We start from the raw sequence: 72,089 nt of genomic DNA on the forward strand, positions 1-72,089 counted from the left end.
ATCCTTATTGGTAACCGATCACACCATAGACTAGCCATATACTCTACTCCAGGCAAGGTTACTAACATGGGTGACCTAAGGGCTTGGGTTGGCAGTTTATACTTATCCACAAATCCCCTTGAGATGTATGAATGCGATGCACCAATATCAAAAAGAACGAGTGCAGTAAATGACTTAACCAAAAACTTACCTATTACTGCATCTGGCTGAGCTTCAACCTCCTCCACATTAACGTGGTTCACCTGTCCCCTATTGAAAGGGTTTGGCTTCTTCCCAGAGCTTCCATTACCATTTCCATTCTGGGATTCAGGACATTCATTGGCGTAATGTCCAGTCTTCTGACACTTAAAGCAAGTGACTTGGCTCAAGTCTCTCTTGGCTGGTGTTGATGGGTTGGTACGATTCAGGTCGTTGCTTCCTCCATTCCCATTACCATTCTTGGGGCCATTATGATTGTGCGAGCTTCCAACCCCATGGGTATGCTGAAAAGGTCCTCCCGGTTTAGGGGTAAAACACGGCTTCTGCTGAGCTCCAGAATTGTACTTCCATTGTCCATACTTCCTCTTACGGTTTTCAATCTGCTGCTGCTTCCCTTCAATCATAAGTGCGCGATCTACCAATCCCTAGTAGTTGTTGAAGCTTGCTACCATCAACTGCATGCTCAACTCATCATATAGTCTTCCAGAAACTTCTCTTGCTTAGCTGCATCCGTAGCAACATCATCTGGGGCATACCATGCTAGCTTACTAAAGTCATCCACATACTGGCCAACTGTCCGTCCTCCTTGGCGCAAGTTGCGAAACTCACGCTTCTTCATGGCCATAGCTCCTGCTGAAACATGGGCAGTACTGAAAGCCTGCTGAAATTGGTCCCATGTCACCGTGGCTATAGGGTAGGTGACAGTGTAATTCTCCCACCATGATGTTGCTCGTCCATCCAACTGATGTGCGGCAAAGCGCACCTTCTCATCATCAGTACATCCTGTAGTGGTTAACTCCCTTCCGATCTTGCGGAGCCAATCATCTGCAACAATCAGCTCTATGCTACTGGAGAACATCGGTGGATTCAACCTAAGAAAATGGGTTAAGTGATCAACAGGTGGTGGCGGTGGTGGGTTGTTGTTGTTGTTCCCCTGATTCTGATTCTGGACTAGCAACTGCATCAACGTATTCTGCTACTCGATCAACTGAGTGAGCTCCGGTGGGAAAGCAAATCCATTGTCACGTCTCGGAGGCATCTGAGGGTTTAGAAAAGATGAGAATATAGAATAGAATGAGGTCTAGAGAGAAAACACTACCCAAATGCACATGAGGCAAAAGCACACAAAATCACTTCATTCAATCAAACAAGGGCATACAACCGGTCTAGAACTATCGTTATAAAAGTGCTTGGACTATGCTATATACATGGTGGAACACTACTGCTGTTATGGTGGTCGACTAGAAAAACTGTTCCGATGAAGACTCCATGATATCCGCTCTAGCTTCATCGACATAGTCATCATCGCTGTCATCTGGATCCGAGTCGGTGTCGTCGATGATGATGTAGTTCTCCGGGCAAAGTGCAATCAACTTATCCTCCAGTTGCGGGGAATCCCATGATCACTTTTAGCTTCTTCTTCAGATCATCATTCTTCTCCACTAGTGTTGCTATTTCCTCCTCATATCCATCGCGCATAGACTTGACTTCTTCTTCCAGCTCCGTGATTCTTGTCATCGCCTTCTTTAGATCTATCATGCCTGCACACATCTGGTTCTCCTGGCGTCGAATGTGCTGATTTAACTCCTGGATGAAAGAGGCAATTGATCTATCCTTCCTGGTGCTGATCATCTCCCATTGCTCATCTCGGCGCCCACAAATCTGGTACATAGTATCCTTGAGATCATTGCGATAAACTTCTCCAATACGTCCCATGGTGATGTGGGCTGCCATGCTCTTTCCTAGACTCCAGGTTGGTGCACCAAAGGAAAACTCTATGGGCTGAGTGACGGGCATGAACATCCTTCCTGGAACTTGTAATTGAATTGTCCAGCGCTCCTCTTCAGGTAAAGTGGCATTGTAGGTTCCGGTGAAGCTTGGTACTTCGATGTTCAGGTACTTAGTGACTTCCTTCAGGTGGCGTCCAAAGGGTGTATCTTCATCCGGTTGTGTGAACTTGTTCCTTGCATCCACCATCCTAAAAGAGTAGAAAAGATGAGAAGTCAGCAATGAGAAGAGTGAGTAGTGATCTAGGGCTTTAGCTTAGTGGTCGTGTCCTACAGTGAGCGTGTGCTCTGGCACCATCTTGTAGCGACCAGACCTCAACCAGTCTGATCTCTGTGCATCAGTGTCATCCCTGGATCAGTAATGCTGACACGCATAGTACTTGAAGGATTTATAACAGAGTAGCAATCACACACTTATTACATCGAATGTCTCAAAAGAGAACTTATTGCAATAAATATGGCTTAAGGCCATCTAACAACGGTAACAATGGAAGGCTTGGAAGATAAGTGAGTCCATCAACTCCAATGGCATCACTGAGTATAGAACCACGACCTAAAGGCACCTTACTCGTCATCTGAAAAGTCTGCAACATGAACGTTGCAGCCCGAAAACGGGTCAGCACATGGAATATGCTGGCAATGTAACACATAGAGGGTAATGAAAGAATAAAGCTATACTACATGCATATATGGTTGGTGGAAAGCTCTATGGTTACAGTTTTTGCATAAAGCCAATTTTTCCCTACTACAAAGGAATAAATTTTATTTAACTATCATGGTGGTTGTTAAACATTGAGAGTGTAGACACCCTCTTAATCCCAATTAAGCATCATCATTAAAACCCAACAATATTAATTAAAGTAACATGATGAGATTCACATGATAATCCAAGTACTAGATACTCTAAGACGTCCATAACCGGGGACACGGCTAACCATGATTAGTTTATACACTCTGCAGAGGTTTGCGCACTTTTCCCCACAAGACTCGATCTCCTCCGTTGGGATTCTCACACTACCTGATGTTTGATAAACGGATGACCAAGACATAGCCTTTCAAAAGCGCTAGCACCTTACGATTGGGTAGACCGTACCAGCCTACATCCCCTACATCTGCTAGTCTACCACTGTAAGAGTCTGCACGACTTACTCAGCTATGCTAGAGCCCATAGTAGCTTGTGGCTGCACCTACACACGGAAGTTTCTAGTATGAATAATCTCATGATCCCTTTGAGCCTGGGTGGCGGTCCATAAAGAAAACATGCAATCGCTGGAATACCCAAGTGCCTCAATCCACCCAGATGTGTGTTTAAGTTGCCACCTTAGATAAACCATTAATTTAACAATCTCACATTTGTCATGGATACACTCACCCAATCCACGTCTACTAGCATAGCATGGCAATATAAGCAAATGTAGAAGTAACTCCCAAAGGTTTGATAATAAAACAAGAAATAGGTACTACCTCATCTACTTCCCAAAACCCACAATTTAATTAGATCCTAATCATGCAATGTCTGAGGATTGATCTAATGGAATAAAAACTGGGTAGTAAAGAGATATGATCAAAGTGTTACTTGCCTTGCTGATGATCCGTGAAACCTAGAGATTCAAAGTAGCAAGCGGCGCACTCCGGGTACTCTATCGCAAACAAACAAGCATACAATAAGTACTCATCTAATGCACAGGTAAAACTAAAAATAAGAGATCTAACCAGAAAGTTCAACTTAAGAACTCTGGTTTGCAAAAAGAATCAAATCGAATGAAACAACGAAAGTCAACAGGCGAAAGAAACAAGCTTCATTTAATAATCTGGATCTAAGTCAAATTTTACAGAATAAAAATCTTGTTTGAGTTGGTTAAACGGAAAGAGGGTTTCGAGAGGAAACTCCAGGCGCTTGAATCACCTGATTCCGATAAACGAGCGAAAAGTTATACTAGAACAAAAATCGGATCAGAAATCGCGATCAGAAATAATCACGGAAAATCCGAGAAGAAGAAAAACGACGAACAGATTAACGAACGAACGTTCGTTTTCTGGAACTAAACGGTGAATGCGTCCGTTAAAATGAACGAACGAACGAACGCTCGCTAAATAAACTAAACCGGAAATAAACCGATCTAAATAAAAAACGGATCTAAAAAAACCGAACAAAAACCAAACGGAAAACCGAACGGTTTTCTCGAGGAAAACCGGCGGCGGCGGGGCGGTGGTCAACCTCGGCAGGGCGGCTGCGGCTCCGGCGGCGGGCGGCGGGGTCGGCGGGACGGGGCGGCGGGGTCTGGCGGCGGCGGCTCGGGCGGCTGGTGGCGGGATGGCGGGCGGCGGCGGCTCGGGCGGCGGGGTCCGGCGGCGGTGGCACGCGGCGGCGGAGGGGCTAGGGTTAGGGTTTTGGCGCGGCACGGCTCGGTTGGGCTGATGGGCTCAGGGTGGCGCCTTATCAAGGCCCGGCCGGACGGAGTCCTGGCCGAACACGGCCCAAAGCCGGTTCGCGTTTTTTTCTAAATAATTACGCGCAGAAGAACAAATAAAATAAATACTAAACGGACTCCAAAAATCCCTAAATAAATTTTCCCCGACTTCTAAAATCAAGCCGGGCAAGATGAACATTTATTTGGGGCCTAAATGCAATTTTGAAAAATGCGCATTTTCCTAAATTCAAATAAAATAGTAATAACTCCAAAATAAAATCTTATTTGATTTTATTATTAAATCCTCAATATTTCTTTATTTTGGGAAAGTCATTTTATTCCCTCTCTCATATTTTTATAATAGAAATAATTGAAGATAAAATAAATAAAATCAAATGATCCTAATTTCAAAATTTGAGAAAACTCAAATTTGAAAATAACGAATCCCCAACTCTTTCCGAGGGTCCTTGAGTTGCATAGAATTTCTTAGGATCAAACGCAAAAGCAAATAAAATATGATATGCAGTGATGATCTAATGTATAACATTCCAAATTGAAAATTTGGGATGTTACACGCTTTGAGCCAGGGTGGCGGACTATAGGATGACCACACAGATTCCCCGGGATCTCCTTGGACAACACTGGATTGCCCCAGGTGTCCACAAACAATCCACCCAGATGTGTGTTAAAGTAGCCACATTAAATAAACCCTTAGTTCATAATAGCAGTCACAACTGTCATGGATCACTTAAACCAAACCACGTCTATGAGCATAGCATAGCAGTATAAGCATAACGTAGAAGTACCTCCGAGTGTTTGATATAAAGCACAATCGGTTCTACCTCATCATCTACTTCCCAATACCCACATGTTATAAATCCTACTCACGCAATGTTTGAGGGTTGAAACTAATGCATAAAAAACTGGGTAAATAAAGGGGTATGATCAAAGTGTTACTTGCCTTGCTGACGATCTACAAACCCTAGAGACTCGTAGTAGCACGCTTCGCACTCCGGAAACTCTATCGCAAACAAACAATAGTATACATAAGCACTCAATCATAGATCCAAGGGTAAAACTCAGATGAGAAAGTCCAAATTGAAAGTTCAACTGAAGAGCTTCTATTAGCAAAAAGAAACACTCAAATCGAAGCTAAGAAACTCAAACTACGATCAAAAGAAGTTCGAAATAAAATCGGCTTGCAACCAAATATTAAATTATCAAAATCATGTTCAAGTCGGTTAACTGGAAAGAGGGGTTCGAGATGAAGATTTTGGCATTGGTTTCAATGGATTTGGACGAACGGTTAAAAAGTTGCGAGGGTTTGAAGATCAGGGGCTAATATGCGATAAAAATAATTGCAGATAGGTCCCTAGCGAAAATAAAACAGAAAAATAAAAATCTATCGGACGAACATCCGCTAACCTATACAAACGATAGAATTCGTTCGTTATAAGAGCTAAACGAACGAAAGTTCGTAGAATAGATCTAACCAAAGAAAAACCGATCTAAAAAACCGGATTAGATCTAGGGTTTACCGGAAAAAACTGACGAAAACCCGGAAAAAACGGTCGGCGGCGGCGGGGTCGGGTTCCGGCGACGACGCGACAGCGGCGCGGCACGGCGGCGGTTAGGGTTTTGTGGGGCGTGGCTTGGGCTGGTGGCGGCTTGGGGCTGGCGGCCTCGGGCCTCGCCTTATAAAGGCTGACGGCGGCAGGGCACCTAGGAGTCCTGGCCCAAGCCGGTTCCTAGGTCGGTTCACGTTTTTTAATAAAATAAATTCCGCCAAAGAAAATCCTAAATAAATATATAAAAACTTCTAAAAATGCCAAAAACAATTTTCATCGTCTAAATAAAATATTTAGAACAAAGTGAACATTTTTTGGCCTAAAATGCAATTTTAAAAAATGCATATTTTTTTCTAATTCAAATAAAACCTCGAATAAAATCTGAATAAAATATTTATTTGATTTTAAAATCTTCCCTCCAATATTCCTCTTATTTTGGAGAAGTCATTTTATCTCCACTCTTTTATTTTTTTTATTGGAAATATTTCAGAGAGAAAAATATTAAAACAAAAATGATCCTCTTTTCAAATTTGAGAAAAATTCAAATATGAAAATAATGAAATCCCCAACTCTCTCCTTGGGTCCTTGAGTTGCTTAAGATTTCTAGGATCAAATCAAAATGCAAATATAATATGATATGCATATGATGACCTGGTTATAACATCCAAATTGAAAATTGGGATGTTACATATTATCATTTGTCGAAGTTTGATCTATGTGTTGTCATCAATTACCAAAAAGGGGAATATTGAAAGTGCAACTATCCCTGTGTGGTTTTGGTAATTCGTAACAACATATATCTCATTGAACTAATGCTCTTTCAAGATGATCATTTCAGAAAGTTCATTGATTGGCATGGCATGGACTAGGAATGTGGACCCCTGAAAATGCTAAGGACACATATTGGCTAAAGCTCAAGACTATACCTTTTTCATTTTAGTGATCCAAGATCACATTGAGTCCATAGGAAAAGCCAATACTATTAAAAGGGGATGAGGTGTTGCTTAATGGCTTGCTTGCTCAAAATGCATAGTGATATGCTCCAAAAGCCCTCAAACACTTTCTCATATCAACATATTTCCCAAACCAAAAGTCAAACTCGGCCCCATCGATTTGGTTTATCCGGCGCCAGCGAGTTCATTTGACATAGCCACTGCCAGAAACCCTAATCAGTTCGATCTCACCGATAGGGATCTCGGTCTCACCGAGATGGGATTGCAAACTCTCTGTTCCCTTTTGTAATGTTTCAGTCTCACCGAAATGAGCGATCAGTCCCACCGAGTTCGCAATGCAAACTCTCTGTTTCCCTTTCATAACATTTTGGTCTCACCGAAATGAGCAATTCGGTCCCACCGAGTTTGCCTCACCAACTCTCTGTTTGCCTATTACAAAAATCGGTCCTACCGAGTTTATGTGATCGGTCTCACTGAGATTACGTTATGCCCTAACCCTAATGAAATCGGTCCCACCGAGTTGACATGTCGGTCCCACCGAAAATCCTAACGTTCACATTTTGAACTAAATCGGTCTGACTGAGTTTCATGATTCTTTCCCACCGAGTTTGGTGAATTGTGTGTAACGGTTAGATTTTAAGTGGAGGCTATAAATACCCCTCCACCCACACTTCATTCGTGGAGAGAGCCATCAGAACGTGCCTACACTTCCAGCATACATTTTCTAAGAGAGAACCACCTACTCATGTGTTGAGACCAAGATATTCCATTCCAACCATAAGAATCTTGATCTCTAGCCTTCCCCAAGTTGCTTTCCATTCAAATCATCTTTCCACAAAATCCAAATCTGTGAGAGAGAGTTGAGTGTCAGGGAGACTATCATTTGAAGCAAAAGAGCAAGGAGTTCATCATCAACACACCATCTATTACCTTTTAGAGAGTGGTGTCTCCTAGATTGGTTAGGTATTACTTGGGAGCCTCCGACAAGATTGTGGAGTTGAACCAAGGAGTTTGTACGGGCAAGGAGATCGCCTACTTCGTGAAGATCTACCCAAGTGAGGCAAGTCCTTCGTGGGTGATGGCCATGGTGGGATAGACAAGGTTGCTTCTTCATGGACCCTTCGTGGGTGGAGCCCTCTATGGACTCGCACATCCGTTACCCTTCGTGGGTTGAAGTCTCCATCAACGTGGATGTATGATAGCACCACCTATCGGAACCACGCCAAAAATCTCCATGTCTACATTGCATTTGCTCCCTCCAAACTCCTCCCTTTACCTTCATATGCAAATGTTTTACATTCTGCTGCTATACTCGAAGACTTGCATGTGTAGGTTGATTGCTTGACTTGTGCTAAGTTGCTAAAATCTGCTAAGACTTAAAATTGGGAAAAGGCTAGATTTTTATTTGGTCAAGTAGTCTAATCCCCCCTCTAGACATACTTTCGATCCTACAGTAGGTAAGAACGGTTCTTGCTAGAAGCCCACAGTAGCCACGTAAAACATGCAACAACAAAGTAGAGGATGTCTAACTAGTTTTTGCAGGGCATGTTGTGATGTGATATATGTCGATGTATGAGATGATCATGTTTTGTAATATCGACAACCAGCAGGAGCCTTAGGGTTTTCTCTTTAATGTATGAAGTGCAAGCGCCATGTAATTGCTTTACTTTATTGCTATGCGTTAGCAATATTTGTAGAAGCAATAGTTGGCAAGACGACCCCAATGCAACGATGGAGATCAAGGTGTCGAACTGGTGACGATGGAGATCATGACGATGCTTTGAATATGGAGATCAAAAGCACAAGATGATGATGGCCATATCATGTCACATATTTTGATTGCATGTGATGTTTATCCTTTATGCATCTTATTTTGCTTAGTACAGAGGTAGCATTAAAAGATGATGCCTTCACTAAATTTCAAGATAAAGGTGTTCTCCCCGAGTATGCACCGTTGCCAAAGTTCATTGTTTCGAAGCACCTCGTGATTATCGGGTGTGATACACTCTACGTTCACATGCAACGGGTGTAAGACAGTTTAGCACATGCAGAATACTTGGATTAAACTTGACGAGCCTAGCATGTATAGACATGGTCTCAGAACACTCGGGACCGAAAGGTCGAACATGAGTCATATAGTAGATATGATCAACATAGAGATGTTCACCATTGAGACTACCCCGTCTCTCGTGATGATCAGACATGGGTTAGTTGATTTGGATCATGTATCACTTAGATAACTTTAGGGATGTTTATTTAAGTGCGATTTCATTAGTAATTTTATTAATTGAACTTAATTTATCATGAACTTAGTCTTAATAGTTTTGCATATCTATGTTGTAGATCAATGGCCCATGCTACCGTTCCCCTGAATTTTAATGCATTCCTAAAGAAAGCTAAGTTGAAAGTTGAGGGTAGAAACTACACGGATTGGGTCTGTAACTTGAGGATTATCCTCATTGATGCACAGAAGAATTATGTCCTTGATGCACCGCTAGGTGACATACCTGTTGCAGGAGCAAATGGAGATCTTATGAACGTCTAGCAGGCTCGATCTGATGACTACTCAATAGTTCAGTGTGCCATGCTTTACGGCTTAGAACCGTGACTTCAAAGACGTTTTGAACGTCATGGAGCATATGAGATGTTCCACGAGTTGAAGTTAATATCTCAAGAAAATGTCTGGGTTGAGAGATATGAAGTCTCCAACAAGTTCTATAGTTGCAAGATGGAGGACAACAGTTCTGTTAGTGAACACATACTCAAAATGTCTGGGTATCATAACCACTTGACTCAGTCAGGAATTGATCTTCAAGTTGATAGTGTTATTGACAGAGTTCTTCAGTCACTGCCACCAAGCTATAAAGGCTTCATGAGGAACTATAATATGCAAGGGATGAATAAAATGATTCTTGAGCTCTTCAAAATGCTTAAGGCCGCGGAGGAAGAAATCAAGAAGGAGCATCAAGTGTTGATGGTTAACAAGACCACTAGTTTCAAGAAAAAGGGCAAGGGAAAGAAATGGAACTTCAAGAAGAATCGTAAGCAAGTTGCCACTCCTGGGAAGAAACCCTAACCCAGAGCTGGACCCGAACCTGAAACCGAGTGCTTCTACTGCAAAGGGAATGGTCACTCGAAGCGGAACTGCCCCAAATACTTGGTGGATAAGAAGGATGGCAAAGTGAATAAAGGTATATTTGATATACATGTCGTTGATGTGTACCTTACTAATGCTCGTACTAGCGCCTGGGTATTTGATACTGGTTTGGTTGCTCATATTTGTAACTCGAAACAGGCGCTGCAGAATAATTGAAGATCGGCTAAGGACGAGGTGACGATGCTCGTCGGGAATGGTTCGAAGGTCGATGTGATCGCCGTCGGCACACTACCTCTACATCTACCTTCGTGATTAGTTTTAGACCTCAATAATTGTTATTTTGTGCTAGCATTGAGCAAGAACATTATATTTGGATCTTGTTTATTGCGAGATGGTTATTTGTTTAAATTGGAGAATAATGGTTGTTCTATTTATATGAGTAATATCTTTTATGGTCATGCACCCTTGATGAATGGTCTATTCTTGTTGAATCTCGATCGTAGTGATAAACATATTCATAATATTGATGCCAAAAGATGCAAAGTTGATAATGATAGTGCAACCTACTTGTGGCACTTCCGTTTATGTCATATTGGTGTAAAGCGCATGAAGAAACTCCACGCAGATGGACTTTTGGAGTAACTTGATTATGAATCATTTGATACTTGTGAACCATGACTCATGGGCAAGATGACTAAAACTCCATTCTCCGGAACAATGGAGCAAGCTAATGACTTATTGGAAATAATACATACCGATGTATGCGGTATGATGAGTGTTGAGTCACGTAGCGGGTATCATTATTTTCTGAGCTTCCCAGATGATTTGAAGGTATGGGTATATCTACTTGATGAAACAAAGGTCCGAAACATTTGAAAAGTTCAAAGAATTTCAAAGTGAAGTGGAGAATCATCATAACAAGAAAATAAAGTTTCTATGATCTGATTGTGGAGGCGAATATTTGAGTTACAAGTTTTGCCTTAATTTAAAACAATGTGGAATAGTTTCACAACTCACGCCACCTGGAACACCACAGCGTAATGGTGTGTCCGAACATCGTAATTGTACTTTATTAGATATGGTGCGTTATATGATGTGTCCTTAATTTAAAACAATGTGGAATAGTTTCACAACTCACACCACCTGGAACACCACAGCGTAATGGTGTGTCCGAACATCGTAACCGTACTTTATCAAATATGGTGTGTTCTATGATGTGTCTTACCGATTTACCACTATCGTTTTGGGGTTATGCATTAGAGACAGCTGCATTCACGTTAAATAGGGCACCATCTAAATCCGTTAAGACAACACCGTATGAACTATGGTTTGGCAAGACACCTAAGCCGTCGTTTCTTAAAGTTTGGGATTGCGACACTTATGTCAAAAGGCTTCAGCCTGATAAGCTCGAACCCAAATCGGAGAAGTGTGTCTTCATAGGATACCCTAAGGAAACAATTGGGTACACCTTCTACCACATATACGAAGGAAAGATCTTTGTTGCCAAGAATGGATCCTTTCTAGAGAAGGAGTTTCTCTCGAAATAAGTGAATGGGAGGAACGTAGAACTTGATGAGGTAATTGTTCCTTCTCTCGAATTGGAAAGTAGCACATCAGAGAAATCCGTTCCCGTGATGCCTACACCAAATAGAGAGGAAGCTAATGATGATGATCATGAAACCTCGGATCAAGTTACTACTGGACCTCATAGGTCGAACAGAGCATGTTCCGCACCAGAGTGGTATGGTAATCCTGTCCTGGAAGTCATGTTATTAGACCATGGCGGACCTACAAACTATGAAGAAGCTATGATGAGCCCAAATTCTGATAATTGGCTTGAGGCCATGACATCTGAGATAGGATCCGTGTATGAGAATAAAGTATGGACTTTGGTGGACTTGCCTGATGATCGGCAAGCCATTCAGAATAAATGGATCTTCAAGAAGAAGACAGACGCTGATGGTAATGTCACCATCTACAAAGCTCGACTTGTCACAAAAGGTTTTCGACAAGTTCAAGTGGTTGACTACGATGAGACTTTCTCACCTGTAGCGATGCTTAAGTGATAACCCACAAGTATAGGGGATCAGTTGTAGCCCCTTTCGATAAGTAAGAGTGTCGAACCCAACGAGGAGCTAAAGGTAGAACAAATATTCCCTCAAGTTCTATCGACCACCGATACAACTCTACACACGCTTTACGTTCGCTTTACCTAGAACAAGTATGAAACTAGAAGTACTTTGAAGGTGTTGTAGGATAGGTTTGTAAGATAATAAAGAGCGTGTAAATAAAAACTAGAGGTTGTTTAGATAAAGAAACAACTAAGTTAGTTTTAGTAGAGAGCTTTTTGTCACAAGAAAGTTATTTGTCCCTAGGCAATCGATAACTAGACTGGTAATCATTATTGCAATTTTACATGAGGGAGATGCATAAGCTAACATACTTTCTCTCCTTGGATCATATGCACTTATGATTGGAACTCTACCAAACATCCATAACTACTAAAGATCATTAAGGTAAAACCCAACCATAGCATTAAAATATCAAGTCCTCTTTACTCCCATACGCGAACAACCTACTTACTCGGGTTTAAGCTTCTGTCACTCACGCCACCCACCATAAGCAAATCATGAACATATTGCAAACCCTACAGCGGGTATCCCTCACGCTTGCATGACACGGATAGCACCAATAATAAAACATACAACTCAAACCAATCACGATCATCAATTAACCCATAGGACAAAAGGGATCTACTCAAACATCATAGGATAGCCATACATCGTTAGGAAATAATATATAGCATTGAGAACCATCTTTAAGTAGAGATTACAGCGCGGAGAAGAGGTGTTACACCGTTGCATAGAGGGGGAGAGAGTTGGTGATGACAGCGGTGAAGTTGTTGGTGTAGATTGTCGTCACGATGATGGCCCCAGCGGTGTTTCGGCGCCACCGAGAGAGAGAGAGGGCGAGAGCCCCCTCCTTCTTCTTCTTCCTTGACCTTCCCCCTAGATGGGAGAAGGGTTTCTCCTCTGGTCCATGGCCTCCATGGTGGTGGAGGGGCGGGAGCCCCTCCAGGATTGGATCTCTCCCTGTTTCCTTCTGTTTCCACGCTCCCAGATTCTGGCCTTTCACCGTTTCTTAAATTCCCGGAGATCCATAACTCTGATTGGGCTGAAATTTTAACATGATTTTTATTAGAATATTAGCTTTCTTGCGCCAGAAGAAGGGCAACAACCGCCTTACGAGGTGACCACAAGGGCCCAGGGCACGCCCCCCACCCTTGTGGGGCCCTCGGGCATCATCTCGCATTGATTCCACTTCCCCAAAATTCACATATATTCCAATAAAAATCCCCATAAGTTTTTATCCCATTTGGACTCCATTTTATATGGATTTTCCACAAAACAAAAAACATGCAACAAACAGGAACTGACACTGGGCACTAGATCAATATGTTAGTCCAAGAAAATCATATAAATTGTTACCAAAAGTATGTAAAAGTTGTAGAATATTGGCATGGAACAATCAAAAATTATAGATACGACGGAGACGTATCAGCATCCCCAAGCTTAATTCCTACTCGTCCTCGAGTAGGTAAATGATAAAAGGATTTTTTTGGATGTGGAATGCTACCTAACATAATCTTGATCATATATCTAATCATGGCATGAATATTAAGACACGAGTGATTCAAAGCAATAGTCTATCATTTGACATAAAGACAATAATACTTCAAGCATACTAATAAAGCAATCATGCCTTTTAAAAATAGCATGGCAAAAGAAAGTTATCCCTACAAAATCATATAGTCTGGCTATGCTCCATCTTCACCACACAAAGTATTTCATCATGCACAACCCCGATGACAAGCCAAGCAATTGTTTCATAATTTTTGTGTTCTCAAACTTTTTCAACTTTCATGCAATACATGAGTGTGAGCCATGGATATAGCACTATAGGTGGAATAAATATGATGGTGGAGGTTGTGTGGAGAAGACAAAAAAGGAGAAAGTCTCACATCGACGCGACTAATAAATGGTATATGGAGATGCCCATCAATCGATGCCAATGTGAGGAGTAGGGATTGCCATGCAACAGATGCACTAAGAGAAGTGTATGAAAGCTCAAACTGGAAACAACGTGGGTGTACATCCAACTTGCTTGCTCATGAAGACCTCGGGCATTTGAGGAAGCCCATCATCAAAATATACAAGCCAAGTTCTATAATGAAAATTCCAACTAGTGTATGAAAGTGATAACTCAAGAGACTCTCTATATGAAGAACATGGTGCTACTTTGAAGCACAAGTGTGGTAAAAGGATAGTAGCATTGCCCCTTCTCTATTTTTCTCTCATCATTTTTCTTCTTTTTTTCTTTTTTCTTTCTTTTTTTCTTTTTTGGGGCTCTCCTTTTTTTGGCCACTTTTTTTCGTCCGGAGTCTCATCCCGACTTGTGGGGGAATCATTGTCTCCATCATCCTTTCCTCAATGGGACAATGCTCTAATAATGATGATCATCACATTTTCATTTACTTACAAATCGATACCTTAGAACAAAGTATGACTCTATATGAATGCCTCTGGCAATATACCAGGATGTGCAATGATCTAGCGTAGCAAAGATATCAAAAACTGGACAAGCCATGGAAATATCATGCTAGCTATCTTACGATCATGCAAAGCAATATGACAATGAATGCTTAAGTCATGTATATGATGATGGAAGTTGCATGGCAATATATCTCGGAATGGCTATGGAAATGCCATGATAGGTAGGTATGGTGGCTGTTTTGAGGAAGATATAAGGAGGCTTATGTGTGACAGAGCGTATCATATCATGGGGTTTGGATGCATCGGTGAAGTTTGCACCGACTCTCGAGGTGAGAAAGGGCAATGCACGGTATCGAAGAAGCTAGCAATGATGGAAGGGTGACAGTGCGTATAATCCATGGACTCAACATTAGTCATAAAGAACTCACATACTTATTGCAAAAAATTATTAGCTATCGAAAAAAATACTACACGCATGCTCCTAGGGGGTAGATTGGCAGGAAAAGACCATCGCTCGTCCCCGACCGCCACTCATAAGGAAGACAATCAAAAACAAATCATGCTCCGACTTCGTCACATAACGGTTCACCATACGTGAATGCTTCGGGAATCACAAACCTTAACACAAGTATTTCTACCAGTCTATAATTCCTCACAAGCATGAATCTAATATCACCATCTTTATATCGCAAAACTATTACAAGGAATCAAACATATCATATTCAATGATCTACAAGTTTATGTAGGATTTTATGACTAACCATGTGAATGACCAATTCCTGGTGACTCTCTAAATAGATATAAGTGAAGCAAGAGAGTTTAATTCTTTCTACAAAAGATATGCCCACGCTCTAACAAATATAAGTGAAGCAAAAGATACAAATGGTGGTTTTCTATGTGTAGGGAAACAGACAATCCAAACTTCAAATGATATAAGTGAAGCACATGAAGTGTTCTATAAAGCCATACTCAAAAGATATAAGTGAAGTGCATGAAGCATTCTATAAATCAACCAAGGACTATCTCATACCAGCATGGTGCATTTATTAAAATAAAAATAAAAAGGCACACGATGCTCCAAGATTTACGCATATCATGTGACAAATAAAAATATAGCTCCAAGTAAAATTACCGATGATCGTTAGAAGAAAGAGGGGATGCCTTCCGGGGCATCCCCAGCTTAGTTGCTTGGGTATCCTTGATTATTACCTTGGGATGCCTCGGGCATCCCCAAGCATAGGATCTTGCCACTCCTTATTCCTTCATCCATCGTGATCTCACCCAAAACTTGAAAACTTTAATCACACAAAACTTAACAAACCCTCATGAGATCTGTTAGTATAATAAAGCACATCACCACTTTAAGTATTGTTGCAAACCCATTCATAATTTATTTTTCCGTTGTAGCTACTGTATTATAACTTCTCTATGGCTTATACCACCGATAAAATCGATAGTTTCATCAAAACTAGCAAAACAATGCATCAAAAACAGAATCTGTCTTAAACAGGACAGTCTGTAGGAATATGAACATCTACCATACCTTTGTAGCTCCAAAAATTCTGAAGAATTAGGACAAAATAAATAATTTGTATAGAAGTATTGGGAAAAAAGTTTCAGAAACATTCGACGTTCCAGTAAAAAACGAAAATTCACGCACTACAGCCAAAGTTTCTGTTTTTGCACTCCCCAAACCAGACAAGCAATCTAATCATCCTAAAGGCAAATCTTGGCACATTATTTTTATAATACAAAGGATTTGTACAAGGGGAAATATTTTTGTTGAGAAGTTTCTGTAATCAAGGTTTCCAAAGTTAAAATGGGCATGAACAAAGTTCACGGAGCTCCCCCACTTCAACGGTGCTCGTCTTTCTTACTTTCACTTTTCTTTTTGAAAAGTTTTGGGTTCCCCTCAATATTTTTTCGTTTTTAAACTTTATAAAAGCACACAACAGAATAAAATGACACTCTAAAACTTCCGGGTTGTCTCCCTGGCAGCGCTTTATTTAAAGCCATTAAGCTAAGCATGTAGTGCTCAAGTAATGGATCCACCAGGATCCCAAGGTATATCAAAGCCAATTTTAATTAAAATGATTTGTGATTTAGTAGTGAGCACAAAGTAACATATATCATGCAACATCGAAATCTATCTCTCTTCCTATGCATCGGCATGTCATAAAAGAACAATCCATGCATTCAAAGTAAAGGCCAGTACATAGCATAAACAGTTTCTTGCAATTTTATTGTATTAGAAACATAGAGAGGCAGAGATGTAGTTCCTCTCACATAATAATTGCAAGTAGGAGCAGCAAGCACATGCATATTATATTCATCAAAATCATCATGTGAAATAGTAGAACGTAACCCATCAATATAGTACTTAATAAGCGCAAACTTCTCCGATTGACATAGGATAACAAGACTATCATGTGTAGGTGTGATACGTCTCCAACGTATCTATAATTTATGAAGTATTCATGCTGTTATATTATCATTCTTAGGTGTTTTACAATCATTTTATAGCAACTTTATATTGGCATAGTGCCCAGTGCCAGTTGCTATTTTTGCTTGTTTTTTACATCGTAGAAAAACAATACCAAATGGAGTCCAAACGCAGCGAAACTTTTTGGAGATTTTTTGGACCAGAAGACCACTAATGGGCCAAGGAAGTACCAGAGGGGTGCCCTGAGGGGGGCACAACCCACCTAGGCACGTCTGGGGACCAGGCGCTCCCTGGTGGGTTGTGCCCACCTCGGAAGCCTCCCGCATCGCCTCTACGCCCTATAAATCGTCAAATATTCCAAAAACCTTCGGGGCAACCCTAGATCAGAAATTCCACTGTCGCAAGCCTCTGTAGCCACGAAAAACCAATATATATCCTGTTCTGGCACCCTAACAGAGGGGGAAACCATCACTGGTGGCCATCTTCATCATCCCGACGACCACCATGATGAGGAGGGAGTAGTCCACCCTCAGGGTTGAGGGTTTGTACCAGTAGCTAATGTCTACTACACAACCTTCTTCTTGTAGACGTTGTTGGGCCTCCAAGTGCAGAGGTTTGTAGGACAGTAGAAAATTTCCCTCAAGTGGATGACCTAAGGTTTATCAATCCGTAGGAGGCATAGGATGAAGATGGTTTCTCTCAAGCAACCCTGCAACCAAATAACAAAGAGTCTCTTGTGTCCCCAACACACCCAATACAATGGTAAATTGTATAGGTGCACTAGTTCGGCAAAGAGATGGTGATACAAGTGCAATATGGACAGTAGATAAATGTATTTGTAATCTGAAATTATAAAAACAGCAAGGTAACGAATGATAAAAGTGAGCGTAAACGGTGTTGCGATGTGTGGAAATAAGGCCTAGGGTTCATACTTTCGCTAGTGCAAGTTCCCTCAACAATACTAACATAATTGGATCATAAAACTATCCCTCAACATGCAACAAAGAGTCACTCCAAAGTCACTAATAGCGGAGAACGAACGAAGAGATTATGGTAGGGTACGAAACCACCTCAAAGTTATTCTTTCCAATCAATCCGTTGGGCTATTGCTATAAGTGTCACAAACAGCCCTAGAGTTCGTACTAGAATAACTCCTTAAGATACAAATCAACCAAAACCCTAATGTCACCTAGATACTCCAATGTCACCTAAAGTATCCATGGGTACGATTATACGATATGCATCACACAATCTCAGATTCATCTATTCAACCAACACATAGAACCTCAAAGAGTGCCCCAAAGTTCTACCGGAGAATCACGACGAAAACGTGTGCCAACCCCTATGCATAGGTTCATGGGCGGAACCCGCAAGTTGATCACCAAAACATACATCAAGTGAATCACGTGGTATCCCATTGTCACCACAGATACGCACGGCAAGACATACATCAAGTGTTCTCAAATCTTTAAAGACTCAATCCGATAAGATTACTTCAAAGGGGAAACTCAATTCATTACAAGAGAGTAGAGGGGGGAAGAAAATATCATAGGATCCAACTATAATAGCAAAGCTCGCGATACATCAAGATCGTACCACCTCAAGAACACAAGAGAGAGAGAGAGAGATCAAACACATAGCTACTGGTACATACCCTCAGCCCCGAGGGAGAACTACTCCCTCCTCGTCATGGAGAGCACCGAGATGATGAAGATGGCTACCGGAGAGGGATTCCCCCTCCGGCAGGGTGCCGGAACGGGTCTAGATTGGTTTTCGGTGGCTACTGAGGCTTCTGGCGGTGGAACTCCCGATCTATTGTGCTCTCGGATGTTTTTAGGGTATATGGAGATATATAGGCGGAAGAAGTACGTCAGGGGGGCCACGAGGGGCTCACGAGGGTGGAGGGCGCGCCCAGGGGGGTGGGCGCGCCCTCCTGCCCCGTGACCTCCTCGCAGATCCCCCGACGTGCACTCCAAGTCTTCTGGGCTTCTTTCCTTCCAAAAATGAGTTCCGTGAAGTTTCAGGTCAATTGGACTCCGTTTGATTTTCCTTTTCTTCGAAACCCTAAAACAGGGTAAAAAACAGAAGCTGGCACTGGGCTCTCGGTTAATAGGTTAGTCCCAAAAATGATATAAAAGTGTATAATAAAGCCCATAAACATTCAAAACAGTAAATAATATAGCATGGAGCAATCAAAAATTATAGATACGTTGGAGACGTATCAGCATCCCCAAGCTTAATTCCTGCTCATCCTCGAGTAGGTAAATGATAAAAGAAAGAATTTTTGATGCGGAGTGCTACTTGGCATAGTTTCAATGTAATTCTTCTTAATTGTGGCATGAATATTCAGATCCATAAGATTCAAGACAAAAGTTCATATTGACATAAAAACAATAATACTTCAAGCATACTAACTAAGCAATTATGTCTTCTCAAAATAACATGGCCAAAGAAAGCTATCCCTACAAAATCATATAGTCTGGTTATGCTCTATCTTCACCACACAAAATATTTAAATCATGCACAACCCCGATGACAAGCCAAGCAATTGTTTCATACTTTTGATGTTCTCAAACTTTTTCAATCTTCACGCAATACATGAGCGTGAGCCATGGACATAAGACTATAGGTGGAATGGAATGGTGGTTGTGGAGAAGACAAAAAGGGAGAAGATAGTCTCACATCAACTAGGTGTATCAACGGGCTATGGAGATGCACATCAATAGATATCAATGTGAATGAGTAGGGATTTCCATGCAACGGATGCACTAGAGCTATAAATGTATGAAAGCTCAAAAAGAAACTAAGTGGGTGTGCATCCAACTTGCTTGCTCACGAAGACCTAGGGCATTTTGAGGAAGCCCATCTTTGGAATATACAAGCCAAGTTCTATAATGAAAGATTCCCACTAGTTTATGAAAGTGACAACATAGGAGACTCTCTATTATGAAGATCATGGTGCTACTTTGAAGCACAAGTGTGGTAAAAGGATAGTAGCATTGCCTCTTCTCTCTTTTTCTCTCATTTTTTTATTTTTTTATTTGGGCCTTCTCTTTTTTATGGCCTCTTTTTTCTTTTTTTATTTGGGCTTCTTTGGCCTCTTTTATTTATTTATTTTCGTCCGGAGTCTCATCCCGACTTATGGGGGAATCATAGTCTCCATCATCCTTTCCTCGCTAGGACAATGCTCTAATAATGATGATCATCACACTTTTATTTACTTACAACTCAAGAATTACAACTCGATACTTAGAGCAAGATATGACTCTATATGAATGCCTCTGGCGGTGTACCGGGATGTGCAATGACTCATGAGTGACATGTATGAAAGGATTATGAATGGTGGCTTTGCCACAAATACAATGTCGACTACATGATCATGCTAAGCAATATGACAATGATGGAGTGTGTCATAATAAACAGAACGGTGGAAAGTTGCATGGCAATATATCTCGGAATGGCTATGGAAATGCCATAATAGGTAGGTATGGTGGCTGTTTTGAGGAAGGTATATGGTGGGTTTATGGTACCGGCGAAAGTTGCGCGGTACTAGAGAGGCTAGCAATGGTGGAAGGTCGAGAGTGCGTATAATCCATGGACTCAACATTAGTCATAAAGAACTCACATACTTATTGCAAAAATCTATTAGTTATTGAAACAAAGTACTACGCACATGCTCCTAGGGGGATAGATTGGTAGGAAAAGACCATCGCTCGTCCCCGACCACCACTCATAAGGAAGACAATCAATAAATAAATCATGCTCCGACTTCATCACATAACGGTTCACCATACGTGCATGCTACGGGAATCACAAACTTCAACACAAGTATTTCTCAAATTCATAACCACTCAACTAGCATGACTCTAATATCACCATCTCCATATCTCAAAACAATTATCAAGTATCAAACTTCTCATAGTATTCAAGACACTCATAAGAGAATTTTATTATTCTTGAATACCTAGCATATTGGGATTTCAAGCAAATTACCATGCTATTTAAGGCTCTCAAAATAATCTAAGTGAAGCATGAGAGTTCATCTATTTCTATAAAATAAAACGACCACCGTGCTCTAAAAGGATATAAGTGAAGCACTAGAGTAAATGACAAACTACTCCGAAAGATATAAGTGAAGATCAATGAGTAGTCGAATAATTATGCAACTATGTGAAGACTCTCTAACATTTAATAATTTCAGATCTTGGTATTTTATTCAAACAGCAAGCAAATCAAAAGAAAATGACATCTAAGAATATCAAACATCATGTGAAGAAGGAAAAACTTAGGATCAACTGATACTAACCGATAGTTGTTGAGGAAGAAAGGTGGGATGCCAACCCGGGCATCCCCAAGCTTAGATGCTTGAGACTTCTTGAAATATTATCCTGGGGTGCCTTGGGCATCCCCAAGCTTGAGCTTTTGTGTCTCCTTAATTCCTCTCATATCACGGTCTCCCTAAATCTCAAAAGCTTCATCCACACAAAACTCAACAAGGACTCGTGAGATAAGTTAGTATAAACCATTGCCAAAACCTTATCATACTCTACTATAGCAAATCACTAATATTATTATTCAACATTACTAAATGCCTCTGCATATTTAATATTCCTATCCTCAAATAGAATCATTAAAGAAGCAAACATATGCAAACAATGCAAACATAACAGCAATCTGCCTAAACAGGATAGTCTGTAAAGAATTCAGAAACATCCATACTTCACTAGCTCCAAATATTATGAAAGAAAATTCCCACTGTAGTAAATTTATCATAGCTTAATATGCAAAAGGTTTCAACATTTTATCACATTCTGACTTTTCTAGGGAATTATTGCAACAGCGGTAAACTGTCTGTTTTCAAACAGCAACAAGTATATGGTACCATAGGCATAGTGGAGGCTATCAATGCCAATTTTATTGAAATAAAAGATGAAAAACATTGTTCTAAATAAAAGAAATCAAATCCTAACAAAATAAATTGACGCTCCAAGCAAAACACATATCATGTGGCGAATAAAAATATAGCTCCAAGTAAAGTTACCGATGAACGAAGACGAAAGAGGGGATGCCTTCTGGGGCATCCCCAAGCTTAGGCTCTTGAATATCCTTGAATATTACCTTGGGGTGCCTTGGGCATCCCCAATCTTAGGCTCTTGCCACTCCTTATTCCATAGTCCATCAAATCCTTACCCAAAACTTGAAAACTTCACAACACAAAACTTAACAGAAAACTCGTAAGCTCCGTTAGTATAAGAAAATAAACACCACTTCAAGGTACTGTAATGAACTCATTATTTATTTATATTGGTGTTAAATCTACTGTATTCCAACTTCTCTATGGTTTATAGACTATTTACTAGCCATAGATTCATTAAAATAAGCAAACAACACACGAAAAACAGAATCTGTCAAAACAGAACAGTCTGTAGTAATCTGGATCAAACCTATACTTCTGGAACTCATAAAATTCTCAAATAAATTTCTGGACCTGAGTAATTTATCTATTAATCATCTTAAAAAAGAATTAACTAAATATAACTTTCCAAATAAAAATGGCAGCAATTATCGTGAGCGCTAAAGTGTTTCTGTTTTTGACAGCATGATCAACAAGACTTTCCCCAAGTCTTCCCAAAGGTTCTACTTGGCACAAACACTAATTAAAATCATAAAACCACATCTAAACAGAGGCTAGATGAATTATTTATTACTAAACAGGAACAAAAAGCAAGGGAAAAAAATAAAATTGGGTTGCCTCCCAACAAGCGCTATCGTTTAATGCCCCTAGCTAGGCATGATGATTTCAATGATGCTCACATAAAGGATAAGAATTGAAACATAAAGAGAGCATCATGAAGAATATAACTAGCACATTTAAGTCTAACACAATTCCTATGCATAGGGATTTTGTGAGCAAACAACTTATGGGAACAATAATCAACTAGCATAGGAAGGCAAAACAAGCATAACTTCAAGATTTTCAACACATAGAGAGGAAACTTGATATTATTGCAATTCCTACAAGCATATATTCCTACCTCATAATAATTTTCAGTAGCATCATGAATGAATTCAACAATATAACCAGCACTTAAAGCATTCTTTTCATGATCTATAAGCATATAAATTTTATTACTCTCCACATAAGCAAAATTCTTCTCACGAATAATAGTGGGAGCAAACTCAACAAAATAATTATCATGTGAGGCATAATCCAATTGAAAACTAAAATCATGATGACAAGTTTCATGGATATCATTATTCTTTATAGCATACAAGTCATCACAGTAATCATCATATATAGCAACTTTGTTCTCATAATCAATTGGAACCTCTTCCGAAATAGTGGATTCATCACAAAATAAAGTCATGACCTCTACAAATCCACTTTCATCAATATAATCATCATAAATAGGAGGCATGCTTTCATCATAATAAATTTTCTCATCAAAACTTGGGGGACAAAAAATATCATCTTCATCAAACATAGCTTCCCCAAGCTTGTGGCTTTGCATATCATTAGCATCATGGATATTCAAGGAATTCATACTAACAACGTTGCAATCATGCTCATCATTCAAATATTTAGTGCCAAACATTTTATAGATTTATTCTTCTAGCACTTGAGCACAATTATCCTTTCCATCATACTCACGAAAGATATTAAAAAGGTGAAGCATATGAGACAAACTCAATTCTATTTTTTATAGTTTTCTTTTATAAACTAAACTAGTTATAAAACAAGAAACTAAAAGACTCGATTGCAAGATCTAAAGATATACCTTCAAGCACTCACCTCCCCAGCAATGGCGCCAGAAAAGAGCTTGATGTTTACTACACAACCTTCTTCTTGTAGACATTGTTGGGCCTCCAAGTGTAGAGGTCTGTAGGACAGTAGCAAATTTCCCTCAAGTGGATGACCAAAGGTTTACCAATCTGTAGGAGGCGTAGGATGAAGATGGTCTCTCTCAAGCAACCCTGCAACCAAATAACAAAGAGTCTCTTGTGTCCCCAACACACCCAATTCAATGGTAAATTGTATAGGTGCACTAGTTCGGCGAAGAGATGGTGATACAAGTGCAATATGGATAGTAGATAAAGGTATTTGTAATCTGAAATTATAAAAACAGCAAGGTAACGAATGATAAAAGTGAGCGTAAACGGTATTGCAATGTGTGGAAATAAGGCCTAGGGTTCATACTTTTGCTAGTGCAAGTTCCCTCAACAATACTAACATAATTGGATCATAAATCTATCCCTCAACATGCAACAAAGAGTCACTCCAAAGTCACTAATAGCGGAGAATGAACGAAGAGATTATGGTAGGGTACGAAACCACCTCAAAGTTATTCTTTCCAATCAATCCGTTGGGCTATTCCTATAAGTGTCACAAACAGCCCTAGAGTTCGTACCAGAATAACACCTTAAGATACAAATCAACCAAAACCATAATGTCACCTAGATACTCCAATGTCACCTAAAGTATCCGTGGGTATGATTATACGATATGCATGACACAATCTCAGATTCATCTATTCAACCAACACATAGAACCTCAAAGAGTGCCCCAAAGTTCTACCAGAGAATCACGACGAAAACGTGTGCCAACCCCTATGCATAGGTTAATGGGCGGAACATGCAAGTTGATCACCAAAACATACATCAAGTGAATCACGTGGTATCCCATTGTCACCACAGATACACACGGCAAGACATACATCAAGTGTTCTCAAATCTTTAAAGACTCAATCCGATAAGATTACTTCAAAGGGAAACTCAATTCATTACAAGAGAGTAGAGGGGGGAAGAAAACATCATAGGATCCAACTATAATAGCAAAGCTCGTGATACATCAAGATCGTATCACCTCAAGAACACGAGAGAGAGAGATCAAACACATAGCTACTGGTACATACCCTCAGCCCTGAGGGAGAACTACTCCCTCCTCGTCATGGAGAGCACCGGGATGATGAAGATGGCCACCGGAGAGGAATTCCCCCTCCGGCAGGGTGCCGGAACGGGTCTAGATTGGTTTTCGGTGGCTACGGAGGCTTCTAGCGGCGGAACTCCCGATCTATTGTGCTCTTGAATGTTTTTAGGGCATATGGAGATATATAGGCAGAAGAAGTACGTTAGGGGGGCCACGAGGGGCTCACGAGGGTGGAGGGCGCGCCCAGGGGGTGGGCGCGCCCCCTGCCTCGTGACCTCCTCGCAGATCCCCCGACGTGCACTCCAAGTCTTCTGGGCTTCTTTCCTTCCAAAAATGAGTTCTGTGAAGTTTCAGGTCAATTGGACTCCGTTTGATTTTCCTTTTCTTCGAAACCCTAAAACAGGGTAAAAAACAGAAACTGACACTGGGCTCTGGGTTAATAGGTTAGTCCCAAAAATGATATAAAAGTGTATAATAAAGCCCATAAACATTCAAAACAGTAAATAATATAGCATGGAGCAATCAAAAATTATAGATACGTTGGAGACGTATCAGTAGCTATGTGTTTAATCTTGCTCTCTCTCTCTCTCGTGTTCTTGAGATGTCATGATCTTGATGTATCGCGGGCTTTGTTAATATAGTTCGATCATATGGTGTTTCTCCCTCTCTATGTTGTTGTGATGAATTGAGTTTTCCCTTTGAGATTTCGTTTTATCGGATTGAATACTTTATGGATTTGAGAGCCCTTGGTATATGTCTTGCATATGAATACCCGTGGTGACAATGGGGTATTATATTGATTCACTTAAGATATGTTTTGGCACTCAACTCGTGGATTCCCGAGGTGACATTGGGGTAATCTATGCATAGGGGTTGATGCACGTTCTCGTCTTTTGTTTCTACGGTAGAAAACTTGGGGCAATCTATGAGGTTCTTTGTGTTGGATTGAGTATTATGAATCTGAATTCGCTTTGGTGTTATTTTAGTATGAACTCTTGATAGATCGATCGGAAAGAATAACTTAGTGTTATTTTAGTACGAACTCTTGATAGATCGATCGGAAAGAATAACTTGGTGTTATTTTAGTATGAACTCTTGGATAGATCAATCGGAAAGAATACGCATAAACAATTTCTTCTTATGTTCTCCGCTAGATAGGAACTTTGGAGTGATTCTTCATCGCACTTTGAGGGATGGTTATATGATCCAATTAGATCAGCATTGTTGAGAGACTGCACTAGCGAAAGTATGGACTCTAGGGCTCATTTTCAAGCTTTGCAATACCGTTCGTGCTCCATTTTATCAATTGCTACCTTGTCGTTTTTATTGACACTATCATAAAAATCAATATCTACTATCATTACTACACTTGTATCACCATCTCTTCACCGAACTAGTGCACCTATACAAATTACCATTGCATTTCGTATGTTGGGGACATAAGAGACATTTTATTATTTGGTTGCAGGGTTGTCTAAGAGAGAGTCTATCTTCATCCTACGCCTCCCACGTATTGATAAACCTTAGGTCATCAACTTGAGGGAAATTTGCTACTGTCCTAAAAAACTCTGCGCTTGGAGGCCCAACACGAGTCTACAAGAACAAGTTGTGTAGTAGACATCAAACTCTTTTCTCGCGCCATTGCCGGGGAGGTGAGTGCTTGAAGGTATATCTTCAGATCTTGCAATCGAATCTTTTAGTTTCTTGTTTTATGTAGCGATCCAACCTCAATAGGTCAAATCTCTGTGCATAAGTGTCATCCCTGGATCGGTAATGCTGACACACACAGTACTTGAAGGATTTATAACAGAGTGCAATCACACACTTAATACATCGATAGTCTCAAGAGAGAACTTATTACAATAATATGGCTTAAGGCCATCTAAATGTGATAAGAGCGGAAGGCTTCAAAGATAAAGTGAGTCCATCAACTCCAATGGCATAGCTGAATGCACGACAACGACCTAGCGCACCTTACTCTTTGTCTGAAAAGTCTGCAACATAATATGTTGCAGCCTGAAAATGGGTCAGCACATGGAATATGCTGGCAAAATAACACTGTAGAGCAATGAACAACATAAAAACTAACACTACATGCATATATGGCTGGTGGAGGCACTATGGTTATTATGTTTTTTGCGAAAAGCTAATTTTCTCCTAGAACAAAGGAATATATTTTGTTTAACTATCATTGTAGTTGATAAACATTGAGAAGGTTCCTCCGGCTCAATCCCAATTAAACAATATTAAGAACCCAACAAATTAATTTAGAGTGATGAGATCAAATCAATAATTCAAGAACCAGATACTCAAGATGTCCATAACTGGGGACACGGCTAACCATGATTAGTTTGTACACTCTGCAGGGGTTTGTGCACTTTTCCCCACAAGACTCAATCTCCTCCATTTGTTTTCTCGCACTACAGGGTGTTTGAGAAACGGATGACCGAGACACAGTCTTTCTGAAGCATTAACTATTTACTCTGGGTAGACAGTACCACCCACATCCCCTACATCTACTAGCCTACCACTGAAAGAGGTCACACAACGTACTCAACTATGCCAGAGCCCATAATGGCTTGTGGCTGCACATGAAAGTTTCCAGCATGAAAAATCTTATGATCCCTTTGAGCCTGGGTGGCAAACCGTAGGATGATCACGCGAGTACTCCAGGATATCCTAGGACAACACTCGATTCTCCAGGTGCTCGCAACCAACCCACCCGGATGTGTATTAAAGTAGCCATCTTAAGTTAACCATTAACATCTCTCACATATGACATGGATCACTCAACCAAACCACGTCTACGAGCAAAACATAACAGTAATAGCATAACGTAGAAGTAACTCTCATGGTTTGATATAAAAGTCAATAGGTTCTACCTCATCATCTACTTCCCAAACCCACATATTAATTAGATCCTACTCTTGTAATATTTGAGGGTTGAGACTAATGCATAAAAACTGGGTAATAACGGGGTATGATCAAAGTGTTACTTGCCCTGCTGACGATCCTCAAACCCTAGAGACTCGTAGTAGCATGCTTCGCACTCCGAAAATTCGATCACAAACAAACAATAGCATACATAAGCACTCAAGAATAGATGCAAGGGTAAAACTCAGATGAGAAAGTCCAAACTGAAAGTTCAACTAAAGTGCTTCGGTTTGCAAAATGAATCAATCAAATCGGAGCTACGAAACTCAAACTACGATCGAAAGAAGTTCGAAATCAAATCTGCTTGAAACCAAATTTTAATTTGTCAAAACCATGTTGAAGTTGGTTAACTGGAAAGAGGGGTTCGAGATGAAGATTTTGGCGTTGGTTTCACTAGATTGGGACGAACGGTTAAAAAGTTGCGAGGGTTTGAAGATCAGGGGCTAATCTGCGATAAAAATAATCGTGGATAGGTCCTTGGTAGGAAAAAAAATAAAAAGAAAAGACTAATGAACGAACGTTCGCTAGCAGAGACAAATGAACGAATGCGTTCATAAACAGAGGCTTACGGGCGAACGTTTGCTAATGAAACCGGAGAAAACCGAGAAAACCCTAATACTAAAAAACCGATCTAGACCTAAACCGAAAAAAACCGAGGCGGTTTTTATACCGGTCAACGGCGGCGCGGCTCCGGCAAGGCAACGGCGAGGCGGGGCGGCAGTGTGGTGCAGCGGCACGGTGCTAGGCGGCAACGGCTAAAGGCGGCTGTGGCGGGCCTCGGTCCTACTTAAAGGCCGAGGGGTGAGGCGGCTTGGGGAGGGGGTCGCCGGGAGGAGGAGTCCTCCCCGGACTCGGCTGCGGTAGCGTGCGCTGGCCGGACTCCTGCCCGGAGTTGGTCGGGGCGAGGGGGTGGGCTGCGGTGGCGGCCTGGCTCGGCTAGGCCTTTGGCCCAGTCGGGCGCGTGACTTTTTTTAAAGTAAAATTCTGCCGAAGAAAAATCCTAAATAAATATAAAAATCTAAAAATGCCAAAAATAATTTTCACCATCTAAATAAAATATTTAGAGCAAACTGAACATTTTTCTGGCCTAAAAATGCAATTTTGAAAAAATACATATTTTCTAATTCAAATAAATCTCGAATAAAATCTGAATAAAATATTTATTTGATTTTAAAATCTTCCCTCCAATATTCCTCTTATTTTGGAGAAGTCATTTTTATCTCCACTCTTTTATTTTGATATTTGAAATATTCGGAGAGAAAAGTATTAAAACCAAAATGATCCTCTTTTTCAAATTTGAGAAAAATTCAAATATGAAAATAATGAAATCCCCAACTCACTTCGTGGGTCCTTGAGTTGCTTAGGATTTTCTAGGATTGCAAACGAACTGCAAATAAAATATGATATGCATATGATGACCTATGTATAACATCCAAATTGAAAATTTGGGATATTACAAACCTACCCCCCTTAAAATGAATCTCACCCTCGAGATTCGGGTTGGCTAGAAAATAGGTGTGGGTGGTCTTTTCATAGGTCTTTGAGGGACTCCTGGATTAGGGGGTGTTCGGGTAGCCGGACTATACCTTCAGCCGGACTCCTGGACTATGAAGATACAAGATTGAAGACTTTGTCCCGTGTCCGGATGGGACTTTCCTTGGCGTGGAAGGCAAGCTTGACGATGCGGATATTCAAGATGTCCTACCATTGTAAACGACTCTATGTAATCCTAACCCTATCCGGTGTCTATATAAACCGGAGGGTTGTAGTCCGTAGGCAATCAACTCCATATACAACAATCATACCATAGGCTAGCTTCTAAGGTTTAGCCTCCTTGATCTCGTGGTAGATCTACTCTTGTACTAACCATACCATCAATATTAATCAAGCAGGACGTAGGGTTTTACCTCCATCAAGAGGGCCCGAACCTGGGTAAAACATCGTGTTCCCTGCCTCCTGTTACCATCCGGCCTAGACGCACAGTTCGGGACCCACTACCCGAGATCCGCCGGTTTTGACACCGACATTGGTGCTTTCATTGAGAGTTCCTCTGTGTCATCGCCTTTAGGCCCGATGGCTCCTTTGATCATCAACAACGATGCGGTCTAGGGTGAGACTTTCCTCCCCGGACAGATCTTTGTCTTCGGCGGCTTCGCTCTACGGGCCGATTCGCTCGGCCACCTGGAGCAGATCGAAAGCTACGCCCCTGGCCATCAAGTCAGGTTTGGAAGCTTAAACTACACAGCTGACATCTGCAGAGATTCGATCTTCGACGGGCTCGAGCCACAGCCAAGCGCGCCGCACTATCTCGAGAGGCATGATCTAGCTCTGCCCCCGGACAGTGTCCTGGAGGCCGCACACGCATCGGTTCCAACCCCTAACTCTGAGCCTATTGCGCCAATCGAGGACGAGCGGTCGGACGTCACCTCGGGGGCTGCGATCCCGAAAGCGATCGAGCTGAACGCTAGCCCCGTACTCTGCATGACCCGTGACTCCGAGGATCCGAACTCCTCCCCGGACTCCAAACCCCCCGTGCCCCTGCCAATCGAATCCGATTGGGTGCCGATAATGGAGTTCACCGCCGCAGACATCTTTCAGCACTCGCCTTTTGGCGACATCCTAAATTCTCTTAAGTCTCTCTCTTTATCAGGAGAGCCCTGGCCGGACTACGGTCAGCGAGGGTGGGATACAGACGATGAGGAAATTCAAAGCCCACCCACCACCCACTTTGTAGCCACTGTCGACGATCTAAGCGACATGCTTGACTTCAGCTTCGAAGACATCGACGGCATGGACGACGATGTAGGAGACGAACAGGAACCAGCTCCTATAGGGCGCTGGAAGGCCACCTCGTCATATGACATATATATGGTGGATACTCCAAAAGATGGAGATGGCGATGGAACAGTGGGGGATGACTCCCCCTAGAAACAGCCAAAGCGCCAGCGTCAGCGGCGCCGCTCTAAATCCCGCCAAAGCAAAAACGGTGATTCCGGCACGGGAGATAATACTACCCCGGATAGCGCCGAAGAACACCCACCTCAGCAAGATTCGACACAGGAAGATGGAGAAGCCAGCCCTCATGAGAGAGCGGCAGACCGAGAGGTCGAGGATGATAACTATACGCCTCCCTCCGAAGACGAGGCAAGCCTCGATGACGACGAATTCGTCATACCATCAGACCCCGCCGAACAAGAGCGTTTTAAACGTAGGCTTTTAGCCATGGCAAGCAGCCTCAAGAAAAGGCAGCAACAACTTAGAGCTGCCCAAGATTTGCTAGCTGACAGATGGACTGAAGTCCTTGCTGCCGAAGAGTATGAACTCGAATGCCCCTCCAAGAGTTACCTGAAGCGCAGGCCGCTACCCCGATCAGAGGAGGAAGCACCTACATCACCAGCGCATGACATGGCAGACCGGCCACCTCGCGGCCGTGACAGAGAGGCCTCTCAGCCCTCCACCCAAGCCATGCCCCGACGCTGCTCAACTAAGGGACGGGAAAATGCGCCCGACCTGCAAGACATACTGGAGGATAAGGCAAGACAAACAAGATCGATCTACGGATCGTGCAGGCACCCTACGGCATGTGACAATGATCTTCACTCCAGATACAACAAATCCGGCCGGGCCGAACACAACAGACATAGCTCTTCCGAGCTGCGTCGTGATATAGCCCAGTACAGAGGCGCCGCACACCCGCTATGCTTCACGAATGAAGTAATGGATCATAAAATCCCAGAGGGTTTCAAACCCATAAACATCGAATCATATGATGGCATAACAGATCCGGCGGTATGGATCGAGGATTATCTCCTTCACATCCACATGGCATGCGACGATGATCTACACGCCATCAAATACCTCCCGCTCAAACTTAAAGGACCGGCCCGGCATTGGCTTAACAGCTTGCCAGCAGACTTAATCGGTTCTTGGGAGGACCTGGAAGCCGCATTCCTCGACAACTTCCAGGGCACTTACGTGCGACCGCCGGATGCCGACGACTTAAGCCACATAATTCAGCAGCTAGAGGAATCGGCCAGACAATTCTAGGCACGGTTCCTAACAAAGAAAAACCAGATAGTCGACTGTCCGGACGCAGAGGCCTTAGCAGCCTTCAAGCATAACATCCGCGACGAGTGGCTTGCCCGGCACCTGGGACAGGAAAAGTCGAAATCCATGGCAGCCCTCACGACACTCATGACCCGCTTTTGCGCGGGAGAAGACAGCTGGCTAGCTCGCAGTAACAACGTATCAAAGAACCCTAGTAATTCGGATACCAAGGACAAAAGTGGCAGGACACGTCGGAATAAGCAAAAACGCCGCGTTAACAGCGACAGCAATGAAGACACGGCAGTCAATGCCGAATTCAAAGGCTATTAATCCGGTCAGCGGAAAAAGCCATTCAAAAAGAATACTCAGGGCCCGTCCAGTTTGGACCGAATACTCGATCGCCTGTGCCAGATACATGGCACCCCCGAAAGGCCAGCCAATCACACTAACAGGGATTGTTGGGTGTTCAAGCAGGCAGGCAAGTTAAGGGCCGAAAACAGAGACAAGGGGCTGCACAGCGACGACGAGGAGCCCAAGCCGCCGAACAACAATGGACAGAAGGGCTTTCCCCCACAAGTGCGGACGGTGAACATGATATACGCAACCCACATTCCCAAGCGGGAGCAGAAGCGTGCGCTACGGGACGTATACGCGATAGATCCAGTCGCCCCAAAGTTCAACCCATGGTCCTCCTGCCCGATCACTTTTGATCGAAGGGACCATCCCACTAGCATCCGTCATGGCGGCTTCGCCGCATTGGTTCTCGACCCAATCATCGACGGATTTCATCTCACAAGAGTCCTCATGGACGGCGGCAGTAGCCTGAACCTGCTTTATCAGGATACAGTGCGGAAAATGGGCATAGATCCCTCAAGGATTAAGCCCACAAGAATGACCTTTAAAGGCGTTATACCAGGTGTAGAAGCCAACTGTACAGGCTCAGTAACACTTGATGTGGTCTTCGGATCCCCGGACAATTTCCGAAGCGAAGAGTTAATCTTCGATATAGTCCCGTTTCGCAGTTGCTATCACGCCCTGCTCGAACGAACCGCATTCGCAAAGTTCAATGCGGTGCCGCACTACGCATATCTCAAGCTCAAGATGCCAGGCCCTCGAGGAGTAATTACGGTCAACGGAAACACCGAACGCTCCCTCCGTACGGAGGAGCATACGGTGGCTCTCGCAGCGAAGGTACAAAGTAGCCTTCTCAGGCAATTCTCCAGTCCAGCCATTAAAAAGCCAGACACTGCCAAGCGCGCCCGGAGTAACCCACAGCAGGACCGCCTGGCACACTCTGAGCAAGCGTAGCAATGCGGCCCCAACCCCAGCTTTCGCGACATAGCGAAACTAGTACCTTGCGTACATAACTACGCCCTTGAAATACCATGGGCACAGGGGAAGGGGCACAATAACGGCACGCCCAGGATACGGCTTAAAACGTACTAGGGGCTGCCAGATTCTTTTTTTTGTTACTTTCAGGACTCCATACTTCAGACGACCTGTTCGACAATTCGACTGCCGCACAAACGATGCAAGATCCAGGGAGGCAGACAAGCCATGCCGCATTATGGAACTCCCAGGTGGTCTCTGTTATGAGCGGTATACCTGTTTTAAATACAATTCCGCGGCCTGCCCCTGGTCAGGACATACTGAATAGTCCAATATCTTTTGCTTACCGCACTATTTGTATCGTTCGGCTTTGATAAATAGCCTCTCTATAAACAATGCTTAGCTTCTTGTCTATTTTTTGCATTATCTTCTTTTCACATTTATGTTTATTAAATGACATGATTGCACCCGTACACCATGGTACGGCAAACATGCCAGGGGCTTCAGTACCCCTCATAATGGTGTGAGAAGTCCGTACACTTTCACAAGTGCGGCACCCCGAACTTATAGCACTATGTGCATCGGCTCCGAATCATGATTTGGGTCAATAGTTGGGTTTGCCCGGATCCTATGTTTTGGTGCCTTACGTTCCGCTCTATCGGCTAAGGTAGCACTAGGAGAACCACTGCGATTGTGCCCCGGTTCAGCTGGGTTAAGCACCTCAGTGGAGAAAGCTAAAACTGACTGTCATGATGAGGCGAGAGACCGGTCGCTGTTCGAGAGGTTTTTCGAGTCCCTAAAGACTTATGCCGCTTCGAGCGAGGAGCTGGCTTTGTCCGTCCAAGGCGTGGATAGCGCCCCGAACTCGGTCTTCCGAACTAGGGGCTTCACCGAAATTTAAAATTATAGACTTCTATGGCTAAGTGAGAGTGTTCAAGCATTATAGTCTGATTGACTGATTCGTTGTGCTGAGCGCCTCCCTCAAAGGACCCAACTATGGAAAAAGAGCGCTCAGGTTTATCCCGAACACCCCAGCACTAGTGGCATGGGGGCAGAAGCCAACGACTGGCCATCTCTCAATTTTTTGATAAACGGCCGCACCGCACAGAAAGTAATATTTTAAATTCAATAAGCATTGCTTAGCGCATATGAACAAGTTTTCAGCGCACATGATAAACACGAGCGAGTTCATTCAAAAATCACATCCTTGGTACATTCATCCGCCACAAGACGGGCACCTGCAAGAACATCCTTGTAGTAGTTCTCGGGCTTGCAATGCTCCTTCCCCAGCGGCGGCCCGTCCTTCAAAAGCTTCTCACCGTCCAGCTTACCCCAGTGCACCTTTGCACGGGCAAGGGCCCGACAGGCACCTTCGATGCAGACGGAGCGCTTGATGACCTCGAGCCTCGGACAGGCCTCCACCAGCCGCCGCACCAGCCCGAAATAGCTCCCAGGCAGGGCCTCTCCAGGCCACAGCCGAACTATGAAGCCCTTCATGGCCTGTTCAGCCGCCTTGTGGAGCTCGACCAGCTATTTCAGCTGGTCGCTCAAAGGCACAGGGTGTCCGGCCTCAGAATATTGAGACCAGAACACCTTCTCCGTCGAGCTGCCCTCTTCAGCTCGGTAGAATGCGGTGGCATCAGATACGCTGCGGGGAAGATCTGCAAATGCCCCTGGAGAGCTCCGGATTCGGGTAAGTAACAAGTAGTTTACTTTTATATTTCTGCATTGCATGAAGAATGCCTTACCCGCTGCTATCTTCCTCATCTCCTCCAACTCTTGGAGGGCCTTTTGGGCTTCGTCCTTGGCAGACTTGGCAGTCTCAAGGGCCGTCGCGAGCTCGGATGCTTGCGCCTTTGACTCAAGCTCCAAACTCTCATGCTTTTTCATGAGAGCCTGAAGCTCTTGCTGCACCTCGCCGAACTGAGCCCCAAGTCTGTCTCGCTCGGTGCGCTCCGCGGCTGTTTTCTTTTTGGCCTCAGACAGCGCCTGCTTAAGGGTCGCCACCTCAGTCGTGGCCCCTACAATAAGCAGTACAATCCTGTTATTTTTTTTTGCAATCACGCCTTTTTATAGGCACTTTTTCTGTAAGGTATTTCTTACCTTCTCTCTCCTCGAGCCGCCGCTTGGCAAGGCCGAGCTCTCGCTCGGTCCGCTCAAGGTCCTGCTTCAGGACACCCACCTCCGCAGTCAGTGCGGCGGTGGATAGCAGCGAAGCCTGCATACGCATATTGACTCTTTTTTGTTAGACTCCTGCGATATTTAATAGATCCTCTATTCGGCTTTTCTTTCTGAACGCCAAACAGAGCATCAGGGGCTACTGTCTATGCGGTAATATTTTTACATATTTTTACTTACCTTGAAGCCTGTTAGAAGGCTAGTGCAGGCTTCAGTCAGTCCACTCTTGGTGTACTGAACCTTCTGGATCACCGTACTCATAATAGTACGGTGCCCCTTGTCGATGGAGGCGCCGTCAAGCACCTCCAGCAGATTGTCCGGCACCTCCGGTTGGACGGAGGCCGCCGGCTCAGAAGGCTTGCTCCTCTTGGAAGGAGTTCGCCTACCGTGGTCCGGAACTGTGGAAGATGCCGGCGCGGTGTCCGGCACAAAGCCAGACTTGGAGCCCTGGGGGGCCTTATCCCCTTCACTCCTAGAGTCCGGGAGGTTACCTTGCGGCTCCTCCGGGACCACCTCCTGCTGCCCCGGAGCTTGTCGCGACGCCACTTAGGCGTCGTCTGCAGTGCGGGGGGAAGCAGCGGGCGGAACTGAGTTCACGTCCGATGAGTCCAGGGAGCCGCCCGACGATTCGTTGAATTCGGCCCGGGGCGGGCTGCATAATTACATTCGACATTAGGAAAAGTTGTGCGACAAAGGAACATCATGAGTTACTCTGATATCCGAACTTACGATTTCGCCGGACGCTTGGCCCTGTTTGGCCACTCCTCTTCGCCCTCTTCGGCGTCGGGGGAGTAGTCCGGCGGAGGGGTCTTCCTTTTCCTAGACCCCTCGGCCTCCCCCGTTGGGGCGGCCTTCCTCTTCTCTCCTTCCTCCGCTGGGGGGAGAGTTTTCTTCTTCCTCCTCCTCGTTTTCACGGGAAGAGGGCGTCTCGGACTCGTCGGATGACGAGTCCGACACAACCATGTTACGGGCACTCTTTCGAGTCCCCGTGGTCTTCTTCTTCTTGGCCTTCTTTTTCGGCACCACATAAGGCGCCGGAGCCAGCAGCTTCACTAGTAGAGCTGGGGCTGGGTCTTCGAGCAGTGGAGCCGGACAGTCAATCGGTCTGGATATCGCTCGCCAAGCCTGTCAAAGGTAAGGGAGTTTAGATCCCGCATAAAGTCAAACTATGAAAAAAGCTTAACATCCTGTAAAAGTTGAAGATAGCTTACCTCGCTAGCGTGACGCTGCGAGCTGTATCCGCGGTCCTCGGAAGCGGATGTGGGAGCCTCGGCGCCCTTAAATAGCACCTTCCAGGCATCTTCGTACGTCGTGTCGAAGAGCCTGCTAAGGGTTTGGTGCTGCGCCGGGTCGAACTCCCACAGATTAAAATCCCGTTGTTGGCACGGGAGGATCCGGCGGACGAGCATAACCTGGATTACATTAACAAGCCGGATTGGCTTGTTCACCAGGGACTGGATGCATGTTTGCAATCCGGTCACCTCTTTTTCATCACCCCACAACAGGCCCGTCTCTTTTCAGGACATAAGCCGCGTGGGGGGTCCGGATCGGAACTCGGGGGCTGCGGTCCATTTCGGATCGCGTGGCTCGGTGATGTAAAACCACCCGGATTGCCACCCCTTTAGGGTCTCCATAAAAGAGCCCTCGAACCATAGGACGTTGGCCATCTTGCCCGCCATGGCGCCTCCGCACTCCGCCTGGCTGTCGCGCACCACCTTGGGCTTGACGTTGAAGGTCTTGAGCCAGAGGCCGAAATGAGGGCGGACGCGGAGGAAAGCCTCGCACACGACGATAAACACCAAGATGTTGAGGATGAAGTTCGGGGACAGATCGTGGAAATCCAGGCCGTAGTAGAACATGAGCCCCCGGATAAATGGGTGGAGTGGAAAACCCAGTCCGTGGAGGAAGTGGGGAAGAAATACTACCCTCTCATGGGGCCTTGGGGTGGGGAGAAGCTGCCCCTTTTCGGGAAGCCGGTGCGCGATGTCCTTAGACAGGTATCCGGCCTTCCTTAGCTTCTTGACTTGGCCCTCCGTAGCGGAGGAGACCATCCACTTGCCTCCCGCTCCGGACATTGCTGGAGAAGGTTGAGGTGGGAAGTGCGGGCTTGGGCGCTGGAGCTCGAGTGCGCAGGAGATGGATAGGCAAAGGAGGAAGAAGGCGTAGGTAAAAAGGTGGATCCTTATCCCCTTATATGGGCGGATGCGGTTGTGCGTCCCCACCAGCCTAGTAAAACTCGCTTGCCTCCCAAGCGCCGTGATAAATGGCGCGGTTGGGTTACCCACGTCCGTATTGATGAGAATCCCGTAAAGGGGGTACATGATCCCTGCTTTGACAAGACGTGCCAAGGAAACTGCCTCGCAAAACATGCTGAGGTGGAAAAGTAAAAACGATTCGAGTAAAGGACTTGGCCGTAGTGTGATGACGCACTGCGGAATACGTCAGCAGATTTGATTTGTGTTTATATCATTCTCTCTATGGCAATATGTGGAAGCTTATTTTGCAGAGCCGGACACTACTCTTGGTGTTTACAATCTTCTATGAAGGACTTGGAGGAGGAACCCGCCTTGCAATGCCGAAGACAATTTGCGCGCCGGACTCGTCGTCATTGAAGCCTGGTTCAGGGGCTACTGAGGGAGTCCTGGATTAGGGGGTGTTCGGGTAGCCAGACTATACCTTCAGCCGGACTCCTGGACTATGAAGATACAAGATTGAAGACTTCGTCCCGTGTCCGGATGGGACTTTCCTTGGCGTGGAAGGCAAGCTTGGCGATGCAGATATTCAAGATCTCCTACCATTATAACCGACTCTATGTAACCCTAACCCTATCCAGTGTCTATATAAACCGGAGGGTTGTAGTCCGTAGGCAATCAACTCCATATACAACAATCATACCATAGGCTAGCTTCTAGGGTTTAGCCTCCTTGATCTCGTGGTAGATCTACTCTTGTACTACCCATACCATCAATATTAATCAAGCAGGACGTAGGGTTTTACCTCCATCAAGAGGGCCCGAACCTGGGTAAAACATCGTGTTCCCTGCCTCCTGTTACCATCCGGCCTAGACGCACAGTTCGGGACCCACTACCCGAGATCCGCCGGTTTTGACACCGATAGTCTTACTGTCGTTCCTAGGTGGCTTCATCCTCGGTATGGTGGCTCCACTGAACTTTGCAAAACTTGATAACCTTGTTGCGTGTAACCCGGCTGGCAAACTCAAGAATCTAGAAGAGTTTCTCGTCATAGGTCAAATCACTTTCTAACTGAATTGCTTCCAGGGGCACTGTATCTCTCAGGGGAATATCGGCCATCTTTGCATGGCACTTCTTCAACTGGGAAATGTGAAACACATCATGAACTCCTGACAATCCTTCGGGTAATCCCAATTTGTAGGCAACCTCTCCCATACGTTCCAAAACTCGGTACTGTCCTACAAATCTTGGGGCTAACTTTCCCTTAACTCCAAAATGTTTAACTCCTCGTAGTGGTGACACACGAAGATATGCTCGGTCTCCAATCTCATAGACTATCTCCTTGCGTTTACTATCTGCATAACTCTTCTTCCTGGACTGAGCTACCTTCAGTCTGTCTCGAATCAACTTAACCTTTTCTTCGGACTCTTTGATTAAATCTGGTCCAAACAACTGATGGTCTCCAACTTGATCCCACATTAACGGTGTCCTTCACCTTCTTCCATACAAGGCTTCGAAAGGTGCCATCTTCAAACTGGCTTGATAACTATTGTTGTATGAGAACTCCGCGTACAACAAATTATATCCCAACTGGATCAATAATCTAATGCACAGGCTCTCAATATGTCCTCCAAAATCTGATTGACTCTTTCGGTCTGTCCATCTGTCTGCGGATGAAAGGTTATACTGAACTCCAGCCTAGTACCCAAAGTCTGGTGCAGCTGGTTCCAAAACTTCGAGGTAAACTGTGTTCCTCTATCTTATACGATGGTCCTCGGAACTCCATGCAGACATATGATCCTGGTCATATATATCTTGGCCCACTTTGCACTCGTATAGGTGGATTTCACTGGGATAAAGTGAGCTACTTTGGTCAAACGATCAACTACTACCCAAGTAGACTCATATCCTGATCGGGTCCTGGGCAATGTGGTGATAAAATCCATGTCAAGTTTGTCCCACTTCCATTCGGGAATCGGCATAGGATGCAGTAATCCTGCTGGCTTCTGATGTTCTGCCTTCACTCGCTGACATACATCACATATGGCTACATACTCGGCAATATCTTTCTTCATACCGGTCCACTAGAAACACTCCTTCAAATCCAAATACATCTTGGTGTTTCCGGGGTGAATTGAGTATGGCGAGTCGTGAGCTTCCTGAAGTATTAACTTCCTGATCTCCGCATTATTTGGTACATATATACGATCCTCAAACCATAAGGTCTCGTGCTCGTCCTCACGGAAACCCTTGGCTTTTCCTTCGCTCATTTTCTCCTTTATCTCAGCGATTTCCTTATCATCCGTCTGAGCTTCTCGAATCTTCCCCAATAATTTAGACTGAACCTCTATTGTTGCGACAAAACCTCGTGGAACTATCTCCAAACGAAGTTCCTTGAGATCGTCAACTAACTCCTACTAGAATCCTCCGCTTTGGAGGGTATTGGCATAACTCTTCCAGCTCAAGGCGTCTGCTACGACATTGGCCTTTCCTGGGTGATAATGCAATTTCATATCATAATCCTTTATAAGCTCCAACCTTCTCCTTTGCCTGAGATTTAGCTCCTTCTGCGTGAAAATGTACTTCAAACTCTTGTGATCCGTGTACACATCACATAGGTTTCCAATAAGAAAATGTCTCCAGGTCTTGAGTGCATGCACCACGGCTGCTAACTCCAAATCATGTGTGGCATAATTCAATTCATGCGGTCGAAGCTGGCGTGAGGCATATGAAACAACTCTTCTATCCTGCATAAGTACACCTCCAAGTCCTAAGCGAGAAGCGTCGCAATACACTTGGAAATCCTTGCGTATATATGGCAGAATCAGCACTGGGCTGTAACCAAATGTTTCTTCAACTCCTGAAAACTGGACTCACATTCATCCGTCCATTTAAACTTGGTGTCCTTCTTCAACAACTCCGCCATAGGCTTCGCAATCTTGGAAAAATTCTCAATGAATCTCCGATAATATCCCACAAGTCCTAGAAAACTGCGGATCTCCCCAACTGAGGTGGGTGCCAAACACTCAGTGACTGATTGGACCTTGGTAGGGTCTACTGCTATACCTTATCCTGATATAACATGTCCAAGGAATCCAACTTCCTTCAACCAAAACTCACATTTGTTGAACTTGGCGTATAACTGATGTTCCCTGAGCTTCTTGAGAACTAAACGCAAATGCTCCTTGTGCTCCTCTTCATTCTTCGAGTATACCAAAATATCATCAATGAACACCACTACAAACTTATCCAAGAACTCCATGAATACCTTATTCATCATACTCATGAAATAGGCGGGGGCATTAGTCAATCCAAATGACATGACAGTGTACTCATATAGCCCGTACCTTGTGGTGAAAGTTGTCTTAGGTATATCTTGTTCTCAGATATTCAGTTGGTGATATCCTGATCGCAGATCAATCTAGGAGAATACTTTAGGTCCTTGCAACTAGTCAAACAAATCATTGATCATCGACAGCGGGTACTTGTTCTTGATTGTCACTTCATTCAATGCATGATAATAAACAACCATTCTCAAAGATCCATCCTTCTTCTCAACCAGGAGCACTGGGGCTCCCCACGGTGATGAACTTCGCCGAATGTAACCTTTCTCCAATAACTCCTTAATATACTTCTTAATTTCCTCCAGATCATTTGTGGCATCCAGTATGGTCTCTTTGATATCGGTCTGGTGCCTCGCAACAACTCTATCAAAAATTCAATGTCTCGATCTGGTGGCATGCCTGGTAGTTCCTCTGGAAATACATCCGGGTAATCCTTCACTACATGCAATTCCTCCTGAACAACTCCTGATAGGGAATTCACTTGGGTCCTTCTTGGCGCATGCCTGGATACGTACTTGATCCTTTTTCCCTCCGGGGTGGTGAGCAGAATGGACTTGCTAGCACAGTCAATGTTTCCTCCATACTTCAATAGCCAATCCATGCCTAGTATTATATCCAATCCCTGTGACTCCAAAATTACTAGGTCGGTGGGGAAAACATGGCTACCAATGGTTAAGGGTAACCGATCACACCATCGACTGGCCATATACTCTGCTCCTGGCGAGCTTACTAACATGGGTGACCTAAGGGCTAGGGTTGGCAATTTAAACTTATCCACAAATCCCCTTGATATGTATGAATGCGATGCACCAGTATAAAAAAGAACGAGAGCGGTAAATGACTTAACCAAAAACTTACTGATCACTGTGTCAGGCTGTTCTTCAACCTCCAACATGTTGATGTGGTTCACCTGACCTCTGGTGAAGGGATTGGGCTTCTTCCCTGAACTTCCATTGCCATTACCATTCTTTGCTTCAGAACACTCAGTGGCGTAGTGTTCAGTCTTCCCGCACTTGAAACAAGTAATGCGACTTAGATCTTTTTTGGCGGGTGTTGCTGGGTTGGGGCGGTTCTGGCTGCTGCTGCCTCCATTCCCATTTCCATTCCTGGGGCCAATGTGGTTATGTGAAATTCCTCCATTGTGAGTGTGGCCTCCATGGTTATGGGTATATCCTCCCGAGTTCGGGGTAAAGCGGGTCTTTTGCGGTGCTCCAGAACTGTACTTCCCTTGTCCATACTTCCTCTTGCGGCTTTCTATCTACTGTTGTTTGCTTTCAATCATCAGGGCCTGGTCTACCAACTCCTGATAGTTAGCGAATGTTGCCACCATCAACTGCATACTCATCTCATCATTCAGTCCTTCCATAAACTTCTCCTGCTCCGCGGCATCTGTGGCCACATCATCTCGGGCATAACGGGCTAACTTGCTAAACTCATCCACGTACTGCCCCACAGTACGGTTTCCCTGGTGTAAGTTGTGGAACTCACGCTTCTTCATATTCATAGCTCCAGTTGAGACATGGGCTGTGCGGAATGCTTGCTGAAACTTATCCCATGTGACATTATCTATGGGAAAAGTGGTTGTGTAATTCTCCCACCATGAGGCTGCGGGTCCATCCAGTTGGTGTGCGGCAAAGCGCACCTTCTCCGCATCTGTGCAACATGTAGTGGTCAACTCCCTTCCAATCCTGCGTAGCCAATCATCAGCAACAATGGGCTCGGTGCTACTGGAAAACATCGGCGGATTCAACCTCAGAAAACGGGCTAAGTTGTCCACTGGAGGTGGTGGCGGTGGGTTGTTGTTATTGTTGTTGTTGTTGCCTTAGTTCTGGACTAGTAGTTGCATCAAGGCATTTTGTTGTTGGATCAACTGAGTGAGCTCCGGTGGAAAGACAAATCCGGGGTCACGTCTCAGAGGCATCTGATGGGTTTAGAGGGGAGAGATTAGAATAGAATGAGGTCTAAGGAGAAAACACTACCCATATGCGCATGAGACAAACACATTCATATCACACCACTCAATTCAAACAAGGGCATACAATCGATCTAGCTACCGTTACAAAATACTCAAACTACTACTATATACATGGGGGAATACTACTGATAATATGGGGGTCATCTAGAAATTTTGATCGGTGGAAGACTCCATGATATCCACTCCAGCTTCGTCTTCATAATAATCATCACTACTGTCGGGGTCGGAGTCGGTGTCGTCGATGATGATGTAGTCCTCGGGATGGTCTTCATCTCCTCCTGGCACGGGGTCTCCCATGAATACTCCTAGCTTTCTTGCCAGGTCGTCATTCTTTTCTACTAGTATTGCAATTTCCTCCTCATATCCATAGCGTATAGACTTGAGCTCCTCTTCAAGCTCCATGTTCCTGGTCATCACCTTCTTCAGATCTATCATGCTTGCGCACATTTGTTTCTCCTGACGACGAATGTGCTGGTTTAACTCATGGATGAAGGATGCAATGGACCTGTCCCTCCTGGTGCTGATCATCTCCCATTACTCATCTCGTTGCTCGCATATCTGGTAGATAGTGTCTTTAAGATCCTTGTGATAAACTCCACCGATGCGTCCCATGGCGATGTGAGCTGCCATGCTCTTTCCTAGACTCCAGGTTGGTGCATCAAAGGAAAACTCTATGGGCTCAGTAAATGGCGTGAATGTCCTTCCTGGAACTTGAACTCGAATCATCCAACACTCCTCTTCTGGTAAAGTGGTGGTGTAAGTCCCGATGAAGCTTGGTATTCCGATGTTCAGCTACCTAGTGACTTCCTTCAAGTGTCGCCTAAAAGGTGTGTCTTCATCCGGTTGAGCAAACTTGTTCCTCGGGTCCACCATCTATAGAGTGGAAAAATGGAAGGGAGTCAGAGATGAGTAGAGAAGAGTGACCTATGGCTTATCTTAGTGGTCGCGTCCTACAATCAACGTGTGCTCTGATACCATCTTGTAGCGATCCGACCTCAAACGGTCAAATCTCTATGCATAAGTGTCATCCCTGGATCGGTAATGCTGACACACACAATACTGGAAGGTTTTATAACAGAGTGCAATCGCACACTTAATACATTGATAGTCTCAAGAGAGAACTTATTACAATAATATGGCTTAAGGCCATCTAAATGTGATAACAGCGGAAGGCTTCAAAGATAAAGTGAGTCCATCAACTCCAACGGCATAGCTAAGTGCACGACAACGACCTAGCGCACCTTACTCTTTGTCTGAAAAGTCTGCAACAGAATACGTTGCAGCCCGAAAACGGGTCAGCACATGGAATATGCATATGGCTGGTGGAGGCACTATGGTTATTATGTTTTTTGCGAAAAGCCAATTTTTTCCTACAACAAAGGAATATATTTTGTTTAACTATCATGGTAGTTGATAAACATTGAGAAGGTTCCTCCAGCTCAATCCCAATTAAACAATATTAAGAACCCAACAAATTAATTTAGATTGATGAGATCAAATCAATAATTCAAGAACCAGATACTCAAGATGTCCATAACCGGGGACACGGCTAACCATGATTAGTTTGTACACTCTGCGGGGGTTTGTGCACTTTTCCCCACAAGACTCAATCACTCCGTTTGATTTCTCGCACTACAGGGTGTTTGAGAAACGGATGACAGAGACACAGTCTTTCTAAAGCATTAACTATTTACTCTGGGTAGACAGTACCACCCACATCCCCTACATCTGCTAGCCTACCACTGAAAGAGGTCACACAATGTACTCAACTATGCCAATGCCCATAGTGGCTTGTGGCTGCACACGAAAGTTTCCAGCATGAAAAATCCTATGATCCCTTTGAGCCTGGGTGGCGAACCGTAGGATGATCACACGGGACTCCAGGATATCCTAGGACAACACTGGATTCTCTAGGTGCCCACAACCAATCCACCCAGATGTGTATTAAAGTAGCCACCTTAAGTTAACATCTCTCACATCTAACATGGATCACCCAACCAAACCACGTCTACGAGCATAGCATAACAGTAATAGCATAACGTAGAAGTAACTCCCATGGTTTGATATAAAAGTCAATAGGTTCTACCTCATCATCTACTTCCCAAACCCACATATTAATCAGATCCTACTCATGCAATGTTTGAGGGTGGAGACTAATGCATAAAAACTAGGTAATAACGGGGTATGATCAAAGTGTTACTTGCCTTGCTGACGATCTGCAAACCCTAGAGACTCGTAGTAGCATGCTTCGCACTCTAGAAATTTGATCGCAAACAAACAATAGCATACATAAGCACTCAAGCATAGATGCAAGGGTAAAACTCAGATGAAACAGTCCAAACTAAAAGTTCAACTGAAGTGCTTCGATTTTCAAAAAGAATCAATCAAATCGGAGCTACGAAACTCAATCTACGATCGAAAGAAGTTCCAAATCAAAGCTGCTTGAAACCAAATTTTAATTTGTCAAAACCATGTTCAAGATGGTTAACTGGAAAGAGGGGTTCGAGACGAAGATTTTGGCGTTTGTTTCACTGGATTTGGACGGACGGTTAAAAAGTTGCGAGGGCTTGAAGATCAAGGGCTAATCCGCGATAAAAATAATCGCGGATAGGTCTCTGGCAGGAAAAAAATAAAAATAAAAGACTAACGAACGAACGTTCGTTAGCAGAGACAAATGAACGAACATGTTCGTAAACAGAGGCTTACGGGCGAACCGAAACCGATCTAGACCTAAACCGAAAAAAACCTAGGGCGGTTCTATACCGGTCAACGGCGGCGGTGGCGCGGCTCCGGCACGGCAACAGCGAGGTGGGGCGGCGGCGAGATGGCGGCGGCAGCAGCGGCGGCACGGTCCGGTGGGAGGAGGCGGTGGGCCTCAGCCCTATTTAAAGGCTGAGGGGCGAGGCGGCTTGGGGAGGGGGTCGCCGGGAGGAGGAGTCCTCCCCAAACTCGGCTGCGGGGGCATGCCCCGGCCGGACTCCCGCCCGGAGTCGGTCGGGGCGAGGGGGTGGGCTGCGGCGGCGGCCTAGCTCGGCTGGGCCTTTGGCCCAGTAGGGCGCGTGACTTTTTTAAAAAAAAATTAGGCCGAAGAAAAATCCTAAATAAATATAAAAAATTCTAAAAATGCCAAAAACAATTTTCATCGTTTAAATAAAATATTTAGAGAAAAGTGAACATTTTTCTGGCCTAAAAATGCAATTTTGAAAAATGCATATTTTTCTAATTCAAATAAATCTTGAATAAAATCCAAATAAAATATTTATTTGATTTTAAAATATTCCCTCCAATATTCTTCTTATTTTGGAGAAGTCATTTTATCTCCACTCTTTTATTTTGATATTTGAAATATTCGGAGAGAAAAGTATTAAAACCAAAATGATCCTCTTTTCAAATTTGAGAAAAATTCAAATATGAAAATAATGAAATCCCCAACTCTCTTCGTGGGTCCTTGAGTTGCTTGGGATTTTCTAGGATCGCAAACGAACTGCAAATAAAATGTGATATGCATATGATGACCTATGTATAACATCCAAATTGAAAATTTGGGATGTTACATTTTATCACTAGTTTGGTTTATAAAAAGAAAACTACAAAAAATGGAATTGAGGTTGCATCATATTATTCAACTTTATAATGTATTTCGTGAAAATGATGGAAAGGAAAATTGTGCTCTATTGATAGAAGAAAAATTCAATAGAATGTTTGGTATAAATGATGAGCCTGATTGCAATGTTGTTAGTACAAATTCTTATGTTTCAATTCTTATCTTTTATGCGAGCATCATTGAAATCATCATGCCTAGCTAAAAGGCCTTAAAGAAAAGCGCTTGTTGGGAGACAACCCAACACTTTTACCTACTGTTTTTGTGTGTTTGCGTGATTAGGCTACTGTATTACTCATGTTTTATAGCTTTTCTTTCAATAAAGTGCCAAGTAAGACCTTTGGTATGGTCTATGGTGATAGTTGATTTGATCTTGCTGAAAAACAAAAACTTTTGCGCCCTGTAAAATAATTTTCGATTTTTTACAGAAGCATGATAATATCCACACTCTTTTTGCACAGTATTGGTATACGAATTTCCCAGGTTGTCCTAATGTTTCAGAATTTTTGGAGTAGCATAAGTATGGTTGTTGTCCATATCATTACAGACCGTTCTGTTTTTGACAGATTCTGTTTTCAATGCATAGTTTGGTTGTTTTCTAGTTTCCATGGCTTATATTGCTCAATATAAATTTTGGAAATGATATGATACAGTAGGCATTGTGTGATAACAATTATGAATCTTGTCTTTGACAGTACCAAAAGTGAAATGGTTTGCTCTTTATCATACTAACCCATCTCACAAAGTTCCGTTAAGTTTTATGTGATTGAAGTTTTCAAGTTTTGGATGAGATGTCGATATGAGGAGAATAAAGAGTGACAAGACCCTAAGCTTGGGGATTCCCAAGCCACCCCAATTTAATATTCAAGGAAGATCCAAGCAGCTAAGCTTGGGGATGCCTCGGAAGGCATCCCCTCTTTCGTCTCCAACATTATCGGTAATCTTACTTGGGGCTATATTTTCATTCGTCACATGATATGAGTTTTGCTTGGAGCATCATTTTATTTTGTTAGTATTTGCTTTATGTTATTTGGAAAAATGTTTTGCATCTTTTATTTAAATAGAAATGTCAATTGTAGCCTTTACCATGCCTATTTTGCAAGTCTACACATTGCTGTTTGAAAACAGAAAGTTTATCGGTGTTGCAAAAATTCCCCAAAAATGTCAGAATGTGATAAAATGTTGAATTTTTTTTCAAAATAAGATACGATAAATTTTCTATAGTGTGGTAAATTTTAAGAATTGTTGGAGTTAAAGAAGTATTGATATTCATGCATTCTTTACAGACTGTACTGTTGTGACATATTGCTGTTATGTTTGCATTGTTTGCATATGTTTGCTTGTTTAATAATTCTATTTGAGGATATGACTATTAAATATGCATAGGTATTTAGTATGCAATGTTGAATAATAATTTTAGTGATTTGCTATAGTAGAGAATGATAAGGTGTTGCATTGATTTATACTGACGTATCTCACGAGTTCTTGCTGAGTTTTGTGTGGATGAAGTTTTTAAGAATTAGGGAAACCGTGATATAAAAGGAATTTGGGAGACACAAAAGCTCAAGCTTGGGGGTGCCCAAGGCATCCCAAGATAACATTCCAAGAAGTCTCAAGCATCTAAGCTTGGGGATGACCCGGTAGTCATCCACAATTATCGGTTATTCTCGATTGTGCCTAAGTTTTTACTTCTTCACATGACTTGTGCTATTCTTGGAATGTCATTTTGTTTTGTTTTGCTTCTTGTTTTAATAAAATACTTATATCTTAAAGTTTTTAAATAAGAGAGAGTCCACAGTTAGCTACCTATTTACTTAACTATTCGCTTGATCTTCACTTATATCTTTTTGGAGTAGCTTTCCATTTACTCCTGTACTTCACTTATATCCTATGAGTAAATTGTTGAATGAATTGAATATCCTGAAGTGGAAATTATATCATGCCTAGTGGTATCTTCACATTGGGTTTAGAAAGTGAAATCTTTTGAAGCTTGGCAATCACAATATTGGTCATACAAGCAATTCATCAATGATTAGTAGAAGGAAGAGAAATTTCACATGCAAATATATTATCTTGGACATCTTCTATGATTGTGAATACCCATTAATTATTTTCAAACTTGAGCAAATTAGTTTAAGTTGAATAAGGAGGACAACGTAATGAGTTATGGTTGCGTATATTTGCATAGAAGTTATATTGTCATGGATCCTCCAACATGCGGTGTTTGCCTAGGATCTTTTGCTAGCCAAAAATTTGTACTAAGAGAGATCTACTTGTGCATCCAAAAACCCTTAAACCCAGTTTCTTGCCATGAGTGCGATAAGATCCTTCAAGTAAGTTGTCATCGGTGCATAAGGCAATAAAAGTTGCTCCTAAATATGTTTGATCTTTTATTGTAAGGGAAAATTGAGCGTTGTACGAACTTGTGATGGCAAAGAAATAAAAGCGACGGACTGCATAATAAAGGTTGCTATCATAAGGGGAAATATAACGTGAAGTTCCTTTGCATCAAGAGCTTGGGAATCCAAATAAAAAGCGCACGACAACCTCTGCTTCCCTCCGTGAAGGGCCTATCTTTTACCTTTTAGTATTTACTTTTATGCAAGAGTCAATAGTATGCATTCCCATTTCTACCTCAATTACTCTCTAGTTGGCAAGCATCATGTGATGGGGAAAGATCTAGGCACATATGACCAGTCAAATATATTTGATCTTGATTTATTATTGTTGACAATTATCTCTATGATAAATGAGCTGGGAGGCAAAATATTAAGCCCCTATCTTTCTCTGTGTTCGATGGATGCCATTTATTCTAAGAATATGCTTTGAATAGTAGAAATCATGGAAGACTATATGATGATCGAGTATGTGGAGCCCTTACTTAGACTCTATTGAATAAGTTGACTTGAAATTGTTTGGTGACTAAGAATATAGGTTGTTGAGTTTCAAGAGAATTCATTGTTTGAACCTTAACATGTGAATAGGTTGCTACTCTAACATGAAAAGTTTTATGAGAAATAATTGTTGTTATGATGCTAGGAAAAGTGATTGAAATTATCATTGATCAAACTTATGCACTTTCTAGCATTCACACTTCATAAATTATTTCTTTTATCATTTACCTACTCGATGACGAGTAGGAATTAAGCTTGGAGATGCTGATACATCTCCAACATATGTATAATTTATGAAGTATTCATGCTGTTATATTATCATTATTTGATGTTTTACAATCATTTTATAGCAACTTTATATCATTTTTTGGGACTAACCTATTGACATAGTGCCCAGTGCCAGTTGCTATTTTTTGCTTGTTTTCTACATCACAGAAAATCAATACCAAAGGAGTCCAAACGCAGCGAAACTTTTTGGAGATTCTTTTTGGACCTGAAGACCACCAATGTGCCAAGGAAGTACCGGAGGGGTGGCCTGAGGGGGGCACAACTCACCTGGGCACGCCTAGGGGCCCAGGCAGGCCCTAGTGGGTTGTGCCCACCTCGATGGCCTCCCGCACTGCCTCTTGGCCCTATAAATCGTCAAATATTCCAAAAACCCTTGGGGCAGCCCTAGATTAGAAGTCCCGCCGCCGCAAGCCTATGTAGCCATGGAAAACCAATCTAGACCCCGTTCTGGCACCCTGACGGAGGGGGAAACCATCACCGGTGGCCATCTTCATCATCCTGGCGACCACCATGATGAGGAGGGAGTAGTCCACCCTCGTGGCTGAGGGTTTGTACTAGTAGCTATGTGTTTAATCTCTCTCTCTCTCTCTCTCTCTCTCTCTCTCTCGTTTTCTTGATATGTCACGATCTTGATGTATCACGGGATTTTTTAATATAGTTCGATCATATGGTGTTTCTCCCTCTCTATCTTGTTGTGATGAATTGAGTTTTCCCTTTGAGATTTCGTTTGATTGGATTGAATACTTTTATGGATTTGAGAGCACTTGATATATGTCTTGCATATGAATACCCATGGTGACAATGGGGTATTATATTGATTCACTTGAGATATGTTTTGGCAGTCAACTCGCAGATTCCCGAGGTGACATTGGGGTAATGTATGCATAGGGGCTGATGCATGTTCTCGTCTTTTATTTCTACGGTGGAAATCTTGGGGCACTCTTTGAGGTTCTTTGTGTTGGATTGAGTATTATGAATTTGAATTTTCTTTGGTGTTATTTTAGTACGAACTCTTGATAGATCGATCGGAAAGAATAACTTAGTGCTATTTTAGTATGAACTCTTGATAGATCGATCGGAAAGAATAACTTGGTGTTATTTTAGTACGAACTCTTGGATAGATCGATCGGAAAGAATAGCCACAAACAATTTCTTCTTATGTTCTCCGCTAGATAGGAACTTTGGAGTGATTCTTCATCGCACTTTGAGGGATGGTTATATGATCCAATTGGATTTGCATTGTTGAGAGATTGCACTAGCAAAAGTACGTACCCTAGGCCTCATTTTCAAGCATTGCAATATCGTTTGTTCTATGTTTTATCATTTGCTACCTTGCTGTTTTTTATTGTCACTATAAAAAAATCAATATCTACTAGCATTACTACACTTGTATCACCATCTATTGGCCGAACTAGTGCACCTATACATATTACCATTGTATTTGGTGTGTTAGGGACACAAGAGACATTTTATTATTTGGTTGCAGCGTTTTTAGAGACTAGCTTCATCCTACGTCTCCCACGAATTGATAAACCTTAGGTCATCCACTTGAGGGAAATTTGTTATGGTCCGACAAAACTCTGCGCTTGCAGGCCCAACACGAGTCTACAAGAACAAGTTGTGTAGTAGGGTGCAATAGCAAAAATTTCATTCTTAAAATAATGAATTATAGCAAGTTCATCTCCATAAGCATCATTCATATTGGCATCATGGCCACAAGCATAGCAAGTATCAAGTTAATCAAAAAACGATATTTCAAACGAATCAAAGGGATCATAGCAATTATCATAGCAATCATCCTTCGGTAAGCACGATGGGAAATTAAACAATGTATGAGGGTCAGAGTTACTCTCATTAGAAGGTGGGCACGGGTAGCTAATCCGCTCTTCCTCCTTTTGTTCTTCGCTCTCCTCCTCATCTTTTTCATCTAATGAGCTCACAGTGTCATCAATTTCTTCTTCCATAGTTTCCCTGCAAAATATTAGTCTTTTCTTGGATAGCGGAGAATTTCTCAATAAATGCATCAATATCGACATTATATTCATAATTCTCATAGCAATATTTAGGTATGGCAAAATTTTCAGGCCTATAAACATCATCATCAAATGCTTCATACTTTTCAAACAAAGATTCAATTTCATAAGCACCCTTAAAAGCAATGAATTCTTCTATTCGTTCCACATCATAGTAATCATATATACCATTAGCATAAGAAGCTAAGGTTTCATTATCGTTAAATTGGCATGAAAAGGGAAGGTGTGGAGCCTTCATCCTAGAGCAACAAGTATAATCATATCTCAAGCATAGTTGCCGAGCATACCAATGCAACATATGAATTTGATCCCATAAGAGTTTCCCTTTTTGAGTCAAGCAATAATCCCTAAAGTATTCACGTTGATCCAACGTGTCTCCCATTACATAATGGAATGGGGTTTTCTCAGGATTATTAAAGTAGTGCATAATATCTTTCACATAATGAGCATCGAGGGTTTTAGGAGGTTCCCCATCTCCATGAGTAGCAAGTACACCTATTTTTTGTATTTCGTGTTCCATATCCATAACTAAAGATAGAGAATAACTTAGAACAACAAATAAAATCTACTTAGTGATAAAGCAAACAAGCACACACAAGAATATTCACCCCACACTATTGCTCCCCGGCAACATCGAAAACCTTTGGAAAGTAGCATCATACACGGTAAATAGACAGATGAATCTCATCTAGGAAACTACAGAAGTGGAAGGCAAATATTGAGCCTTTAGTGATGTTGAACGTCCTTACAACTTTGGGCCATTGGCTATGGATAATTCCTCGCCCAACCTTCATCCTCTTCAGGAAGACTTCAATATTGTACCGTGGGTGTTGAATGAATACCTTCCTCACCTCTTGACCATGCAGATGGTTTGAGAGGTAATCATCGGTGAACTGCTTTGAAAAGTACTAAAAACAAAGATATGCATAAATTGCTGTTATAAATTTTGAAATGGCGCAAGGGGTACAAACAAGGTAAAAGAGTTAGTACCATCCTATAGTTGACTGATGTCTTCTTCATTGTGCAAACAAAGATCTTGTTGTTATTCATCGCAAGTTTTTTCATCCTACAATCTTTTTGAGTTTCTTGACTTGACTGATATTCATGGACATCTCATTTCCCCATATGCAAAATGGGTCGAACAGTGGGTATAACCCTTTGATAGCAGGACCTACATGTGCAAGACCAAATTGTAATAAACCTAAATATTAGAATGATTCCTGCAACTGCACAATAATGTGCTATTAGCGAAAGTACCATGCATGAGCAAACCTTGATGGTAAACCGTAGTGTCTCCCATTGTTTCCCTACAACACACATAAGGAAGATTTTGATCAGGTTAACTGATAGTTGCCATACTATCAGTAGAATATGTATTGAGTACAGCCAAATTCGATTTATTTCACATGCATAACAATACAAAATTGTACCCATAGCAAATAAAAATCAAATTGTAGAATTGAACCAAACAGTTAAATGGATAGTAGACCAAATGAACCAAAATAGTTAACTGAGCACGACATTGCAGAATAGAAACATGTACTGGAAGATAAGATAGTTAACAAAGCAAAGAATGCTTGAGAACAGTACTACGAAATGTAGCAACTGTTGGACCAAACTGTTAACTGAACATTACATTTCAGAGTGCCAAACTGTTAACTAAACATTACATTTCAGAGGACCAAACTGTTAACTGAACATCAAATTGCATATTAACATTACAGAGGACAAATCACTTGAAGACACTGGTGGTGGTCTCGAGAAAACAGCACGGACTATATTTTAAAGTAGACAACCGCGTGGCAGTGTCGATGGTGGCCTCGAAGACGAGGTGCTCCTCCAAGATCTGGCGGTCGGCACGCATGGCAGCCATAGCGACCCCGTGCACGCATGCGGGCGTGATTTGCTTCTTTGCTGCCATGCTACTGAGCTCCACGTTATACTGCATGCAAAATGGCTGTGGGCGGTGCTTAACTGGAGGAGGGGATAGTGATTTCGGCGGAAGGTGTCACGCAGTCGATCGGGGCATGTGGGACGGGGAAGGAGGAGGAACATGCGGGTGGGGTGTGGATTACCTGACCATATCAACAAGGCCGCGTAGAAAGAAGAAGCGCCGCAGGCGAGGAGGCCACACAGCACGAAGAAGGGTCACTGGCGAGGACGCGGCGCAACAAGAAAAAGGGTAGCCAGCAAGGACGAGGCGCTGCAAGAAGAAGGGTCGCCGGCGAGGAGGCTGGGCTGCCAGTAAGCAACGGTGAAGGTTTGAACTTCGAAAGCAAGGAGGAATAGTGGAACTGTGGATTTTCGTGGGAGGAAGGGGGGAGATAGATATTTCCGCAGTGGCAGAAAAATTTCGCTCGGTGCCGCGAGAAACTGGCGCGCTAGTGTGGTTCAAGCGGGGGCGGTGAACTGTAGACGATGAAACTTTCTGCGTAAGCCAGACGATACGGTGCGCCAAGATATTTTATATCGCATGCCACACGATTCCTTCTAGTAAACTGTTTGTGGTATACCTGATTTTTTTCATTATGTTTCGAAAGACAAAATGGTGTTACGGAGGGAAAGGATGGTGTTTGAATTGCGAGAACATTTATGTACAGTGAACATGCAACTACATGAGTGTCGTGTTTCAATTTGGAATTATTCTGGGTTCGTTTCGAATTTTTATGCATTAATTGAGTTTCTAGGCATTTAAAGTGCATAATTCAATTTTGAACTACAAGCACATGCTCCAGTGCACCAAAGTTTATTGAAAAAATCACATGTGTGTCTTTGGGTAAATTTATAGGCCACATGCAAGAAACGGGAATGAAATTCAAACATCTGGGTGTCGTGGCTCGGCCGGGAAAATTGAGAAACTTGGTTTTTAAATTCCCGGAAATTCAAAACTTGCCTGAAAATCATGAAACTTGGCATGGTGTCATGACATGGTACCAACATGCTGTGGTAAATTTTTTGGCCGAATTGGGACAAGCTTTGGTAAGCTTCTTGCAAACCGGAGCTTCTCTCAAGAAGGCTCGTGGTTCCGAGGGGAAATGTGCCACCTTCGTGTGCGAAACGACATACGTACACTGCCTTCTCCCGCCTTAATTTTTTTTACAAAGACATATTAGACCAAATAGAAGTATCGTGCTAAGTTTTGGAATTATTCCGAGTTCGTTTGGCCTTTTTATACATTAATTAAATTAATGGGCATTTAATGTGCATAATTCAAATTTGAACAACAAGCACATGTTCCAGTGCACCAAAATCGGTTGAAAAATCACACATGTGTCCTTGGGTGAAATTCTAGGTCCCATGCAAGAAATGGGAATGAAATTCATACATTTGGGCGTCGTGGCTTGGGCGGAAATATTGAGAAACTTGGTTTTTTAATTCCTGTAAATCCAAAACACACCTAAAAATCATGAAACTTGGCATGGTGTCATGACATGGCACCAACATAATGTGGTAATTTTTTTGGCTGAGTTGGGACAAGCTTTGGTATAAGCTTCTTACAAAATGGAGCTTCTCTCAAGAAGGCTCATGGTTCAAATTGGAGCTTCTTGAGGGAACGTGTCACCTCCGTGTGCGAAACGACATACACTGCCTTCTCCCGCCTTGATTTTTTTACACATGCAGCTTAGACGAAATAGGAGTTTTGTGTTTAAATTTGGAATTATTCCGGGTTCGTTTGGAATTTTATGCATTAATTGAGTTTCTAGGCATTTAATGTTCATAATTCAAATTTGAACTACAAGCACATGGTCCAATGCACCAAAGTTTGTTGAAAAATTACATGTATGTCTTTGGGTAATTTATAGGTCCGATGCAAGAAATGGGAATGAAATTCAAACATCTGGGTGTCGTGGCTCGGCCGGGAACATTGAGAAACTTGGTTTTTAAATTCCTGGAAATTCAAAACTCACCTGAAAATAATGAAACTTGTATCCTCTTTTGATTGTAGCCTCTTTTGATAAGTAAGAGTGTCAAACCCAACGAGGAGCTAAAGGTAGAACAAATATTCCTTCAAGTTCTATCGACCACCGATACAACTCTACGTAGGCTTAACGTTCACTTTACCTAGAACAAGTATGAAACTAGAAGTACTTTGTAGGTGTTGTTGGATAGGTTTGCAAGATAATAAAGAGCGTGTAAAAAAAGCTAGGGGTTGTTTAGATAAAGACACAACTAACTTAGTTTTAGTAGAGAGCTTGATGTCACACAAGAAAGTTATTTGTCCCTAGGCAATCGATAACTAGACCGGTAACCATTATTGCAATTTTATTTGAGGGAGAGGCTTAAGCTAACATACTTTCTCTTCTTGGATCATTTGCACACATGATTGGAACTCTAGCAAGCATCCGCAACTACTAAAGATCATTAAGGTAAAACCCAACCATAGCATTAAAGTATTAAGTCCTCTTTGTTCCCATACGCAAACAACCTACTTACTCGGGTCTGTGCTTCTGTCACTCATGCCACCCACCATAAGCAAATCATGAACATATTACAAACCCTACAGTGGGGATCCCTCAAGCTTGCGCGACACTGTAACATCCTAAAATTCTAAATTTTGGAATGTTATAATAAATAGATAGATTTGATTGATTGTTTGATTGATTGTGTGAAGTTGAGTGAAATTTGAAACTTTTTGAAAGTTAAATGAGAGGGAATAAAAGGACTTTCCCAAACTTTCATTTTTGCATTTCTAATCTCCGTGAATTCAAATACTTTTCATCACAAAACCCTGGAGAGAAGATGACATGACTTCTTCCATTTATATAAATGAAATGGGGTGTTTGAAAATATTTGAATTTCATTTCGGAAAATATTTCCAATTCTGAAACTTTATGCAACTCAATGATTTTCACGAGAGAAGATAAAATGACTTCTTCAAATTATATGAAATATGAGTTGGGAGTTTCAAAGATCAAATTTAAAGTCCTATTGGAATTATTTTCAATTTAGAGTTATTTGAGTTTTATTCAAATTATTTTCTCCAAAAATAAAATATATGGAAAATAGGGTAACATGATTCCCTACATCAGAAAATTGGAGAGGAATAAATTTGAATTAATTTTGGTATTTTTAAAATGATTTTTTACTAGATTTTACTAGAGCAGAAGCACTCTTTGCTTTATTTGAATTTGTGTGTATTTTATTTGACTCTATAAAAATGTTTAGCTCGTAGGAAATCTTTTTCTGAAAATTTTGATATATTATATGCCTATATAATATATTTATTTATTTATTTTTCTGTTTTTATTTTCTGAGAAAATGTTTTATTTAAAAAAAATCTTCGGGCCGACCGACTCGGCCACGGCCCAGCCAGCCAGCCGGCCCAAGCCGCGCGCCGCCTTCGTCCCGAGTCCGGGTGCTACACGCCGCCATCGCCCGTGTCCAGCACGGACACCACCGTCGTTTCCGCTCCCGCAAGCCGCGCGCCGCCTCCCCGCCTATAAATGGCGAGGCCCGGACCCCCTCTCCTCCCCGCTATCGCGCCGCCGCACCCCGCAGATCCGCCGCCGCTGCCGTAGCGCCACGCCGCGCCGCCGCCCGCTGCTGCTGCACAGCGCGCCGCCCCGCGCCGCCGCACCCCTTAGTTGACCGCCAACGCCGGTTCGATCCACCGCCGACCCGCCTGAACCGGTAGGAACCGCCCGGTTCGCCCGGTTTTCTTTTAGTAGTTTTAGTTTTGGTTTTCGACTTAAAACCGTTTTGTTTAGTTTTACTTATTTAGAGTTCGTTCGTTCGTTTAGGTTCTTCAGTGAACAGATTCGCCAGATCGGTTCTGTTAGCGAGCGTTCGCTCGATAGGATTTTTTTTATATTTTAGTTTTCGGCCAGGGACCTATCTGTGATGATTTTATTTACAAATTAGTCCCTGATTTTCAAACGATCATTACTTTTTACTTGTTAGTCCAAATCCAACGAAACCAACGCTCACGTCTTCGTTATGATCCCCTCTTTCTAGTAATCCGACTCAAACATGTTTTTGAAAGTTTTAAAATTTGAATTCAACCAGATTTGTATTTGAACTTTGTTTGATCATAACTTGAGTTTCGTAGCTCCGTTTCAGTTGATTCTTTTTGCAAATCAAAGCTCTTGACCTAAACTTTCTGATAAGGCAAAATTCACATAATTTTGGTACTGTTAGAAATTGTTTTATGTTGCAAGAGTTAATTTGCTTAGTTTTGATGTTTTCCGAATCGTCTTCTTCGTTCTTTCTGATCTTTTGAGTGATTGCTTATGTGTGGTTACTATTGCTTGCTTACGATAGATTGACCGGAGTGTGACGAGTAGAACTATCAAGAGTTATGAGTGCGAATAATCTTCATCAACATTGCAGGCAAGTTCACACTTTGATCATATCCCCTTTCATACCCAGTTTTTATGCATTAGCTTCACCCTCAAACATTGCATGAGTAGGATTGATAACATGTGGGTATTGGGAAGTAGTTGATGAGGTAGGAACCTATTGCCCTGCATTCAAACCTTGGGAGTTACTATTACATTATGCATATAGTGCCATGCTATGCTCATAGACGTGGATTGGGTTTTGAGAGTATTCATGACAGATGAGAGATTGCTAATTAATGGTTTACTTAAGGTGGCAACTTAAACACACATCAGGGTGGATTGAGGTACCTGGGTATTCTAGGATTGCCTGTCTAGGCACCTGGGTAGACCAGGATTGCCTGTTTTTTTATGGACCGCCACCCAGGCTCAAAGGGATCATGAGATTTTTCATACTAGAAAATTCCGTGTGCAGCCACAAGCTATTATGGGCTCTAGCATAGTTGATTAAGTCGTGCGAACTCTTACAGGGTAGACTAGAAGATGTAGGGGAAAGTAGGTGTAACGGTCTATCCATCGTAAGGTGCTAGCGCTTCTGAAAGACTATGTCTCGGTCATCCGTCTTCTCAAACACCATGTAGTGCGAGAAACCAAACGGAGGTGATCGAGTCTTGTGGGGAAAAGTGGGCAAACCTCTGCAGAGTGTATAAACTAATCATGATTAGTCGTGTCCCCAGTTATGGACATCTTGAGTATCTAGTACTTGGATTATCATGTGAATCTCAACATGTTACTCTAAAATTTAATTTTGTTGGGTTTTGTTTAATGATGATGCTTAATTGGGATTGAGAATGCTGTCAACCATTCTCAATGTTTAACAACCACCATGATAGTTAAATAAAATTTATTCCTTTGTAGTAGGGAAAAATTGGCTTTTCGCAAAAACCTTATAACCGTAGAGCTTTTCCACCAGCCATATATGCATGTAGTGATAGCCATTATTCATCATTGCTCTACAGTGTGAATTTGCCAGTACATTCAATGTACTGACCCTTTGTGGCTGCAACGTCTCATGTTGCAGGATTATCTTACGACGAGTAAGTGATACGTTAGGGTTACGATTTCTACACTCAACTTTGCCGTTGGTGTTGATGGGAATCCACAACCTTGTTACTTCCGCTATTTGGATTGAGGTAATAGTATTTATGTTACTTATACATGTGATTTACCTCTGTTATAAATCCTCGAGTACTGTGTGTGTCAGCATACCGATCCAGGGATGACACTTAAGCACAGAGACTTGATCCATTAGGGTTGGGACGCTACAGACACGGAGTGCACCATAGGACAACACCAATAATAAAACATGCAACTCAAACCAATCACGATCATCAATTAACCCATAGGACAAAACGGATCTAATCAAACATCATAGGATAGCCATACATCATTGGGAAATAATATATAGCGTTGAGCACCACGTTTAAGTAGAGATTACAGCAGGTAAAAGAGGGGTTACACCGCTGCAGAGAGGGGGGAAGAGTTGGTGATGATGGCGGTGAAGTTGTTGGTGTAGATCGCGGTGATGATGATGATGCCCCGGCAGCACTCCGGTGCCACCGGAAGCGAGGGGGAGAGAGCGCCCCATCTTCTTCTTCTTCCTTGACCTTCTCCCTAGATGGGATAAGGGTCTCCCCTCTAGTCCTTGGTCTCCATGGCATGGGAGGGGTGAGAGCCCCTCCGAGATTGGATTTTTCTCTCTGTTTCTCTCTGTTTCTACCTTGCAGATTCTGCCCCTTCACCGTTTCTTAAATTCCCGGAGATCCGTAACTCCGATTGGACTAAATTTTGCACATGATGTTTATCCGGATATTGGATTTCTTGCGGCGAAAGAAGGGCACGAACCACCTTACGGGGTGTCCACGAGGGCCCAGGGCGCGCCCCCTGCCTCGTGGCCCCCTCGGGCATCGTCTCGCATTGATTCTTCTTCCCAAAAATCACATATATTCCAAAAAAATCTCAGTCAGTTTTTATCCCGTTAGGATTCTGTTTGATATGGATTTTTCGCGAAACAAAAAACATGCAACAAACAAGAACTAGCACAGGGCACTAGATCAATATGTTAGTCCCAAAAAATAGTATAAAAAGTTGCCAAAAGTATATGAAAGTTGTATAATATTGGCATGGAACAGTCAATAGGATTGCCTGTTTTTTTATGGACCGCCACCCAGGCTCAAAGGGATCATGAGATTTTTCATACTAGAAAATTCCGTGTGCAGCCACAAGCTATTATGGGCTCTAGCATAGTTGATTAAGTCGTGCGAACTCTTACAGGGTAGACTAGAAGATGTAGGGGAAAGTAGGTGTAACGGTCTATCCATCGTAAGGTGCTAGCGCTTCTGAAAGACTATGTCTCGGTCATCCATCTTCTCAAACACCATGTAGTGCGAGAAACCAAACGGAGGTGATCGAGTCTTGTGGGGAAAAGTGGGCAAACCTCTGCAGAGTGTATAAACTAATCATGATTAGTCGTGTCCCCAGTTATGGACATCTTGAGTATCTAGTACTTGGATTATCATGTGAATCTCAACATGTTACTCTAAAATTTAATTTTGTTGGGTTTTGTTTAATGATGATGCTTAATTGGGATTGAGAATGCTGTCAACCATTCTCAATGTTTAACAACCACCATGATAGTTAAATAAAATTTATTCCTTTGTAGTAGGGAAAAATTGGCTTTTCGCAAAAACCTTATAACCGTAGAGCTTTTCCACCAGCCATATATGCATGTAGTGATAGCCATTATTCATCATTGCTCTACAGTGTGAATTTGCCAGTACATTCAATGTACTGACCCTTTGTGGCTGCAACGTCTCATGTTGCAGGATTATCTTACGACGAGTAAGTGATACGTTAGGGTTACGATTTCTACACTCAACTTTGCCGTTGGTGTTGATGGGAATCCACAACCTTGTTACTTCCGCTATTTGGATTGAGGTAATAGTATTTATGTTACTTATACATGTGATTTACCTCTGTTATAAATCCTCGAGTACTGTGTGTGTCAGCATACCGATCCAGGGATGACACTTAAGCACAGAGACTTGATCCATTAGGGTCGGGACGCTACAGACACGGAGTGCACCATAGGACAACACCAATAATAAAACATGCAACTCAAACCAATCACGATCATCAATTAACCCATAGGACAAAACGGATCTAATCAAACATCATAGGATAGCCATACATCATTGGGAAATAATATATAGCGTTGAGCACCACGTTTAAGTAGAGATTACAGCAGGTAAAAGAGGGGTTACACCGCTGCAGAGAGGGGGGAAGAGTTGGTGATGATGGCGGTGAAGTTGTTGGTGTAGATCGCGGTGATGATGATGATGCCCCGGCAGCACTCCGGTGCCACCGGAAGCGAGGGGGAGAGAGCGCCCCATCTTCTTCTTCTTCCTTGACCTTCTCCCTAGATGGGATAAGGGTCTCCCCTCTAGTCCTTGGTCTCCATGGCATGGGAGGGGTGAGAGCCCCTCCGAGATTGGATTTGTCTCTCTGTTTCTCTCTGTTTCTACCTTGCAGATTCTGCCCCTTCACCGTTTCTTAAATTCCCGGAGATCCGTAACTCCGATTGGACTAAATTTTGCACATGATGTTTATCCGGATATTGGCTTTCTTGCGGCGAAAGAAGGGCACGAACCACCTTACGGGGTGTCCACGAGGGCCCAGGGCGCGCCCCCTGCCTCGTGGCCCCCTCGGGCATCGTCTCGCATTGATTCTTCTTCCCAAAAATCACATATATTCCAAAAAAATCTCAGTCAGTTTTTATCCCGTTAGGATTCTGTTTGATATGGATTTTTCGCGAAACAAAAAACATGCAACAAACAAGAACTAGCACAGGGCACTAGATCAATATGTTAGTCCCAAAAAATAGTATAAAAAGTTGCCAAAAGTATATGAAAGTTGTATAATATTGGCATGGAACAGTCAAAAATTATAGATACGACGGAGACGTATCAGCATCCCCAAGCTTAATTCCTGGTCGTCCTCGAGTAGGTAAATGATAAAAAAGATAATTTTTGATGTGGAATGCTACCTAGTATAATCTTGATCATGTAATCTAATCATGGCATGAATATTAAGACATGAGTGATTCAAAGCAATAGTCTATCATTTGACATTAAGACAATAATACTTCAAGCATACTAATAAAGCAATCATGTCTTCAAAATAACATGGCCAAAGAAAGTTATCCCTACAAAATAATATGGTCTGGCTATGCTCCATCTTCACCACACAAAATATTCAAATCATGCATAACCCCAATGACAAGCCAAGCAATTGTTTCATACTTTTGACGTTCTCAAACCTTTTCAACTTTCACGCAATACATGAGCGTGAGCCATGGACATAGCACTATAGGTGGAATAGAACATGATGGTGGAGGTTGTGTGGAGAAGACAAAAAGGGAGAAAGTCTCACATTGACGCGGCTAATCAACGGGCTATGGAGATGTCCATCAATTGATGTCAATGCGAGGAGTAGGGATTGCCATGCAACGGATGCACTAAGAGTTATAAGTGTATGAAAGCTCAAACTGGAAACTAAGTGGGTGTGCATCCAACTTGCTTGCTCATGAAGACCTCGGGCATTTGAGGAAGCCCATCATGGGAATGTACAAGCCAAGTTCTATAATGAAAATTCCCACTAGTATATGAAAGTGATAACTCAAGAGACTCTCTATATGAAGAACATGGTGCTACTCTGAAGCACAAGTGTGGTAAAAGGATAGTAACATTGTCCCTTCTCTCATTTCTCTCATTTTTTTATATTTTTTCTTTTTTTCTTTTTTTGTAGGCTTCTTTGGCCTCTCTCTTTTTTTTGGGGGGGGGGCTTCTTTGGCCACTTTTATTTTGATAACCTAACATGGGACAATGTTCTAATAATGATGATCATCACACTTCTATTTACTTACAACTCAATATTACAACTCGATACAAGAACAAAGATATGACTCTATATGAATGCTTCCGGCGGTGTAGCGGGATGTGCAATGATCTAGCGTAGCAATGACATTAAAAAACGGACAAGCCATGAAAACATCATGCTAGCTATCTTACGATCATGCAAAGCAATATGACAATAAATGCTCAAGTCATGTATATGATGATGATGGAAGTTGCATGGCAATATATCTCGGAATGCACTACAAAAAAAAGACACACCCGTGACATTTTGGGCCGAATGAAATTTTTTCCTGTCATACATATGACACTTCTATGACGATAATTGTGACAAAACCTGGTATCATCATAGATGTGGTGGGCTCCTACTTCTATGACAAAAAATCATGACAGAAAATGGGCTTTTCGTCCTGGGCGGGCCGGAGACGCCGCTGCATGATATCCTTTGGGCCGTCCATGATGGAAAAAAAACATGGTAGAAGCGAGGGGGAGGAAAATTTCGGGGAGTTCCCGGTTACGGTGGGAAGTCGGGGGCCGAGCGATGCGCGTTTCTCTCATACACGTACGCGTGTGTGTGCGAGGCGTTGGCTCTAACTGAACCCGAGCGAGGCGTTGGGCTCTAACTGAACCTGAGCGATTGCACTGCAGGCTACGCATTACTGAACCCGAGCCATCGATCGATGGATGTTAACTAAACCCGATCGAGCGATTCCTTCGCTACTGCTACTAACTAAAGCCGATCGATGCTGCCTCTGAGATGAACAGTGAGTGTTGCGGGGGGGTTTGGATGAACAGTGAGCGGCGGCGTTGCCTCTGGATGAACAGGACCCCGTGGTGTGGTGGAGGGTTGGATGAACAGTAGACGGTGGATGGGTGCCCGTGGAGGGGTGGTTGAACAAGCCCCCATGGTGTGGAGGGCTGGATGAACAGTAGACGGTGGAGGGGTGGTTGAACAGTAGCCGGTGGAGTAGCGCACAGTGGAGGCTGGATGAACAGGAGCCCGTGGAGGCTGGAGGAGGTCGACGGTAGCCCGTGGAGGCTGGAGGAGGTCGACGGTGGAGATGAAAAGTATCCCGTGGAGTCCCATTTTGCGGTACGCCACACCCCTCCCGATGAACAGGACCCCTGTTTCGACCGTAGCGCTCCAACACAAGTCCGTTTCGTCCATTTTGCGGTATGCCACACCCCTCCCGATCAAGAGGACCCCCGTTTGGACCGTAGGAGGTCTGTTTCCTCCATTTTGCGGTATGCCACAACCCTCCCGATCAACAAGACCCCCGTTTCGACCATAGGAGGTCCGTTTCCTCCATTTTGCGGTACGCCACACCCCTCCAGATCAACAGGACCTCGTTCCGAATGTAGGAGGTCTGTTTCCTCCGTTGTGCGGTACGCTAGGCCTCGTTTCCATCGCCTGTTCCATCCAAGCCCTCCCGATGAACACGACCACGCATTCCGTCCCGACCCAGCCGGTTGGCTCCCACGCGTTCCATTGCCTCCTGATGAACATGACGCATTCCGTTGCCTCCCGATGAACACGACGCATTCCGTTGCCTCCCCATGAACATGACGCATTCCGTTGCCTCCCCATGAACATGACACATTCTGTTGCCTCCCCATGAACACGACGAGGATGATGTTTCTCCGTTCCGACCCAGCCATGTACACGAGCCCTGGCCGTACGTATGCGCGAGTAGGCGTTCAAGACCCTGCCTGTATGTACACATACGAGGCCGTATTTTCTTTCTTGCACCCTGGCATTGTACGTACGTGTATATGCTACATGCGTGCCTGTACTACGACACGTGCGCACCTCTACATCGACCAGTATGTACGTACATGTTCGCGACCAGAATGACAACGCTACGTACGCTTCGACCAGGTGGGTCCCGACTGTCAGGCACTTCCTTGCCTATGAAGATGTAGCTGGTGGGTCCCAACAGTCAGGGGGGTGAATCGATTTTTTACCCGGACACACTTCCTTGCATGCGAAGGTGTAGCTGCTGGGTCCCAGCAGTCAGGGTGGCGAACCGTTTTTTTGCCTGGACGCACTTCCTTGCGTGCGAAGGTGTAGCTGGTGGGTCCCAGCAGTCGGGGGGCGAATCGTTTTTTTCGGACGCACTTCCTTGCGTGCGAAGATGTAGCTAGTGGATCCCAGCAGTCAGGGGGCGAATCGTTTTTTTTCGGACGCACTTCCTTGCGTGCGAAGATGTAGCTCATGGGTCCCATCAGTCAGGGGGTGAATCATTTTTTCGCAAAATATGGTGGCCCGTCCGGTGGGTCCCCGCTGTCAGGTGGAGGAATAATTATTTTACACGTAATAAGGAGGCACTTCCTTGCGGCTGCCGTGGACCCAGCTGTCAGCCTCTCCACATACAGTCCATGTCCGATGGAAGTCGTTCCTTGACCATGTTGACCACCCCGCGCCGAGAGCACCAAGGCGGTGGACGATGGCGAGGCCTAGGAAGGGGACGACACGGAGCCGGGGAAGACGCGGCAGTGGATGCACACGCGGAGAGGAGTATGAGGGTTCACTGGTTCGGCTGCGCTACCGTCGCCGCAGAATAACAGGAGGTGTGGGTGAGTGGAGGGATGGCCTGGCCAGCGGTGGGAGTAGTAGGGGGCGGTGAGGCCTCCGAGGCAGCACAGCCGGCCACGGGAGGCAGGAGCAGGCGGCACGACCGGCGCTGCTTTTGGCGGCTGGAGCAAGAAGACCAGAGGTTGTAGAAGCATGACGGCCGTCGGATGGACATCGTACGGTCACTGCAGCTAGAATCGTTTATATTGACTAAGTTGACAAAGCCCTTGGTACGTCAACTTAGTAGGCCCAGAGGTCAGCTTCCGAAATGTTGCGCCCCATATGTGAGGGGGAGGAATCATTTTTTGGGCGGGTGAAGCTAGAATATCCGAGATTGAAGAAGAAGCACGTCATCCGTTGGATGGACGTCCAACGGCCACTGCTGTTAGAACCGTGTGTTGACTATAAGTTGACAAAGCCTTGCATATGTGTCAACTCTGTTTTTTTAGGGGACGCGTCAACTTAGTAAGGCCAGAAGTGTGTGGCAGAGAACGTATAGCCCATTTGAGATTTGTAAGAATGTGTAGCCCATTTTTGAATTCTAATAGAATTTACTAGAGCCCATTTATAGTTTGTTAAAAGTACATCCCATTTCAACCAACTGTTCAAAACATAATTCAATAAAATTTCCCACATTTTGATGGGATCCGAAATATTTTTATCCTGAAATTTCTAGGCAGATTAAATACAATTTCAGTATAAATTTATATTACGTAAAAATCCAACGAAACATTGCGCTCGCAACAATTAATGAAATTAAAATTTTCAATATCCAAAAATAATATTTTATAAAGTAATCACGTGTTTGGTGCATTTTTTTATAGTTACTGCCCAGTTTTTATAATTACATCCCATTTATTATTTCTTGAAGCCCATTTTCATGTTAAGCCTAATGCATCCCTCCTAGGAAAAATTTGCATCCTAGCGGGGCGGAGAATAACAACTTGACCTTGCCTGGGTATTCCTAAAAAAAAGTATAGCTGGGCTAGCCATTTTCAGCTTGAAAAAAATTAATATCTGGGCTAGATATCTGGCCTGGGCTATACGGGCCACAGTCCGCCCAGTTAATACCTGCAGCGATGTTTTCGCTGTTGTTCAGAGGAGAAAAATTAATATCTAGGCTAAACATCGAAAAACTCTACAGTGCTCACACCTCAAAAACACAAATACTGCTCGAGCTGCTTGGTCCCAGCTGCCGGCCGCTTCTTGTGCAATTCTCTCGTTTATTGACTACTCCCTCCTTTCTGGTTTATAAGGCTCAATTCAAAAATCTCACCAACCAAGGTAGATGATGAGTGGTGGAATATTTTTTGTAGTTTGCAAAAGCACCCAATTAGTGCTTTTGTTTTCCTCAAAAAATTATGTTTACGAATGCATTAATTGCAATGTATGCATGCATAAAGTGCATGCATTGGTCAGTTTTCTCTTAATACTTGCATGCAATGATTTAATGCACCTTGAAGTCTGAACATGTTATGGGGAACAACCAAATTGAGCCTTATAAAATGGAAAAACTAAAATTTTGAGATAAGCCCTATAAACCGGATAGCAGGGAGTACTACATAGGTTGACAATGGTGTGGGACCGTGATGTCAGGAAACCAGGAGGAAGCAAAATAAATTATAGTTATATATATATATAATAAGGAGGCACTTGCGTACGTGAGGCTATGGACCTGGTGGGTCCCCATTGTCATCCTCTCCAAGTAAAGTCATCTCCTCGTCCGCGCGCGCTTTCCGCCCGAAACAGTCAGCGCCTCCCTTCCCGTTTCCCGGTGCAGGCGATTGCTCCGTCTTCAAACGACACAAGTGTCGTCTATCCGTCCATCTGCCGCCCACATTGATGATATGTGGTTGCCGAGGCGGCTACTCCGGCGCCACACGTCCGTCCCTCCGCCCGCCCACCATTGTTATATAAACTGTTGCGCCGGCCATAGCCGCAGTCATCCGCATCCGTTCCCTTTCTCCTGTCCACACCACTACTGCCCACCATGGCTTCCTCGCGCTCCATCGCTCTTCGGGACGGGCGAACGACGGACCACAAGGAGATGGCATCCATTGCTGCCGACCGGCTCGCCGTCAGGCAGCCAGAGGACGATGACATCCCAATGGAGAACATGGTAGTCGACGATCCGGCACCAACCCCCTCCTCCGCGCCATCCTCACCGGTGCATTGCACCATGACCATCGGCGAGGCCCGTGCCCAATATATGGACAGGGTGAGGCAGATGCGTGAGGAGCAGTTCCGGGAGGCGCAGGCCGACGCCGCCTACTACCACCATCTCCTCGAGGAGCACCTCGCCGTGGAGCGGGCGGAGCAGGAGGCGCTGCTCGACTCGTACCGCTCTGCCCGCAACGGCCGCCTCGAGCGCTGGCGGTACCGCATGTAGGTGGCGGAGGCTGCCGCCACCTACAAAGAGGCTAGCAAAGAGGGCGATGAAGAGGGTGAGGCGCTGTTTGGCGAGACTAAGGACGAGGCAGAGGACAATGTCGGCTCCGACGAGTCCCCGCTCCACTGGTGTCGACGAGGCCCTGCTCCGCCGAGGCCCCGCGGCGCCAACAACGAGGCAGAGGACACCGCCGGCTCCGCCGAGGCCCCGCCCTGCCAACAACGAGGCAAAGGGCACCGCCGACTCCGCCAAGGCCCCGCCCCGCCAACAACGAGACAGAGGACATCGCCGGCTCCGCCGAGGCCCCGCCCCGCTGCCAACGAGGCCGCGCCACACAGAAAACGAGGAAGAGTAGAACACGGTAGGTCGCCGCCGCTCGGGTCCAAGTAAGGCCACCGCTGCTACCTTCTGGTTGAAGCCAAGCTAGGTGGGTTGACCATTGACGGCCGGTTAGCTTCTTGGCGGCGAGATGGAGTCGGAGAGCTGCGCTGGAGAAGAACGCTGCTTCTACTTAACTGCTGGTGCAGTTGGCTGACTGACACGTGGGCCCAACAGGCCACATGTCAGTTATGCAACTGCACCTGCAGTTAAGTCACTGAAGTTTCTGTTCGGCTCAGTGGGACACAGGTGGTAGCTTCGGTTAATTAATTATACCTCCAGCGCACCCCTTTTTAGTTGAAGAATGTATGAAATGTAATGAAATCCGGCATGTTTATATGAAATCCGACCGTGTATGAATGAATTTATTTTGATTAGTTCGAATTCCTGTATCACTGGCATTGGGTGAACATGCAAAACAATACGTACTAGCATTATTCCCAGGGTGATCACCTCGTTTGCAGCAGTTTCACATGTACTCCCTTCGGTCCTTTCTAGTCCGCATACAAGTTTTGTCTGCAGTCAAAGTATCTCTACTTTGACCAATCTTATACAAAAAAGTATGCACTTTCACAATGTGCGAAGTAAAAACAGAAGGAGTACAAAGAGTTTGAGTAGCTTTTTAGCATTTCTGTACATTACAATCAAACACACAGGCCTGGAAATTCATAGAGAACATTCAAAACAATCGATGATTATGCATCTCAGCGACTCACATGTCAGAGGCAATATTTACTTCACAACTAAAGAATAAAGAAAAAAATTGATCGACGCTGCTGACAGCAAAGGGCGTCCCATTCAAAAATATCAAACCCATGTCTTGCTAAAATCAATGAGCAAAATTTGACAAGGTTGTCCCATTCCAAAATATCATATGCCTACGATTGTGGAATGGGCAGGGTTTGCCATCAGTTCGGACATTGACATGGCACCTCGTGCTAAATAAACCATCTGTTCTTTTTGTGCAGTTCCACCAAAATCAACCAAATTCGTGCATAGCTTGTATGATTTCACCCTTATATGTTGCAACGCCTTGAACTTATCGGCACCTCCTTTCTTGTGGTGGAAATGAATGATTCGATGTATTCATGAAAATTTTGTGCAGTTCCCATTGAAATCGAGCTGAGCACCCCTGTTTGCACAAATACAAAAAAGTGATTAGTATAAAGCAAACTGTACTATGAATTGACAGTTTCAATAGGCACATACATGGTCCATGTAGAGCACACTTTTAGAAAAATGGAACTCACCAGAAAGAATCCTAGAACAACATTGTACTCGCGCATCACAACAAAAAGATGGAGATTTGTTAGTCCTTCTGAGCTGAAGTTAGTTTGGTCTTGTGGGGAGTAATGTAACCATCCTTCAACTGCTCCTTCTAATGAGAAGATAGACAGGGCTTCTTCATCCTGACATAATCGGAACTAGTCACTTCACGTACTCCATATTGTTCTTCAGAGGAAGATGATCCTGTTGTGCAAATACAAGAGCACTACTAAATGCTAGCATCCCTGTTTGCTCGAAAAAAGGAAAGGAAATATTTAAAACAGCACAGATGAAGCACTTCTCAAGGACAATACCACTTTTTCATGATAGTATCTAAACAGTAGCACAACACCAATAGAGATGACAAAGCTCAATCATATGGATGAAATCAGTGGGCGAGTACCAACCTTTGTTAGGAGGCTTATTGTGTAGAGCATACAGATGAAGCACTTCTCCAGAACCATCTGTTGCTATCTACGGTGGTGGCCATGCTTACTATATACTCCTCGATTAGTTTAATGTTTCCAACATCTTCTTGTGCAGTTCCACTAAAATATATGGTATCTTCAAAGAAGATCCATGTTTGCACAAGTTGAGATAATTACATATTACATTAAGAGTGGCATCAAATCAGTGGCAAAACAATTGCTCGTTCCAGCCATAGCAATAAATTAATGTGCAAAACTATATCATTACTTGTGTCATCACAGTTCCAGTGCTTCATTACAAAACCGGGAGTTGATTTTTGTTTTTCTTCCGCTTGTTCTTCCCCTTCATCACTTGGTTCAATAACAGACAAGCTTCGCCTTCAATGTAAGATTTGGCATGTCAATTAGGGAGCACAAGTATAGTACTAAACTTAATTTTTTGATGGAAGTGGCAAAATACAGGCCAGCAGTTGTGAAATATCCTTATCTTACCTCAATGGGATATTACGGTGCACATACAGATTGGAAGTCTTGTCTCCATTTGTGCAGTTCACTAAAATCAAGCAACATTATCATACAAGTAGCACAACATATGAAAGCACACTGCAGAATCATGTGAAAGAAGGCTAGTACTGACCTCTCATGATGCGGAATTCAAACAACTCACAAGAAGAAGATCTGAACCAAATTCGCCTTAACGGATAGGAAGTAAGATCTCCTCTTGTGCAGTTCCACTAAGATCAAGCAATCAAGCAACGTTGTCAGTGTGACATTTTGGTTGAACTGCACAAAACACACTTAAAACAAAAGTGTTTTTTGCAGTGCAACAAAAGGTCACAATGGCAACGAGGTGAAGTAGATAACCCTGTTTACACAGAGGTGCAAAGGAAACAATTAGTGGTCAATAACAGTGGAGGACACAGAAGCCAACAAAAAGAAGCATCTACCTTATCTAAATGGGAAAGAAAGCAAGACAGTAGAATTTCTCAAATGGTGGCATTGATTAATATTAACATAGAGATTATATTAACAATAAAATTCGTTAAACATGTAATTTGCTTTTAACTGTGGCATTGCATTAATTTTCCAGCAGCATTATTAGAGGATGTTTGTTTACAGGGACATTTTGGTGTAGGGACTAAAAAACTCCGTGTCAGTCCCATCTAAACCAAACAGGAGGGACTTTTAGGGACTAGAAGTGGGCATTTGGGAGTAAAGAAAGAAGACCCCGAGGGAGTCTTTTTGGGACTTTTTCCAACATTTGCCCCTGCCGCGCATCGCACCTTGTCTCTATTAGTTCATTACTAGGGGTAACATGGTCTTTTAGCATGTCATTTAATAACCTCTAGTCCATGTTTAGTCCCTGGAACCAAGCAGGTAGGGACTAGGGAGTTTTTAACCAAACAGGGCCTTAGATTAACAACAGCTAATGAGTTGCACGGGACCGTGGACGCACCAGCACCATGTGCATCTACCGATGTACTGTGGTCATGCACAGTCTGTTGCAACAAAGAACAAACAACCAAGGAGCATATTTGTATTGGTCCCAGTTTTGTTATCTTTAGACACCTTTCCCTATGTGAGCGCAGCAAATCTAGTCCTGCTCAAACTCTACAACCTTGTCCCTTGTAACACCCCGTATGTAACTTGCCATATTTGTATTCCAACTCTTGCCATTTCTGGCACTAAGTTATGATATTTCCTCATTGTCGGGTTTTTGTCTTCATGTTGTTTTGTCTTTGTCATGCATCTCTTATCATGTCATCATGTGCATCACATTTGCATACATGTTCATCTCATGCACCCGAGCTTTTTCCCCGTTGTCCGTTTTGCATTCCGGCGCTCCTATGTCCTCCGGTGTCCCCTTTTACCTCTTTTCGTGTGCGGGTGTTAAACATTCCCGGATTGGACCGAGACTTGCCAAGCTGCCTTGGTTTACTACCGGTAGACCGCCTGTCAAGTTTTGTGCCATTTGGACTTCGTTTGATACTCCAACGGTTAACCGAGGGACCAAAAAGGCCGCGTGTGTGTTGCAGCCCAACACCCCTAC

This window comes from Triticum aestivum, chromosome 6A (assembly GCF_018294505.1).
Source record: "Triticum aestivum cultivar Chinese Spring chromosome 6A, IWGSC CS RefSeq v2.1, whole genome shotgun sequence".
In the NCBI taxonomy this organism is placed as follows: Eukaryota; Viridiplantae; Streptophyta; class Magnoliopsida; order Poales; family Poaceae; genus Triticum; species Triticum aestivum.